The 72,089-nt window shown below is 37.2% G+C and overlaps 1 long non-coding RNA gene across 1 annotated transcript; it reads left to right on the forward strand.

Moving 5' to 3' along the window:
- Nucleotides 1-27,946: 27,946 nt before the first annotated feature.
- Nucleotides 27,947-33,406, forward strand: LOC126932904 (uncharacterized). Its single transcript, XR_007718368.1, has 2 exons — nt 27,947-27,998; nt 32,326-33,406. It is a non-coding gene; the product is annotated as an uncharacterized LOC126932904 (long non-coding RNA).
- Nucleotides 33,407-72,089: the final 38,683 nt, after the last annotated feature.

Here is a 72,089-nt window from a genome sequence, read left to right on the forward strand (position 1 = left end):
AGAGAGCACCATGGTTACTGCAGAGTGTGACCATGATTAATAGCAACTTCAGGTGTTGCTTGCCTAGGAGGTAGCCTCATTAAAATGGACTGCATCCTCACCTTCTGAATGAAGAATCTGGGTGGTTTTGATAAGACAGTAAAAGGTTCAGGGAGAGAACTTAACCACTTCAAGTGCAGCTGCAGGTGATGGTGCCACAGAAGAGGCTCAAGGACACAGAAGGAGACAGACACTGAGTAGAGACAAACTTACTTGCTTTACAATTTTGCTGAAAGCAGCTTTGGCAGAAGCCTGCACATATTGTCACCCAATTTGTTTATAGTTGCCAGCCCACATTTTAACCTCACCTCAACCTTCAAAATGCAGCTAATAGACGTGATTATAAATGAGAACACCTGCCACTCAACAAAAACTATTAGGTCCCAAGAATCCACAGTGACAAAATGCAATTTCAGATAGATGCAATTGTAAATTTCCTTATTTAAAACCTTGTCTCCCATTTAAACTCTCTTCATTTCATCTTTGGTAGTCAGGGTTTTCTGCAATAGAATCTGAATACGAACAGTCAATGTGCCTAGTAAAAATAGATTTCTAAGGCAAGGAGGAGTTGTTATTTATTTTTTGCCCACACCATTAGCATATTATTAGCAGGATATGTTAAGATTACATAAATAAAGTATCTTTATGTCACTGAATCATACAACACATTATTATATATATAATATACACATATATAAACAAACATATGTACACATAATATACACAAATACACAGAAATGTGAAACAACCTTTTACTTTTGTATTAGCCTTAATAACTAGTAATACATGACCTCCTATGGGCCTAAGATTATTAATATTGTTCTCATTTGACAGAGGAATTACCTTGGATAACCTGTTTCCACATAAAGTTTTATGGTCTGCTTTCCAAATTGTACAAATTACTCTGAAGTGAAAGTCACAATGGAAAAGTTCCAGAATCACATTCTTGGCTCTGGAACACAATGCCTTGGTTGTTTGCCAACTTTCTTTTCTTCATTGTTCAGAATAGTTTGTAAAAAATGTTTATATACGTCTATATTGAGCACTAGCTCCACTGTGTTCTCCTTTAAATGTATTGCTGGCAGCTTCCAAGATAATTTGGGAAGGAAAAGATCAGTATCAATTGAATAATTCATTTGTATCTAGGAGATCTCGTATTATCCTAAATGCATGATTAATTTGTATCACAGAGACTCTATCTGAAATGTGTGGTCAGAAAGCAAAGACATGAACCAAGACTTATAGGAACTTGCTGATAGAAAAAGATGCTACTGCCAATTTATGATCTTACCAGGGTAAATCTTTCAATGCCTCGAAGTTTCATTATAAGCATCACTAAAAAAAAAAATCATTTAGCATTCCATACACATTCTGGGCATTTAAACACAGTGCTGCATAAACAATGCAAGGAACATATATTCTAATATTAATACACCTATAGAAATTATAATACAGTATTACATTGAAATAGCATAAAATATGATTATGTAAAGTTCACTCAAGAATGCAAAAATATTTTACTGTTAGGAAATCTGCTTATCTACTTACATAACTCATCATATTAATAGGATGAAGAAAAATATGTAACTCAATAAAGAAATGTGATAAAATTCCATAGCCATTTCAGTTAAAACTTATTTTAAAGTGGTCATCTATTTTTTTAATAGGATAAAACTAATAAAATTCAAGTAATATCTTACATCACACTAGAAGGATTATTATAAAAGAATGAACAAAACATGAATTTACTTTCGTCATCGTGTTTTAACATCATTCTTCAAAAGCTCACCAGTCCATTAGAAAAGAATAAAAAAAGTAAGTGGTATAAGGACAGAAAAAAATAAGGCACAATTGTCAGTATTTTATTTTTTGATTCTATGTCTATAGATCCCAAGATAATCAACCAGGTTGAGGAAGGACTGTTAGAACTACTCAGAGTTCAGCAAAAATAAGCCATTTAAAAATTAATTTGCAAAACTATTTTTTATTTTATTTTGACAATAATCCATTGAAATATATTGGAAACAAAGATAAAATGTTCAAAGAAGAGCAAGAAATGCATGAGATCTTCATGAATAAAACTATAAATGTTTTCTTGAAGTACATAAAATAAGATAATATATGGACAGTTGGTTTTCCAAAGATGTCAGATTTTTTTAATGAATCTATGTTAAGTCAATCCTAGTGAAAATCTAAAGCTATTTTGTTTATTTTCTAGAATGTGATCAAATGATTCTAAAGTTGATGTGGAAAGGAAAATATCTGATTATACACAAACATCTGAAAAATATGAATGTTGAAGGAAATTTTAAAATTCATTGAAAAGCCATGGTAGTCAGAAAAGTCTGGTACTGAAATAAATATAAAGATATAGGGGAATTTAAATCTACTATTATGCTCCCTTAGTGCATACTAAACAGAAGTATTATTTCCTGGGCATGGTTTTTAATCACTGTACTCCCATTAACCTTGGTTCCATAAGCAAACAAAATTCACTGGAAAAATGTACAGTTCTTACTCTTGTATTCAACAATATATATATTTTTTTTCATAGGGATGGACAGGTTATATGAATGCAAAAAAAATCACTTTTTAATGTCAAAGGTGTTAACTGATTAGTTCTAATTTCCTATAAACATTTATAGATTTTGCTGCTATTTACATGTTTTATAATTTTCACATATTAAAAAAGTTTTATATATATATAGAGAGAACACATATTTAGAGACAAATGAGAAAATACAGATCTTTACCCACACTAGACATAATTCTTCTTTTTCATCATTGGCAATCTGATAGACTAAAATTAATATCTCATCTTAAAAATGTTATATTTAATTACTAGTGAGTTTGAAATTTTGCCTTGTGTTTATGGACTACTTACATTTTCCTGTGTGGATTGAATATTTATATTTGTAGGCTGTTTTTCTTTCTAATCTGGGTTTATATTTTTACAAATTGATTTATAAAAGTATATGTTCATACTAAACGTATTAGACCTTTATCTTTCAAACGTGTTACAAATGATTCCCCATATTGTCATTTGACTTTATTTAAAATGCATTTCATCATAGAGAAATTGTATTTTTTATGTAGTCAAACCTGTCGATCTTCCCCTGAAAGTTGGAACAATAGAAAATGCAGTGGAGGAAATGAATGCAGAATATGTGTTGACAATTATGGAACAGTATTATTCTCCTTGAAATATTAGATATTTTAGTAGTTTGTTTGTTTGTTTATTTGTTTTTACCACGATTAACTCCCTACATGTCTTACATTTACCACAGTATCACTAGCTTTCATTTAATTTCTTTTCTTGGTTTGCCTATTTTTGTTTGCTACGCAACAGAACTCCATGAAATGGGACCTTAACTTTACTTGAATAAAAATGTTTATGTATAAGAACTTAAACACAAATCAGTCAGTTTCACTTAATTCCTGAGAGGGCCTCAGTAATAGTGATTGTTTCCCTCCTATGCTAATCATAGGCAGCATTTCCCAAAGACTGTGACTTGGAGCTTCTCCAGAGGTGACTGATAGGCCTATCCCCAACCAAGTGTTCTAGGGCCAATGAATCTCTGGGAAATTCTATATTAAACAAAGTTAAATATGTTTTTTTTTTTTTTTTTCTCCTCAGCATGACTTAGAGTCTTTAATATACTAGTATACGCTATGACTTCCTCTCCAGTCAAGGGTATTCAAGGGTATTTTATTCAGGGTTTCTCAAACATAGTGAGCTACAACCCCTGTTTTCCTCAGAGTCATCAGGAATACAGGCCTGGGGATCTTTGCCACATCTTAAGGAGTCTCTGCTTCAAACACCACCCTATCAGAGAGATTTTCCCCTGTTCCCACCTAACTAACTTACTGTCAAACCCACATCAGTTTCCACCCTCTCATTTCACTTTTTGTTTCTTCAGAGAACTCAGTACCTGGCATTCTTACTGACTGTTCCTCACTTCCCCTTGGAATTTAAGGTCTCTCAGAATTGAGTGTTGCTGTCTCCTTAGTGCCTGCCACATAGTAAATACTGAAAAACTATTTGTTGCCTGTGTTTGTTTTCTGGCTTTTGGCCCCAAGTCCACAAGATGGCTCCCCTGCTTCCGGGCATCATAACCGTATTCTAGATAAAAATGGGCAAAAGGCAAAAGCCATGTGCCTGCTGGGTCTGTCCTTTGTGTTTGGAAAACCACTGTTTTCCAAGTAGGTCTACCCTGCAGACTCCTAAATTGATCAGGAGCATGTCACATGACTGCCACAGTTGCAAGAGGGTACTATTTTAACTAAGTTGCTATGTTAAAGGAAGTAAGAGTTCTGTTAATAAAGAAGGCTATGCTGGGCATTTTGTGTACAACGACTCCCAGAAAGCTGTGATTGTCACACACTTGGCTTCACTCATGTCACTTGTTTGGCTCTCATAGGCATTTGAGTTTGCAAATTTGAACTAGAAATTTCTTCAAGTCATTTGTAATCTTTAAATTTAATGATTTTATGATCTATACATCTCCAGAAAATGCCCCAGATTTATCTGTATACAGATGATTTTCATGTGTTGAGTTTAAGGGGAAAAAAGCTTTCTTTTTTTCCCTCCCATTTAAAAATAAGTCAACACTTCTAGGTAATGGTCAGCTCTGCTCTGAAGTCATTCTTGGTCTTGTTCACTGAAGTAGAACAAATGCTCTGGAACAAGTAAGTGTCCCTCCCCTGGGATGGTTTGTCATGCAACCATCACGAGTCCTAATCACAGTCTCAGGACAATGATGACGCTATCGCTGGAAGGTCAGGAGAGGAAGCTGAGCAGCTCTGAAGTCTAAGCCAGAGCAAGAGTGACAAAGGACACATTTAAAAAAAATTAGACCCACACGCACAAAGAAATGAAGACACGTGAGGAAAACACTTTGTGAAATGTGTTGAAAATTGGAACATTTGGTTCCATAAAATATCCTGTCACCTTCTAACAACTTTCCATTTTGCTGCTTGATAAGTGACAAGTTTCACATTGCACAGGTGGCCAATTTCACTAAAAATAGTTTCTTGAGCCTTATCAGTATCATTTATCAGAAGCAGCAGGGAATGTTGCCTTGCACTGGAGACATTCTTTCTGGGGCTATCTAAACTCCTGACTGGTCACCGGACTTCAGGATGGGCTAAGATGAAATGAGGACATTTGTCAAGTGGCTGCTAAGTGGGAGGCATTATAGGAGACAACTTCACATTTGTCATATTATTTTTTATTATAACCTTTTTAAACATACTACAAAAGAAGAAATGGAAGCACAGGGTTTAGATGTAGGCAAATTATTTGAATCTGCTTGTTTCTCTTTTTCTCTAAGCTTATTGCGATTGGACTGGGTGACACTCTTTTTCATTCATTTAAGACTAATTTTCAACAAGTGTCTTAACTTCCTTAAAATTTGGTTTCCTCATTTGCGGAATGGAGATAAGAATAGCTACCATACATCCCTCGCTGGGTTTGCATAAAAATAAAATGAAATAATATGTAAAAGTGTTTTTTGTTACTGTCAACAATATGTAAAATTGTTTGTTTTAGAATTTTCAATTTATGTTCTTACGAGGTTTTCACAAAACAATCTAGAATTGCATTTTTGTTTATGATATGAGACTAGAGGGTGAAGACATTTTTTTTCCCAGTAAGTATATCCAGTTGATGCACCATTATTTTTAAATTAATGCCAACCCTTTCCCACTATTCTGCTGTATCACCTTTGCAATAAGTAAGGTGACATATAGCTGCAAGTCTGTCTTAGGACTCTGTTCTGTTCCATTAGTCTGTCTAGCCTTGTTTCACTGCCACATTGTCTTAATTATTATAAATTAAGTAAATAGACAGCTTTAAAATAATTATCGATGCTTAGTAGTGTTAGTCTACTAAATTTATTCTTTTCTGGATGGCCCTAGTTATATTTGGACCTTAACAAAATAAATTTTTCAATCCAAGAACATAGAATATCACTCCTCTTATTATGGGACTTCATTAATTTATCACAATAATGTTTTATAATTTCCAGGGTGGGAATCCCACATACCTTTTCTTAAATTTATTTCCATTCATTTTTTAAAGTTTTTATGAATTTTTAAAATTTTAAATATCATTTTTTAGTTTTTCCAAGTGGTATATAGAGATACATTGTACTTTTTTATATTGACCTTGTATGTGGTACCTTAGTAAATTTACTTATTTATTTCAGATGTTTGTCTGAAGATTCACTTAATCTTTTTAATTTATACATTCATGTGATACATGAATAATCATAACTTTATTTTATTTCTTCATTTCTAGTCCCTGTGACTTTGGTTTTGTATTCTGGTCTTTTTGCACTGCCCAGAACCTGTAGCGTATTTTGGAATAGAAGTGGTGACAATAGGTGTCCTTGTCTCATTCTCAATATCAAGGGGAATATTTGCAATATTTTATCAATAAGTATAAAGTTTGCTTAGGTTTTAAAAATAGATATTATTAGATTTAGGATAGTCCATTTAGGCTCCTAGGATGCTGAGATAGTTTTAAACCATTTAATCAAAATTTTAAAAATCTCTGCCTCTCAAATGTGACTGGATAGCTACATATCATCAAACATATGTTGGGAGTTTGTGATGTAAAAGATTCAAACAGGCAAGTAGAAATTATAAACAAGGAACATGCATTTCTGGAATGAAAAGATGCACCAATTGATTTGCACAGTGAATTTTAAAAAGCCCATTCCAGTGCACATCATTATGAGATTTTAGAATAGAGATTTTAAATATTTACAAAGAGAGAAGAAAAAGAAATAAATAACAAGGAAATATATAAGCTCAGAATCAGACTGTCTTTAGATTTTCTAGGAGCACCATAGGGGAAAAATAGTAAATAAATAAATAAAACAATCACTTCAAAATCTTCAAGAAAAATTATTTTCTCCTAGAATTCTGTACCTTGACAAATATCAAGACAGTAAGAGGACAGAATAGAGATATTTTCAGAACTGCAGTCTCCAGAAATTCACTTAATTTCATGAGATCTCACCTTCCATTCCTCCATCATGCTTTCTCCCTCTTTTCCACCAAAATTATGACAGCAGTGCCTCGAATATGATTCTTTTGTGAAATTCAGTAAAAAAGGAATTACTGGAAAAATTAAAGTTTTTTCAAGACATAAGCACACACATTAAATTACATTCCAATAAATATGATCTGAACAAACCTAACATCGGGAAAAAAGGGTCTCAACATCTGTATGTGTTGTTCATTGAAAGTGAATGTAAATTAATAACAGGAGGAAAATTGAAAAATTCATATATATGTGGAAATTAAACACACTCCAGAACAATCAAAAAGTAAAAGAAAAAATCAAAATGGAAATTTAAAAATATTTTGAAAGAAATGAAAATGGAAACTCAACATACTAAAAGTTGTTCAATGCAGCAATAGCAGTTACAAGAGGAAGGGTTATAACTGCAACTGCCTATATTAAGAAATGAAAAATAATCTCCAATAAACAGTCTAGCTTTATACCTCAAGGAACTAATAAAAAAACAAACTAAGCTCAAAGGTAGCAGAAGGAAGAACAAATAAGGATTGAGTAGAAATTAATGAAATAGAAAATTAAAAGACAATAGAAAATATCAACAAAACAAAGAGTTGGTTATTTGAAAAGATAAGCAAACCTGTAGTTGGACTAACCAAGGAAAAAAAGGGATAGGGCTCAAGTAAAAATAATTAAAATTGAAGAGGAGATATTACAACTGATATCCCCCAAATCCCAAGGATTGTAGGACTATGAACAATTTTGCACCAACAAATTCAATGACCTAGAAGAAATGAAAAATTTCTAGAATCCTACTAAGTCTGAATATTGAAGAAATAGAAAATCTGAATAGTTCAGTAACAAGTAAGGGGATTAAATTGGTAATCAAAAACCTCCCAACAACAACAAAAAACCAGGACCAGATGGCTTCGCTGACGAATTGTACCAAAAATTTAAAAAAGAATTAACACCAAATCCTTGTCAAACTCTTCCAAAAAACTGAAGAGGAGGGAACACTTCCAAACTCATTTTATGAGGCCAGCATTACACTGATACCAAGGCCAGACAAGGACACTACAAGAAAAGAAAATTACAAGCCAACATCTCTGATAAATGTAGATCCAAAATTCTCAACAAAATACTAGCAAACTGCATTCAAGAGCACACTGAAAGGGTCATACATCATGATCAAATTGAATTTATCTCTGGTTTGCAAAGATAATTCAACATATGCAGATCAAGAAATGTGATCTTCCATATTAACAGAATGAATTTTAAAAATCATGTGATTATTTTAATAAATGCAGAGGCAGCATTTGACTGAATGCAACATCCTTTCATAAAAAAAGTCTCAGCAAATTGGGCATGGAAAGAATGATCACAACCTAATAAAGGCCTTATATAACAAGCTCACAACTCACATGATGCCCAATGTTGAAAAGACGAAGGCTTTTTTTCTAAGATCAGGAACAAGACAAGGATATCTACTCTCATCACTTCTATTCAACATAGCACTGGAAGTCCTAACCAGAGTAGGCAAGAAATAAAAGGCATTGAAATCAGAAAGGATGAGGTAACATTGTCTCTGTACATGACATGGTCTTGTATATAGAAAAACCTAAAGAGACTTCATTTTATTTTATTTATTTTATTTTTTTATTTTTATTTTTATTTTTTTTTGAGACGGAGTCTCGCTCTGTCACCCAGGCTGGAGTACAGTGGCCGGATCTCAGCTCACTGCAAGCTCTGTCTCCCAGGTTTATGCCATTCTCCTGCCTCAGCCTCCCGAGTAGCTGGGACTACAGGCGCCCGCCACCTCGCCCGGCTAGTTTTTTTGTATTTTGTAGTAGAGACGGGGTTTCACCGTGTTAGCCAGGATGGTCTCGATCTCCTGACCTCGTGATCCGCCCGTCTCGGCCTCCCAAAGTGCTGGGATTACAGGCTTGAGCCACCGCGCCCGGCCAGAGACTTCATTTTAAAAACGAACTAACAAATCGAGTGAAGTTGCAGGATAGAAAAACAACATATCAAAATCAGTTGCATTTCTATATACTAAGGGAAAATGATATAAAAAAGGAAAAATCTTTAACGGTAGCATTAAAAAGAGTAAAATAGTTCAGAATAAATTGAACCAAGAAGTAGAAAGATCTGTATGTACACTACAAACTAAAACATTGATGAAAGAAATTGAAGACACAAGTAAATGGAAAGAGATCCCATGTTTATAGATTGGAAGAATTTATATTTTTAAGATGTCTATATTACATAAAACAGTCTATAAATTCAATGCAATCTCTATGAAAATCCCAATGGTGTTTTTCACAGAAATTGAAAAAAAAAAAAAAAAAAACAATTCTAAAATTCATATGGTGGAACCACAAAAGGCCCAGAGTAGTCAAAGCTATCTTAAGAAAGAACAAAGCTGGAAATATAACACTTCCTGGTTATTACACTTGAAAATTGTAGCTGCTGCACATTTGTAACTTAAAGTTTTTACTGAAATAGTAATCCCTTATTTTAAACATCTGTATTTATAATGAAATAAACACTACATATATAAATATTTAATGTTTGTAGTGCCACAGATGTGCTTGCTTTTTGCTTGTTCATTTATCCATTCTAGGTTGAATTGGTTACAACAGTATTCTAGGGAAAAATGTATATCTAAAATGTTTCTATCTTTTTAAAAATTACATTCGTAATAGAAAAATCAGTTTTCCAGAATATGTGACAAAAACTAAGGAAGAAATTTCAAAATAGTTTCAGCATGCTCAGGATAGTCAGTTTTACTTTTTATTTAAAATGAAGCAAATGATGCTGTAATTTCAACAATCATTTTCAATCTCTTACTAATAGACAGTTACAATAATCTATGCCTTAAAATGTAAATTTTTTGTTTCCAATGAAATAACAAGGTTCTAGACTCATAAATGTCCTGTTGCCTTTTTTGTGATATAAAATAAAGATTAAAATGTTCTATCAAATTTGTGAGGTGTTCAGTGTTAACTTTTTCAGATGTAAAATATCAAGATTACCTTCTACTTTATTGAAAATTGTGTTAAATTATGAAGTATATATCATAACAACCTGCAAAAATTCTCTAACTTGTAAAGTTTTCCATTGCCTTTCAATCTGATTTACCACTGAAAAGTATGTTGCATTCCTTCTTCACATAGTAGTCAGATAATTAGAAATATCAGTGATATTAAACACGTAAGCAAATTTGTAAAATTTGTGTTCAATTTATATCTTTAAATTTGGGGACCCAACTAATTTCTTCTTTTTCAGGAGCACCAGAGTTGATTTCCTATTTCAATTTAGTCTAGAGTGAGTTTTTTCTCTTGACAACGATTTTACTTCAGCATACAAAAAAGTTGTTTGCAATTACTTTCCTTATTATTCCATAATTAGTAGAATAAGCGGAATATAATACATTAACCTTACAGTTGATAGCTTTTTTTGGCAATAAGATGCTTTGAGTGAAAGATGCTATGTCATTGACAGACATATTGATACAAAATGTAATATTTTATAGTCTATATTCTAGAGTGCAAACCCAGGTAAATTATTTTCTGCATTGGAAAAGCTTTCTTCAATTTTCATGTATTTTAAAATAATTACTATATTAGCCATATATGACCAATTCTCAACTTGTACTAAAAAGGTTTAAAAAAGAAAATACTTGCTGGGTTGATTTGTTCCAAGTTAGAATTTGCTATGTGCTAATTGCGAACATGGCCCTTGATCAAATGTGTGCATGGAGTAGCACTATCAAAGTATTATAAATCCTTCGAATGCTTACTATTGATTTCTAGATCCCTCTCATCACACAACGATGATAGTCTGTGGACCAGAAATGGCTTGCAGACTCTCTAGTCTGCACACTGTATTAGACGATGTATTCCACCAAGACAAGGAAGCAAAGGAAGAACAAGAAAGACCAGACCTAAGAGAATCCAGAGTAAGTGAAGTTAGAGAACAGCAACTGTTGAGTAGACATAGAGAGCATTTTCCAGATTGGGCAAGGACAGAGGACCAGGAAGAGGCTACAAGGAAAAAAGAAAAACAATGGAACTGTTAGCTTCCCGGATACGCTTGGCAATGTGACAAGGTGAATTCATGGGTGTTTTTAATTCACTTGGAGAGCTTGGGAAGCATTAATTACAATGACAAAAAGTCATGAAAGCAAACAAATAGATATGATTATTAGCTGCAGAAAAAGTGAAGTAAATCATGCTTCAAATGATCATCACAAAAGTATGACATAACTGCTGGAGGATGTAGAGAAAGGGATTTGAGGACGAGGGATGTAAGGATGCTTCTTGTTCTGTTTAGAAATTCAATAGATAACATCTAAAAATTATAAGTCAAGAGGTAACAGGAAAAGCGTGTTATTTAGAATTGTAGAAGCATATGCCTGACTAAAGAATTGTCAGTAGTTACTTCTGATGAGAAGCAGGCCAGACTAAAGTGAAGTCAGAGACTTCTGATTTCTAGATAAGGTTCCTAAAATAATTTGACGTGGAAAAATCTGTATATGTATACAATAACATAATGAAAATTGCTAGTCTAATTTAGTATTTTTATTTTTAACTTTATTGAAATTTTGATCTACAAAAATATGTTTCACACAGGATTCTTTTTGCTAAGTATATGCACCTACCAATCTCTATAAACTGTTTAAAATTAAACTCAGTTATCATAACTACATCTAATATTCTAATGTAATTTTGAGCCATTCTTAAAACTTCTAAAATTTTATGTGAAGAATAAAATAATTCCCACACAATTCATTTTTGTGTTTAAAGTTCAAGGATTTTTATATTTTAAAGTTTCAGTACGGGTGATTGTTTTTTGTGCTTATGACTAAAAAGTGGCTCAGAAGACTTCAAATTATCTTTTTAGACATTCATCTCACCTCTGAGCAGAGAAACCCCTGCCCCTTAGAGAGAGAAAGCATTTGTACAAATTTCAACCAAGAAGAAATGAGGTTAGAGTGGAAAGTATTTGGCAATGATAAATTTTAGATCTTGCCAGAATGATAGTTACTGTGTTTTAAGTTTGTAAAATTTCATATTGCCATGCTTAGTATAAAATACGGTGATGTTCTTTGGGTATATACGTTAAATGTTGTATTAAAACAGGTGAAAGCGTAGATGAGCTTGGTTTCATCAACTGCTGACATATCCTGACAATATCTTTTTCATGATTTCTTTTTGTATTATTATTTTAATTATAAAGGTAATGCCAAGATAAGGCCAAGAGCTTAAACCTAAAATGAATTTCATTCTGCTCAGTGACCTAAAACATCTCCCTGGGACATTCTTACTTCAGTCATATGACCCTTGTTTGTTCTTTGGTCTTTGATGGCCCAAAATCTTTCAGTGCTTCTTATCCTTCTAAATAAAAAATTATTCTCTGACTGCAACTTAGAGTCTCTGAAATTCCCACTGGAAGTGCTACCAGGGTATGTGGATAGAGGGATGCCTGGAGAAAAACACATGAGAAATTGCCTTGAGTTATTCTGGAGCAAAATGATACTTGTGTTTGAAATGGAGAAGAAGTTGCTTTCTTGCTCAATCCCTAGGCTCCAAGTAAATTATACCCTCTATCTGAAGATTCACCATAGGGTTCACACTGACCTGGAAAAGCCCGGGGGAAAGAGAAATAATGGTATAAAAGCCAACTCATGACATGAGTCTTTCATTCTCAAAATGAGTGTGCAGTTGAAATCAGGTTAATATGAATATCAGGGTCACAGCATGGCATAAGGAGGCTACGTAGAAATGCAAGGGCAGAATGACCTGCTTTGCTTTGGTGATGGCAGGTAGATTAATCTTAGGCTGCTTTGGCAATATATTGCGATTATGAGACCTTCTTCTCTACTGGCTACTTCCTCAAGGTGCTCCTTAGTCCTCTGTTTCTATGGAGTTCCCAAAGGCTCTGGGTTCAGATTCACAATCCAATTCCTACACCCTTGTTGTAAGTAGCCACAGGGAGTAGAGCAAGAGAGATTTTAAGGACTGATTAGGGCCTGTTTGGTTGCAAGTCTTTCAATTACTCCAACCCACAGTTGATCTCATTCCATCTCCCCCAATCCACTATTGAAGGTTCAGTTTCCAGAACCACTTCTTCAGTCCTATGGAGGGAGTTTGAACTAGCTTCAACCGTGTCCAGGGTAGTTAAGCATTGCCATCCTTTTTCTCTGGGAAGCTCCTCAAGGCAGTGAATTAAATCCCAGACATCCACAATGATTTCTAGTTATCTTTGATCTCAGGCTCTAAATTTCCATGACCTGTCCAATACACTAGGCATACTAGGTCCAAAGGCTTTCCTGGATTTTTCCGTTTAAATATTAAGAGGAATCTCAGATGTAAAATGTTCCAAACTGAAATCATGATTTATGATGCTCCAAACTCAATCTCCCTGTTTGTTCACTTTCATTATTGGTGCTAATTCCCCTCTCCTCAATCAACTAAACCAGAAATAGTGGTATTTTCTTTGATTCCTGCTTCCAGACTTTGTTCTTTATGTGACTTAATCACCAACTCTTGGTAATTCTTACTCTATCCTGTTTCTCCCATTTATTTATGTGGTCATATCCCTCCCCTACTACTGAAATCTGCCTTCCTACTCTGCTCATCCTGCCCCCAGCCTTCTTTCCTTCCTTATTCTGCTGGTGCAAGTCACAAATAGAATGATTAAAGTCTTTCAATGTCCCCTGATTGCCTCAGGATAAAATTCCTTTTCCTTAGCATAGCATGAAAGGCTTTTCTGATCTGATTCCTGTCTCTGTTCCACAGGATATCTCTTGTTCTACCCAACCATTCCCTTTACATTAATGCCTTGACAATGCTAAACTTCTTGTGTTGTTGAAGCAAACCAAGCTGTGTAATGCCTCTGTTCTTTGTTTGTGTTCTCCCCTGTAAAGCCTTCTCTTCAGTCCATCTAGCAGATATCTAATCCTCCCTCAAAGGCTATTCAGGCTTCATCTTCTTGTGGGTTGGTCCCACACACAGAATCCCTAAGACAGTCTAATCTTATTGTCCCACTATGTCACTTTCCTATGTCTTGTTTACTTCTCAGTCCACTGTAATCTGGCTTGTGCTTTCACTATTCCTCTGAAACTACTCTTGCCCAAACCCAGAATGACGTTCAATTTGCCAAATCCAATGGGCCCTTTTTGGAGCTTAGCTTACTTGGCACAACTGCTATGTTTGATACTGTGAATTCTGTCCTTATCTGGGAGATCTTTCTACATGAATTGGGTTGTTAGATCTCCCATGCTCCTGATTTCCATCTCTCTCTCGCTGACCAATCCTCTAATTTCCCTCTGTTTACTCTCTTTAATTTGTAGTGTTTCTTGGGTTACATTCTTAGCCTACCAACTTACTTACCTCTCTGATCTTACCCACTTTTATAGATCTTAGACTTATAAACCAACAGCCTATTAAGCCTTTTCACACAAAAGCCCAAAAAGAACTTCCAATCCAACATGCTCAAAACTGAACTCATCTTTGCCCTTTAAGACTTGAATTGCTATTCTGTTCCTTTAGTTTGTGAAACAAAATTCTGTCTAATAATCTGGAATAGAAACTCAAGATTTTTCTTGATTTCACACATTTCCAGAATCCCTAATCAATCACAAAGTCTTATGGATTTTTTTCCCCAAATGTTTGTTGACTCTGTTGTGCCATTCTATTCTGTATTGCTTCTTTTTAGACTACTGTTGCAGACTTATAATTGGATATGTGCTCTTCCTATACTAGTTCAATCCCTCCTCCCCATAGCTGCCAGAGTAATATCTTCCCAGCATATAATTGTCCATGTAACTCCCTTGCTGGTATGGTTTGTCTCTGTGTCTCTACCCAAATCTCATCTCGAATTATAATCCCCACATGTCAGATGAGGGGCCTGGTGGGAGGTGATTGGATCACAGGGGCGAATTTCTCCCTTGCTGTTCTTATAATAGTGAGTGAGTTCTCATGAGATCTGAAGGTTCAAAAGCATGGCACTTCCCTCGTTTCTCTCTCTCCTGCCACCATGTAAAATGTGCCTTGTTTCCCCTTTGCCTTCTGCCATGATTGTAAGTTTCCTGAGACCTCCCCAGCCATGTGGAACTGTGAGTCAATTAAACCTCTTTTCTTTATAAGTTATTCAGTCTCAGGTAATATCTTTATAGCAGTGTGAAAATGGACTAATCCACTTGCCAAAGCCTTTTCAATAATTTCCTCTTACCTACAGGACTAAACTCCATGCTTCCTAACAGCTCCAATATAACTTGATCCCTATTATGCTTTATGTTTTCTCTTTTTACCATCTACTTTGCACTTAATCAGCATCCACACTGACCCACTTATCATTATCATGCCCAACATGATGTTCCTTGCTTTTATGTTTTTGCTAAGTATCAGTACTTCTCCCTGGAATGCTACATTCTCACATGTGTAAAATTTCTGTTTATCCTTGAAGAGTCAAAGTTTCTCTTCCTCTCACTTTTACTTCAAATGCTATAACACATAACTACAGATTAAGTTATTTTATTCTCTTCTTTGCTCCATGTTCTTCTTCTGCATAGAAGACTCATTTCAGGCCCATCTCTTCTCCCCTAAGATCTGGCTTCTGAAATTATCCCTTGCTATTGTCCACAAACATGATCTCTAGCTCCATTGGATATTTCCCTTCAGCTTCCAAATGTGTTCTTCCTTTTCAAGTGCTTTTAAAGTATTTCCTTGATTCTACTGTCATCTATTTTCTTTCTTTTATCATCCACAAAAGAAAGAAAAGTAGGCTACATCTGCTGCTTTAATTATGTCACCTTCTACTTATTCTTCAGTCTGTTGTAATGTCACTTCTAATAGCAGCACATAATTGAAATTGCTGTCTCTAAGTCACCAATACTCTGCTGACTTTAAAGTCAAGGATTGTATTGTCCTTATCCTATACAATCCCTCTGAAGTAATTGTGCTTAACGCACATTTCTCTTCTCTGAAAATCTTTCTAATGTAGTCAATCTACAGTGCACCATTTTACTTTTCCTCCTGTATCTACTAACACTTCTTCTCCTACTTTTCCACTTATTCCTCTTCTGTTTTCCCCATATGCAGGAAGGTCCTAAAGGAACAATCCACTTTCCTTTTCTCATTTTTTTTTAATGTTGTCACTTCAATCATCTCTTCTTTATTGATAGAACTCAAATGCATATTTTAAAACTTATCTCTTTCCCTCTTCTGCATTTCAGATCTATCTATCATCCATCCATCTATCTATCTATCCTTTTTTTTTTTTTTTTTTTTTTTTTTTTTTTTTTTTTTTGAAACAGAGTCTCACTCTGTCACCCAGGCTGGAGTGCAGTGGCGTGAACTCAACTCACTGCAACCTCTGCCACCTTGGTTCAAGTGGTTCTCCTCCTCAGCCTCCCGAGTAGCTGGGATTACAGACACCTGCCACTCCACCTGGCTATTTTTTGTAGTTTTTAGTACAGATGGAGTTTCACCATCTTGGCCAAGCTGATCTTGAACTCCTGACTTTGTGATCCACCGGCCTCGGCTTCCCAAAGTGCTGGGATTACAGGAGTTAGCCACCGTGCCCAGACCAGATCTGTATTTCTAATGACCTGCTGGGCATCTCTCGAATTGAAAAAGTATGAAAAGGAACTAATAAATCTTTATATTGTTTCTTTCTTGAATGACCCATTCTCTTGTGTCCCCTGTATTGATCATGTTTTGGAGCCTTAAATTCATCTTTAGAATAGTCTTTTCTCCTCATCTTCCATACCCAGGTGATCTCTCAGTGCTTCCAATCCTATCTCCATACAGTCGTTTCCTCTTTTTTATTCCTGTTGCCATGACACCAATTCATAATCTCTCTTTTAAGCTTTTTAACTAGATGCTTCATTGGTGTCTCTTCTCTCCAATCCATTTTCTATGTTGCCATCATTACTCTTTCTAAAAGTTTAGGTCTGTTTACATCATTTTCCTACACACAAATCTGCTTTCTTTTCTGATTGCTAATAAAATAAGGTTAAAATATTTTTTAAAAATTGTAAACCCCCTCATAGTTCATACCTTAGCATTATCATAATTTGGATCAGTCTCTTTTTCCAGACTTCATTTTTCCAGTCATACCTCAAAATTATGAAAACACTAGTTGTAGAGAAATCTGCACTCCCATGTTTATTGCAGCATTATTCACAATAGCCAACATACAGAATCAACCTAAGTGCCCATTAATGGATTAATGGATAAAGAAAATATGACATATACACACAATGGAATATTATTCAGCCATTAAGAAGAATGAAATCCTGTCATTTGCAGCAACACAGATGGAACTGGAGGCCATTATGTTACATGAAATAAGCCAAGCCAGAAAGACAAAGATTGTTCTCATTCATATGTGGGAGCCAAAAAGTAGATCTTATGGAGATGAAAATAGAGAATAGATTGGTGGTTACCAGAGAGTAGGGGGAAATGGGAAAAGCCTAACTGTTCTAGAAGTTGACCTGCACAGCTCCATGTTACCTATTAGAAATAGTAATTAAGCACTTGCTCTATGCTGGATTCTATGTTATGTACTAAAGATGTAAAGATGAATAAGACAAAAACTTCTCTTAATTTTCACAGTCCTAATGCAGAAAAATAATAAAATATAGCGTGTTAGATGCTATGCTAGAGGAAATACAGGATTCTGAAGTATATACAATAAGGCAGCTTGCCTCATGCTTATAATAATTAAGCACTTGCTCTATGCTGGATTCTATGCTATGTGCCAAATATATAAAGAATAGTAAGACAACAACTGTGGAGGTTGCAGTGAGCTGAGACCGTGACCCTGCACTCTGTCTCAAAAACAAAATAAAATAAAATCCTATTTCTATTGGGAAGAATTATTCTGGCTGCCGTGTGAAGGATAAAATGGAAAGACAGGACCAGAGGAAGTGAAAATATTTAGAAACAGTTGCTAAATTTCTTCAAAGCAGATTCTTTGTTACATGAACAGAGAAATGTGAACTGACTTAGAAAACAGGCATACAAAACAAGATTTCGTGATTGCTTTATTGTTGATGATGCAAAATTAAGTAGAATGGATGATGGCCAATAGGTAGGGGTTATACTCTCTGGAGCTCAGAAAAGAGATCAGGAGTGGAGATGCAGATTTGAGCTTCATTAGCATACAGGTTTATATAGCTGTGGAAGCAGATGAGATCACTCAGAGAGGGTCTGTAGAGTGAGTACAGTACCTAAGACAGGACCTGCAGCAATGCCAATATTTTAAGCATTGTCAAAAGAAGAGGACTAGGTGGTCCTAGGAAACTCAGAGAAGCCATTGAAATTAGAAAAAGTTGGAAATGTCAAATGCAGCCAATGGTGGAAATAGGAGTTACATTTTAAAAATTTTAAAAAATTGGAGTTAGCCTTGAGGATATCATTTGTGAGTTTGGTGAGAGCACTTTCAGTGGAAGGTTGAGATGGAAGCTACATTGCTTTCTTCATTTACCTATTGTTAGGTCCCTCCCTTGGACAGGCCACCTTGGCAGCAGCCCTAGCCTTGCCTTTGGCGCTGGAGGTAAGGAGGTACAGAGACCACGGGCCACTACACTTTACTCCTCTCTTGGAGCGTTATTACAAGGCAACTTTGACATTTCTGCCTCTATTGATGTGCCAAGTATCTTATAAAAGAAGGCAGCAGCAAGGCTTCCTTTCAAGTGCGATTGTCTTGGGCTCCCTGCCATTGAGGGTTGGCACAGACCCACTTCTATCTCCACTTTATTGAAATTCTATTCATTTTCAAGAGGCAGGTCAAATGTTACTTCCTCCTAAAAATGCCCTCACTTCAACAGAGAATTCTCATTCTTCTGTGTTCTCAGAAGAACCATAAATGCTTTTATAAATTCAAATTTATTTGTATAAATTCAAAAAGCATTTAAAACTTTGCTTCACAGTTACATACGTAGCTCTGTCTTCCCCTGTTTGTATCCCAGATTTTATCTAGTAAGTTGAGATATTTAATCCTTGTTTATGGAATTGAAGTGTTTACATGCCATGGTTTGCCTGATCACAATAAATTATTTTGAAAGTTCAGACTTAGTTTTTCATGAAGGAGGACTACATTTTCACAGGGAAAAAAATCTATGAGACAATTGAAATCACTTTTGCTCTGTTTCATACTATGAATACCTCTTCAGGTATAGCTCTGAAGTTGGAGCTCTAGTCTTTGTATGTGAGAAAGACCTAGTGAATACTTCCTTGAATGGGGGGAGCAAATTGGACTCAATATTTTGTGACTATCGTCTGTGGGCAGCATTCTGAAAAATGCACAGTAATCTTGGGTCTGCCTGTAAATTAGGTTTGCTTTGGACAGTCAGCTGTATCAATATAACAAATAAGTGACTTGCTACTGGGGTGATGGTCTACTTTGCAATCTTTACCTTCAAGGACATATTGGAGCTGAATAAGTCATACAATTTTGCTCCTAAGGAAAGAAATTCTAAGCTTTTGACTAAATGAGGTTTATATTTCCTGCTGATCTTATGCCTTTTAAAAATATAATTTTATTTGTATGGTCTCAAATCTGGAAGAGTCATGTTTGGTACTTTAAGCTGATTATTGCCTATGTGATATTGAATTTGTGACATGTTTTCTCTGTAGTAGAGAAATATTTGAAATATGTATCCATTCTCAAGTCTCAAATGAATTATCAGGGTCCCTGAATGTAATAAAAGCTGAATACCAATGAGAAATATGTCAGTTTACAAAGTAGGCTTAGCCTTAAAGAAATCATGAATTTCTGAACTTTTTTGTTTCTTTCCAAAATACTGCCTTTCTATGAGCAAACTGATATTTGGCAGAAGACTTGATGAAAATAAGTAATACCGGAAAGTGCTAAGAACTCTTGAATTGTGCCCATGCTTTAACTGTTATTTGACTCCATTCCTCTTCCCACCAGAGCATATAGCAAATGATGTATATCAAATGCATAGTTGTAATTCATCAATTAGGTAGACTTATAATGCTGCATTTTCTTTTTTTTTTTTTTTTTTTTTTTTTTGAGACGGAGTCAGGCTGGAGTGCAGTGGCTGGATCTCAGCTCACTGCAAGCTCCGCCTCCCAGGTTCACGCCATTCTCCTGCCTCAGCCTCCCGAGTAGCTGGGACTACAGGCGCCCGCCACCACACCCGGCTAGTTTTTTTGTATTTTGTAGTAGAGACGGGGTTTCACCGTGTTAGCCAGGATGGTCTCGATCTCCTGACCTCATGATCCGCCCGTCTCGGCCTCCCAAAGTGCTGGGATTACAGGCTTGAGCCACCGCGCCCGGCCAATGCTGCATTTTCAAACTCAATGAAAATGCCCAAGCTGATCAATAGCTCAGTCAGTAGAGTTGATGCTAATATAATAGAGTGTTTTTTTTTTTCTTTAAGTATATTTATGGAAGCAGAGTAAAGAGCAAACTTTATTTCTTATGATAGCAGGGGTAGGATATCCTCACAGATGCAAAAGGAGACATGAACAGAATTTATATTCTGTATTTTAGAGTGTGTGTGTATGTGTGTGAGTGAGAAAGAGAGTTATTAAAATGGCTTAAATATCCTCAAGTGTTACACAAGGAGGAAAGTGTCATTGGAAAACAAATACTTGTTTTCTTGTTGGAATTATAATCATGTATTTTAATGAATGAGTTCCCTGTCATTAATGCCTTTAGGCTAATATTAAACAACATTGTAATGAAGTGAAATCATTTTTTCACGATAACAATGAAACTTTGCTTATATCTTTTTACAGTAGAAAATAGCAATAGATATTTTGGCATTTTAAAACAGTTCATTGAGAGTTTTCCATGGATACATAATTTTTTTTCCTTTGTCTAAATTCACTGCCAAAATATTTGGGACTGGACACTTGGGGTACTTGCTTCCTCTTTGGGTGCAGGCCTTATTTTCAATTCATGTAGTGTTGACCCAATAAATTCCGTCTGTTACAGTCAGAACCCACATCCATCCAAAGTCAAAGAAAAAACCTTGATGTTGGTGTCTACAGCTTCACTTCCTGCTTTATGGACTCCACTCTGGGGTGCCCTGTAAAGCTCCATCCTTTCATGAGGCTGAGGCATTCCTGATTTCCTGTACCACCCTCCTCTGTACTTCAGATCAATTTCAGTCAGTTAGGGCTCATTGTGATTTTTATTTACTGGTACCTTTCTAACGTTTCTGCATTTTATCCAGGCTCCGATACGTACGTGTATAGCTCTGTCCCTAGTAGAGGATTTCCAGGCATCCGTGTCCAGGGGAGAAAGCAACAGTCTCTTCCTGGCCCGTAGAAGTCATGGGCCCACACTTTAACCACACAAGCCTGTCTTCACTCCTAGGCCTGTGATGGACATTCAAGTCCCTGTGACCTAAAACCACCAGCAGCTCTTTTCTCCTTTAACTTTTGGTCCTTTCATAGTCCATATTTCTTCAAATAACTTTAATAGTTTCTGTGATCTGTGGTCTATGCATTGCATAATCATCTTTCTTTCTCTACATGTATAGGTATAAACCCTTTTAAATATTTCTTGGAAAGAGCAATTCATTTTTAGTTTATTTGTTCCCATTATTCAAACTCAGACGTGTTCTATGGGACAAACCAACCACTAGAGCCAATGTGGACCAAATAATAGGGTCTTTTCTCTTGTTTTAAAAAATATGTGCACACAATTTTTATGGGTTTCACCTCTGTTACCATTGGGCACACAATTCTGCTGAAGCCACAGTTATTTTGCAAGTCAGCGAGGACTTCTCCAGCACTGGGTTGGAGTTACATTGGTAACTTTGCTCTAAATTCCCCCTTTAATGGAAAAAAATATGGATAGAAGGCGAGGAGCATAAATCTTACAAGTTGCTTTTGCGTGACCAGCCAGAACCAGCCCTAAATGAAGACACTGTATGCTGCTGGCGGCTGTACTCTCTTCATTCCGATTTCAATAAGTATCTGGCAGCCACAGAAGCATTAGAAGGTAAAAGGGGATCAACCAGTTGTTAATCCAGTTGTGACTTTGGTTTGGGGTTCATTTCTTCAAACAGCCAGGTTGTGTGTTGTTCTGTGATTGAGTGCTTTTGTCCTGACAGAACTTTTCATTTTGTACCTTTCACCATTGTTTTTGGCCACGGACCAAGCCTCACATCTTCTGGTCACAGAATTCCTTTCTGCAAACCCCAGTGTAGGCCAAGGCCTCCGGGTAACATGAGACGCCTCCATTTCCCAGTAGACAGCACATTAAAGTGAGGTCTGTTGGCCAGCTGCAGAGACAGGTGTTATTCTCTTTTAATTCACACCACCCCCATTTATTTGTCCTAAGAATTCCTCTTACAGTGTTGTTCACAAATGCTGAAGGAATTGGGCAGATTTTATAGGTGGTGGATTCTGGGATTAAAGTGCTTCACCTGCTGGGTAGTTTAGCTTCATGAACAATACTTTCAGATTTAGCACACATTCTTTTTGTTGTTGTGTTTGTTTGCCCTCTATTAATGGGCGAGAAGAGGCACAGTGCCGCTCAAAAGTCCACCACACAATGTGTTTACCGACTCAGATTCCATCTTCACTCTTTGAAGAAGGCTGACTCATGCTGCTTTCTGAGAAACTGGAGAAGAAAAGTAAATGCTATGATCATTGTCCCTTTTTCATCCATACAGCAGAGCCATGAAAACCTGCACTGATTGAGTCCTATCAAATTTAATGTTGGAAGGCCTAATCCAGATCATTTTTTATAGCTCTATTATGCAGATGGAAAAGGATCAAATATCACAGTGTTTACTACAGATTTTGCTGTTGTTTCAAATATGACTTTGAAGAGTTCTATGATTTTCATTGGAGAAGGAGCTTATAGGATGCGTGAGGGTCCAAGATGTGGTCTATCTGGTAGAAATCACCACGTTCAACTCTTACCTCTCCTAATTGGGCAACTCTATTTCTAAGTTGCATGAGTTTGTTTGTCTTCCTGATCTGAAATTTAGCCATGAAAAGCCCTCTTTGAGTGACCTCAACAGTGTTTCAGAAGCAACCTGTCCAACCCTCTGGGTTGATTTGCACAGGCTTGGCTCACTGCTTTTTATGTGCCTGAATGTGCTTCCATCTTTCCTTCTTCAAGGCCCAGCTTCTTAAATGCCTGCTCAGATAGGAGCTTCAGTGGCATGCAAAGGCATCAGTGACATCTGTTCAAGGGCCTTTCTTTTCTTTCCATTATTTTTTATTTAAATCCATTATCCTATAAATTCCAAGAGGACAGGAAAAGGGTCTTCTGATCCACCCTTGTGTTGCCTCTGTCAGCAGTAACTATTTATTAAATAAATGAGAATACAATTTTCCAGCTCTGGAGACAAGTCTTGCATTTAGTTTGACAGAGTCACAAGTGCAAAAGGCTGATTTCATTATTTTTTTATGGTGTCTCTCTTTCAGGATAGTTGACTGGCAGGATTTGAGGTGGATAGCAATATTTATTAGACTAAAGGCTATTTAATGCAAATTTCTATGTCATTAGCACAATATATTTTTTATTTTTAATTGATTTAGGTAATGTGTAAGTAAATGGTATATATATCCAGTGAAACTACGAGATGAACAAAGTGACTATGAGTTCATATAATTTCTTTGTAACTTTAAGAATTGTCTCTTTTAAGATGTTTGGATATAACATAGGACAAACAGGAGACAATATCTGGCTCCCTATCTTCCAGCATTCCCAGAAGCTGGGTTTTAAAGAAAATCAACATGTTCTTCATTTAAATGCCCAAAGGCTGTTGCATCTGTGGACTCTTCCTCCCTTCCTTCAGGCAGGAAATCAGATAAGCCTGGATGGTAGCGAGACTTCATAAGTGGCCTCCTACCTTACTGTTACTTGTGACTCTCTGAAGAAACCTGGGCCATTGCTATGTTTGCCAATCCAGTGCTGCCCAACACACGCTGCATTCCAACCATAAACATAATAAGACATGCACTATGCATTTGATGTTCTTCCAGGCCTTGGTGTCTTTGCATGTGACATTTCCTCTGCCTGAGCTGCTTCCTGGCTTCTTCTTTTCCCTGTCGTCACCTGGTGAATCGCGACTTTTCTTGTAGCCCTGAAAATCAAGCACCTTCTTATCTGAGATAACTTCCTACCTTTTCTAAGCAGAGCTGGCTACTTCCTTCCTACTTGGTTTCTTGCCCACACCCCATTTTATAATGCATCATGTGATCTTTCTTCTAATCTTTGTTTGCTTTGGAGTGTTTGTTTTATACATAAGCCATGAGTTCCTTGAAGGTGAGAACTGTATCTTACTCACCCTTGTGCATATAAGGTTTTCTTCACACCTTTCCCTTCCAAACTTCCGAACCCTGCTCTGTCTTGCAGAGTCCAAGACTCTGTAGGTGCTCAACTAATTTTGGTTAAATGAATGATTGGATAAATATGTGAGGAGTAAAGAAAATCATACTGATAATTGGTCTTGAAAGGTTTGGGAGGATGAAGACAGCCTCTAAACTCTGGGAGGGAGTCAACGAATGAAGGATAAGGAAGGGTCCAAACTTTACGGACTCGTTCTCTTGGACATAGTACAAATTGGTTACAATGGACTCATCAGACCTTTATGTAACTTTTTCCTTCCCATCTATTTATTACTACTGTTTTCAGAAGCGGCACATGATAAGTAGACAGTGTGGACAATTACTAGTATGATATCCTCCCCACTTCCCAGCAACTGGCGATCATGAACCATTTTATGCAGTGTTTTTTATCTGCAAATAAAATAAGTTTTACCTCTGCTTCAAAATAAAATCAGGCTTAATACACTGCTGCACCAAGATAAATATTAAAGAGCATTGTATTTGTTTTACTGTATGGAAAGTGGTGATTTTTGATTATGTGGTCTTTCTGGGATGATCTGTTTCATTCCTTCTGTTCTCAACCTCTGTGCATATCCAGCTGCGGACAAATAGTCTGGTAAGATTCTGAGTACTTTTTTAAATCCTCAAAACAACCAATTAAGAAAGATGCTATTAAATCCCAGTTTTACAGGGGAAGAAACTGAGGCTGAGAGCAGTTAAGTATGTTACCCAAAGGGCACACCGTTGTAAAGAGGCAAAACTGAAACTAGAACCCATTCAGTCTGGGTTGAGTCTGTGCTTTTAACTACCGTGATAAACGATCTCTTCTTCAGAAGTTGACCCTGTACTGTGTGAAGGAAAATTTATTTACAGGGATGAAAACTGGGCAGCTGGTTCAAAGGATCCCTTGGAACTACTCCATAGAAGGATAAAGAGTAGAGACAATAATAAGCTCACTTGTAGTTTTAGACCCTGGTAAACTTTTGGATGCTCCTGCAATTTCATACTTCAAATGAAATAACTGAATATTTCCTGAAGTAAGTAACCAGCTCTCTAACTTGGCAGAAATCTCTAACTTCACTTAACTCATGCAGGGGGCCATGACATACAGCCTAAGTGCCCAGGAATTTTAAGTTAAGATGTATTTATGTAGTGAAATTGTGTGTGTGTGTGTGTGTGTGTGTGTGTGTGTGTGGTTGTTTTACCCTTTTCTTCCTGCTTGGAAAAAATTTAAATATTTAAAGTTATCTACAAATTGTAATATTTCCCTAGAAAGCAAGCATCACAAAGATAAACATTAGCTGTCAGAAAAGCTTCATATCATCCGAGATGAAGGTGGTGCTTTTTTATTACAGTATCTGAGAAAAGCTTTCAGTGAAATTCAGTAATCCCTCACTTCTGATTCCATGTCTACTGAGATGTTCAAATTTGAGTGCGGCCCTTGGTAAAGCACTGACTGCTGAAAGGTAGCTCTGTCCCATGGGAGGATTTAGAATGAGATCTAGTAGAAATTTTCATTCAAGTTGAATGGAAAACAGAAAAGTGAGTGTTCTACGGACAGCAGAAGTCTGGCAACGATGGATTTGCCCTGTGAGTGAAAGTCTAGGAATGTGTGTCCTTCCCACAGTTGGTTTATTAAGGAAGTCCTGCAAGTTAATATCACAGTACCTGTTTGAATACAGGTATAAATTCCTTGAAAATCCACAAATTAACTCTCAGTGGAAATCTTGATACCCACCAAATGATGTTTTTATGTCTATGTATTCATCAATCTAATAATTTTTTAAGAGAGAGCGGTGTGTTTATTCTATTGAGTAGAATACTATTGTTTTTCTTTTCTTCTTTGTCTTCTTTTTTCTTTTCTTTTCTTTTCTTTTTTTTAAGATGAAGTCTCGCTCTATCACCCAGGCTGGAGTGCAGTGGTGCAATCTGACTCACTGCAACTTCTGCCTCCTGGGTTCAAGTGATTGTTCTACCTCAGCCTCCCAAGTAGCTGGGATTACAGGCATGCACCACTACACCCAGCTAATTTTTGTATTTTTAGCAGAGACAGGGTTTCACCATGTTGGCCAGGCTGGTCTTGAGCTCCTGATCTCAGGTGATCCACCCTCCTCTGCCTCCCAAACTGTTGGGATTACAGGCATGAGCCACCGCGCCCAGCCTATTTTTCTTTTATTTGTAAATTTAGGTATTTCTGAAGACAATATTAATTGACAGTCATTATCCTTCTTCTTCAAATATGCTTGCATAAATCTATGGCATGAAATGCACACACTTCCGACAGGACTCCTTTAGTAATACTCTCTCAGTTTACAAGATTCCCTGACACCATAGCATGACTGGATGAATTATTCTCCAGACATAGCCTAATTTCCAATGGTCATATTTCTTAAATATTTTTGAAATTATTTTTACTAGAAATTTGTAAGATTATCAAATTCAGTATTTTTCTAATGGACAAAATTGTACCTGAACTGTCTTAAAAGTGCCACTTTTTATTTTTTAAAAGCAACAGAAAATGAAAGGCATTCATTTTATAACTCCCTAGCGTGGATCCTTCTCCTGTTAGCAAACTCAAATTTTTAGGAAGCTTGAATTCTTCCAATTCCATTTTAATGCCATTTTTCTCTCATTCCGTTTTCAGAGGCAATGAAGAACAGCTGGTCACCATTCTCTGTAATAATAACCTTCATATAGTTGAAACCCAAACGGTTTTGGACATGGTACTTACAAAAACATCTCCTTGCAAATGATGTAGCCTATTTGGTATTTCCCCTGTAAATAGCTAGATTCCTTATAGCCGACCCTTCCAGCAACTATCAAATTTTAGCTCTGTTTAGTATAATGGCAAGCATTTTCTGCTTTGTCTATTCAGGAATGTCTTCCTAGGAGGTTTCACAATAAAATTTATTGTGTTTAATTTATGACGTACAATGTAAGAAGAATGGAATGCTTTTCTGTTAGGATTTGCATTGATAATGAAAGGTTACTATAGTGCTGGTCTGCTTTGACCAAATTTGCCAAATTCTGAAGAGAATGCCAATTAGAAGTCTCTAATGCTTTTCACTGGAACAGACTGAGGCCAGTACCTGGTGGTGGGGACCTGTCGCTGTTGGCCAGACTCTATTTTTAATTGGGAGAGAAGGCACATGCTAGATCAAATACAGTGTTTACTAAGTGACACCAACAATTCCAAGTCATAGCCACACCCCAAAAGAGCTGAGGAAGTGACTAAGTCCTTCTGAGGTCGTCTTTTCTATTAGTAGCAATGTAGCCAAAAGTCTGAAAACGCTCACATTTTGCTCTCTTTAGGAAAAGACAACATTGATTTTAGAGGTTTTTGTTATGGAGGCCAGGGGGATTTTTCCAGTGCAGCACAGAGAAAGCTGGGTTTGGATTGGGAAGCCAGACATTTCTTGGCGCCTATTCCCTACTTGAATGGGATTCGTTTGCCCCCTCCTCACCTCTCCCCAACCCCCAGGCAGCTAGAAGCCCCACCTCCTCGCTTGGACCATATGGGGAAGCTGGCTCAGTGGCTGTTATTCTACTGACTCCAAGTTCACGCAGCTGTTCATCCCCTGCTTAATGTACCGGTAATTACAGCAATGTGCTCTTCTCTTTCCAATCATGTAACTTTTACTAATGGAAAATGATTTGTTTTTAACAACTTCCATGCATTTCTTTCTCGTTTTAATAAGAAAGGGTGTCTTGTGGCATCGAGCGATTGAATTCTCTATAAAAAACAAAAGTCTCCATATGAGTTTCCAGCTCCATAGGAGGGCTCTGTGGGATTGGCCAAAGGTGGTGGGGAGACTTAAGTGGGTGTAACTAACTTGATATGAATAGGTCAGTTGGGAAACAAAGCGAGCTCATTGCCTTCTGCACATGGAGGTGGTGAAAGAACATTTTTTAAAAATGTGAAACTGGGAAGAATCAAAACTACGAATTGAGCTCTGCTTTCATGATCCAAACTCTATGTACTCCCAAAGAATTTTTAAAACAAATATCTGAAGAGGTTTTCACTTATTTTCATTCGATCTTTCAGAGCATGTAAATGCCCTCCTTTGATGAGAAATGTTGATGGTTGGGGTTGGGTGAGGGCTGAAATGATTACAAGTGCATCACTTGCTGTAGCCATGCTAAGCTACCAGGCACAGATCAAACAGGCATGTGTTCACTTGATCGTTTTATTTGTAGATAAAATATAGACACCTTGGACCTTCCTTCCCTATATCCCCTAAATGGCACTGGAAATCACTCTAAAAGGATCATTTTTAAAGCAAAACTTTTCCAACTCATTAGAGGATTTCAGTTTTAGACTTTTATTTTAAATAAATGGTTGAATAGCAGTTGTAACAAAGAATGTGAAGCCACACCCTTGTGTGTGGATGGAAATACTACTACACAACACACACAGCTAATTTTATCAGAAGGACGACAGCAAAAGGAATGCCTTCTTTACACGAGAACTCAAAAGTCAAGAGCACTGACAAGATGACAAACCATGATTGTGAAGTGGCTTTGCCACATCTTGACATTTTAAAGATTTATATAATTCAAGATTTATCTAAAATTATAAAATACATATCCTGAGCTGAAAATTCTTTGATGTTATGATGTATCCATATCTTTTAAGGACATTAATGTTATTTCTTGTGCATTTCCTTTCTTCTATTTGTGGTTAATAATGACATGGCAGCCAGAAATCATCTATCTTCTCCTCAGTCCTTCTTATCTAGCTCCCTCCAGAAGTCATTTTTTTCTTAGAGATTTCTTTGGAAATGTTATTAAGCTAGAGTGAAGTAATTTTTAAAAACACACATCGAAACTTAGAACTGAATAATTTTGAAATATTTGTAATAACTTTGGCAAAACCGTTGCTTTCCTTAAGAACCACAAGACCACACCAGCGGCAAAGAGGCGTGATTGTTCCTCTGGAGTCTTGAGAAGTTCCTCGTGTGACAGACTCCAGCAAAGGGGGTCTGTGCTTCGCTCCTCCATAAATGCACCACACAAGTCTAGATCTGATTTTGCCCTCTATGAATTCTTGTGCCTTGATTTATACAAAGCAAAAAATATGTTTAATATTTTAAAACTGGCTTCAGGAATTAGGATCTTCAGAATTAGTGGTCTGACTCTAGTCATGTGCATCTCTTACATCATCTTCTATTTTTTCAGATGGTTGCATCAGTAGCTTTGGGAATATTTTATTTTTAAAGTTTTAAGTCATTCTGACATCCACTAGACCATCAAAAATATAACTATGATCTAATGAATGCCCAAATAAGTTGTCGCATAATAACAACTACTTATCATGTTCACTTTCCCCATTATTCATTTATTCATTCAGTATTAATTGAACAACTCATATGTGCCAGGCATATTCTAGGGACCAAGGACGCAGCAGTGAACTCAAAATCTTAGTTTTATAAAGGTTGCAGTTCAGTAGGAGGACATAAACGAATAAAATATATAAGTAAAAAAAGTTAAATAGCAATGAGCTCTAAGGACAAAAAGCACTGTAAAGGGACAGAATGTGATGAGAGAGTTTCAATTTTACATGGAGTAAAAGAGAAGACCTCAATATGTGACTTTTGAGCACACAAGGGAAGGAACTAAGATATAAGCTTTGTAGATATTTGAGGGAAAAACTCTCCAAGCAAATAGTACAGCAATAGCAAATGTCCTAGGGGTTATGAATGTAGAGTGTTCAAGAGTACCGAGGAGGCCAGTGTGCCCAGCGTACAGATATTAGGAGATAAGTTTAGAGAAGTGAAGGAAGCCAGATCTTAGAAAACCGTAGTTTCTTATAAGGACTTTGGCTTTTACGTTGAGACCGGGGAAGCTGCTGGAGATTTTTGAACAGAAAAATGACAGAATCTCACATAACTTGTAACAAAATAATCCTGGCTGTTATGTTGAGAGTTGATTTAAGGGCAGCAAGGGAAGCAGCAGGGAGACAGGTTAGAAGGCTATTATAGTAAGCCAGGCAACAGGACAAAGGGTAAAGGTGGAGAAAGTAGATATAAATGGAGTTCCTACTATATAGCAGGCACTATGTTAGGCTTTGTGGATACATCAGGGGTAAAGCAGAGGCTGTGTTCCCAGGGGCTTTGCATTCTACTGGGAAGAGCCAGGCAATCAACAAATAAGCCAGTGCATACATAAAATATCAGGTGATGATAAGTTATATCGAGAGAAACCCTAACATGTTCCAAAGTTCATTATGGCAAACACCTAGAAACAAACACAGTCCTATATAGTGGGGACTGGAGAAGAAAAGTGTGGCATATTCAAACAGAGACTATTATGTAGCAATGAAAACTGAGTGATTATAACTACATGCAACATTGAAGATGGATCATAGCAATATAATAGGAATACAAAATAAGTTAGTTTATATTTAAAACATTACATTTTCCATAAAGCCAACACATGCAACCCAAACTAATATTTTTAAAGAAGTACAAATAGATGTGTTAACATATATCAAATGAAATCAAGAACATTGTTAATACAAGAATCGGGGTAGTAGTTGTCTTGAATGAGGAGTGGCAAAGAAATTATTGGGGTAGTCACATAGGTTTCTGTGAGTGTTCTAGCTTCATGTTGGATGTTGGATTATTGGATTTAATTATATTATTTGCAGGAAAGGAAGAATGGAAGGAAGGAAGGAAGGAAGGATGGGAGGCAGGGAGGAAGGAGGGAAGGGAGGAAGGAAGGGAGGGAGGGAGGGAAGGGAGGAAGGAAGGAAGGAGGGAGGGAGGGAGGAAGGAAGGAGGGAGGGAGGGAGTGAGGGAGGAAGGAAGGATGGGAGGCAGGGAGGAAGGAGGGAAGGGAGGAAGGAAGGAAGGAAGGAAGGAAGGAAGGATGGGAGGCAGGGAGGAAGGAGGGAAGGGAGGAAGGAAGGGAGGGAGGGAGGGCAGGCATTTGACAGGGTTAACATTGAATATATGCCGTGAACCATGGATTATAATTCATCTAACTGTGTTTCCCTGTGGTGTAGGGTTGGGAAAAGTTATGGAGTATTTGCTTTTATATATGTAAATTTGCCAGGGAAATCCTCTCTAATGAAATGACATTTGAGCAGAAGCATGAATGGATTGGAGAAGTGGTTGGAGGAACAAGGAGAAATTCCTGGCCGGAGTGGAGTGAGCGAAAAGAAAGCAGCGGGAGGTGAGGTCAGGGAGGAGCAGGAACAGGTCATCTTGGCCTTTGTAAGCTGTGAGGAATTCTGACTTATACTCCAGCAGACACTGAAAACAACTGAGAGGTTCTGAGCAGAGGAGTAACATTACCGGCTGTAAATTTTAAAAGGATCATTCATGCTGCAGTGTGGGAATACACCAGGGTTTCTCTGCACAACAGACATTTTGGACTGGATGATTCCTTGTTGTAACAGATATTCTTCTGCATTGTACGATGTTTACCAGCACCCCTGGCTTCTCCCTAATAAAGCTATAACGTCATCCCCTGCCCCCTAGTTATGACAACCAAAATTGTCTCCAGACATTGCCAAATCGGGGGCAAAGTCATTCTGCTTGAGCACCACTGGAATGTGCTGAAGGTGGCAAAAGACAGAATCAGGGAGAGGGGGTAGGAGGATGTTGTTGCGTCCACCAGAAGCAATGGCTGGGACTAGGGCAGAAAGGCTCTCTTTTCTAAACACACGTATTCATAGTTTGGGTCTGTACCCACGTGGCTGGAATCTCTACAATTTGAGGATATTCAGAAATTCCCAAAGATGAGATGCCAAATATTCGTTTACACTCAAATATTTCCCAAGGGCTATAGAAATGGGGTACATGTGAGCATGAAATCATCCATATGGTTATTCCTTAAGGACTAGGTCCAAACTGTCCGCTTCTTTTCCTCTTGGCTTTATCCAGTCTGACAACTCATTCTTTGATTTGCATCCAGGTGAGTTCCTTGAAGCCCTGAACCAAGGACTTCTTGTGTACTTTAACATGTGTTATATCTGAAGATATTCCGATTGGCAACATTTTTACCATAGAGAACTGTTTAAAGAAAATACTGCCAGCACACAACTCATCCACAAAGTGCTGTTTTTGAAGAAGATAGAGGAGGCTGTGACTGAGATCATCAGGGAATCAACCCGACACCCCAAACATAATAGGGCAAAGGAGTCAGATGAGAATTTTGTTCGGTAGGAGACACTGGACAACAAGACAGGACCCTTGACCTCAGAAAAGCAGGAATTCAGGAATATTACAGAACATGAAGTAGCAGAGCCATGGAGCAGAATGTACAGCACTAATCTTGAGCGCTTTCCCCTGAGGACTCTGCGCTGTTTTCACAAAGGCCTCTGGGAATGCCAGGCTGTGAAAGGTAGAAATGTACACACGGGGACAGGAGTGGCCTTCGGTCTAAAGAGTGAGCCACGCAGCTTTCTAGTTACCAGCCTTCCAGTAGTGGTACTGGGAAATGGTTTTATAGGAGAAACAAATCACCCGAATGCAGAAAATGCAATTCCACTGAAGCAAATCCAACTTCCTTTCCTGACGGAGAATGTAATTAAATCCTGCTTCAGGAGGACGGTTTGTATCCTCTGCTGCTGGGGGTCTCGGCTCATGCTCATCGCTGGTGTTTACAAGATGATGTTCCCTGCCTCCTGTGACATGCTGAGGCAGCCCTGACTTTGAAGATGGGGTGGTGGTGCATGCGAGGGAAGGGGGATGAGTAAGGCTGTGTTTTATTTGCAAAGCTTGGCTGTTCATCTCTCACATTCACATCTGACACCAGAAGCCCACACCATGCTTGACTTTTCCAAAACAGTGATTCTAATGTAACACCCTAATGAGCTGTATTCACTTACCTTTCAGAAGGAGACTGGGGGGACATACATCCACAAGGTGAGAGGCAGGGGTGATTGTAACAATATTAAATGTGATTACCACCAGCAGAAGTTCTACGAGATGAAGTGACTGAATCACGGCTCACGATGTCATCAAAATACAATTAAAAGTGCAATTTTACCTTACTTATTTAGTTATTCACTTGTATTTTGAAAGTTGAGTCATTGGCAGTAATCTCATCATGGCCTAAATGAAAAAAATCTAAGAGGTTCATGAATTTGCTACTCACTTTTGGTCCTACAGTCACTTTGTAACACACAATCTCTATTTGGAACATAGAATGTCCTGTCCAGGATATTAATCAAAACTCAAGTTTGTTGTGATATCAAATATCACATCTTCTCCCTTCTCAGTTTGGATCTGCTTCTCGCTGGAAGTTGACAAAGGGAAAGGGCTGTGGGGGTAGGGCTTCAGAGGCACCTGATTTCCTTTCTATCTTTTACACTGTGATCCTAATCCTCCCTCTAACAGCTCACCAGTGTCTGTCATTCAGATCCTAGCAGCAGGGAGACTTATTTGAGGGAGCAGGGAGCAGGGAGCAGCAGAGGAAAAGCCTTATTTGAACTGGACCTTCCTTATCAGGCTTCACATTTTCAGGGTTCAACCGATGGCTAAGGTTGATGTTTCTGCTCGAGAGTCATTTTCATGGATTTGCAGAAGACCCCACTGCTGAAGTCCCTTTCACCTGGACAGATAGATGTGTCTAATTATGATGGTAGATGGCAAAGCTTTGCAGCTCCCGGGGACACAGTATTCACTCCTATCTTCTCCTGGGGGGATGCCTGGCCCATCTACTTGGATTTCTTAGAAGGACTTAAGGACTCTATCTTGGTTCTCTCTTCCACATAAAGCAAGGAAGGGAGCAAATTTGCTCCTTTATTCCAGCACTCTGAAGTGCAGACAGGCCCTCCCCAGGACAGTGACCCCTACCCCTCTACCTGAAGCCACTGTGCTTTTTGGCAGTCATGAGTCAAGCTGAGCCCTAATTTTGCACACATTCCATGGCCCTCGGAATCATTACGTAGTCACTCCTCACCAGACTTGGGATAGAAGGGTTACCACTACCTGTGGAAGAAGAATGGCCCCATGGCCAGTAACAGCTGTCTCCCAAGGCATCTCTCCACTGTCTTCTCTTTCCCTCTCCTCTGTAAAGACTCTTATAGCCTTGGAAAAAAGGAGGAGATATAAGAATTATGGAACAGGTTTTTTTAACCTTTGTAAAATCTTTTTATAGTAAACTCTCTCATACACATCTTGTTATCTGATGTTAATTATTGGAACCTCATTCAAAGCTATGTTAGAAAGATCCCCATTTGAGCTTCTCTTAAATTTATAAGAGAAAATTGTTCATAAATTAAATTATAAGGAAAAGAGAGTTGATTTTCTATATCCTTCCATGTTTGGCCTTTCCACATGGTCATGGAAACCACCTTACCCCTCTTAATTTTTTAGTTCTTTTGGCAGAAAATACAGAAACTATGGTTCCCAACACCATAGGGCAGTACTACTACTGTCTTCACCACATCAAGCAATAGACTTTCTAACCTTTTCTCTCCATTAAACTTCTCTATTACCAGACTCTTACTAAATCATCTTACTAAAGATAATATTTGAGTGTCTCTCTTGTGCCAAGAATTATAGAGTTCTGGTGGCAGAAGATGACAGAGAGGTTTTTTTTTTTTTCTGTCTTAGAAAAATTTATAGTTTATTCTAGTTCTTTCCACTGGAATCTGAAACAATATATAAAAACAATACCATAGTTTTTTTCAATACATTTTGATCAATGTGGAAATACATTTTTGTAACAGTTGAGGATTCATACTATATATTATAATGTTGGTCACAATAACTGAGTCTGATGATTGAGTTGGGAGATGCAGGGTGGGGCATGGCAGAATGTGCCCCTTTAGGTCAGAGGTAAGCTGGTGCCAACAAAAGGATCCCTGTTTATCACAATCCACTAGAACTTTTAATTTCTTTGTGTTTGTATTTTCTTTCATAGGACAAGGTCAGGGAAATAAGCATTTCTACTCAAACTCCCAAATAGTACTGAAAGAATATCAAATGAAAAGGACTATAAAGGTATATGTTAAACATTTTTTCAAAAGAATTGGCATTTACTTTTAATTCCTTCAGTGTCACCCTAAGCTGTAGTGCTAGTAACTCAGAAAAATTTAACAACAACTGATCCATTCACTATTAAAGAAAATGTTATAAACTCATTTGGACTGAGGTGTTAATTGTTATTTTTAAGGTTAATGGTTATTAGTTGTTTCTGATCTTCTAGGATACCATTTGCATTTTAGGCTTTTAAAAAAAATCCCAAATGTCCTTAAAACTGAAGGACTTGGTTAGATAAACATTTTGGGGAACGATGGCAAAGCCTGCTGTGACAATTTTTTGATAGGATGACTACCAGTACTGGCTGATCCTCCCACTCAAGAAACACACTTAAATCCAGTGTTGGCTTTGGGAATGCCGAGAAAACATTGGCTTTGGGAATAGAGAAAACATCACTGGAACAATGAAAAACAGAAGTGATTTGAAGGACAGCTTTAGGCTTCACCATACTCTGTAACCATTAAATAACTCCCCATTTTCCCCTACTCCCAGCCCCTGACAACCACCATGTTAATTTCTATTTTTATGAATTTGACAAATCTAGATAACCTCATGTAATTAAAATCATACAACATTTGCCTTTTTGTGATTGCTTTATTTTACTTAGCATAATGTTGTTAAGATATATTCATGTTTAACCCATGCGGGAATTGTCTTCCTTTTTAAGGCTGAATAGTATTTCATTGTGTGTATATACCACATTTTGTTTATTCATTCAGCTATGGATAGAAACTTGGGTTGCTTTTATTTTTCGCTATTGTAGACAGTGCTGCCATGAACATGGATATGCAAATATCTCTTCAAGATCCTGCTTTCGATTCTTTTGAGTAAATATAAAGAAGTGAGATTGCTGGATCATATGACTATTCTTTTTATTTCTTCAGGAACTTCCATACTGTTTTTCACAGTGGCTGCACAATTTTACATTCCCACCAACAGTATACAAAGGTGCCAATTTCTCTGCATCCTCACCAGCACTGTTATTTTCTGTTTGTTTGTTTTTTTTTTTTTTTTCTTTTTGATAGTTGCCATTTTCATGGGTGGGGATGATATCTTATTGTGGTTTTGATTTGCATTTCTCTAATGATTAATGATGTTGAGTATCTTTTCATATGTTTGATCATTTGCATATCCTCTTTGGAGAAATGTTTATTCAAGTCTTTTGCCCATTTTAAAATCAAGTTTCAATGCTTCCTGCTATTTATTTTAAATGTATTTTACAAGTTAGAATTTCTGAATTTTGACCAGCATGACATAATGCCACTCAGCATGGCTTTTCAGGCTGGTGTAGGGCTGGTAGAAGGATGAGTTAGAATGAGCAAGGCCAAAACTCAGAGTTCAGACAGGGGCAGGGGAAGATAGATAGTCCAGAGAGAACCATTCCTTTCTTCCTTCATGCAAACACACATGCAAATAGCAAGGTTTTGTTCCATGCTGCCATGTGCTAGGCACTGAGCTAGAAGATATGAAAAAGGACACAAAGTGGGACAGGATAACTTTGGGGTTTGGAGGGTAGAATCTGCACTTGGCCTGCTTGAGTGTGAATTTTAGCTGCAGTATCTGCAGCGTGTGGACATATTTTGACTGGGTTACATCATAAAGAGCTTTTGTCTCATGCTAAGGGCTTACTTGTAAAGCTGTAAGATGGGACCCATTGAAGGGTTTTAGGTATTACAAGTTTCAAAGAAAAACAAATGAAATAATCTAAACTTTTAAGGAAATTATCATAGAAAGACAGATTTAGAAAACAGAAAGAGGAAGAAAATCCCCCTAAAAGCAAGAGCTGTAATGGACACAATTAAATGCTAGGGTCTTTGTTCTATAATTCTATAGTTGACTAGTTATATGACCTGACAAAGTCATTTTAACTCTCTGGCCCAAGGTTTCCTTACATATAAAACAGGGATAATGCCTTATAAAACTTAAAAAAATAATTAAGAAGATGTACTCAAAAGTGTATCGCAAGGGTTTTTTTTTTTTCCCCCCCACACACAGGAGCAGTATGCTGTGTTTTAAAGGACATTTTAAAAATTGGCTTGGTTTCCTCTACTCACACCATTTTAGCCCCCACATTTGGGGCTATTTCACCCTTGTTTGCAAGCTTAGATCTGAACCAGGGTCTGAGATTCATCAGGCTTCAACCCGTGCCAGTTTAGGTTTTTTGTGGTGTTTTCTATTTTTATTTTTTTTCCTTTTTCCCCCCAGAAATTTGGCTATTATACAATTTTTAAGAAAACAACTTGCTTAGACTGTTTGCTCCCCTATTTTCTTCTTCCCTTTCCCCTCAGCATCACGTATTTGGAAAAAAAGGTAAAAGTCTGGATTAATGAATTGAAAAATTATTGTTACCTTGTATTTTTACCTGTATTGTTGCCTGTATTTTTCTAAGGCACCATGATCACACCACAAAGAGGTGAAGACACACAACACTCCAGTGAAGGATAGAATGCTAGTTCCAGTTTGATTTTCAATATTTTTCAAGATGTTTTTGGTGCTGAGTATTCTGTTGAAATATTTTTTACACTAAAAGATCAGGAGGTAGAGTTTTAGGAGAATACACAACCAGGTGTATGCCCTGGACAATCTATCTCGGAAGCAAAAATGTTTTGTTCTTTCCAGAAGGGAAGGAAGAGAGCAGCCACTGCCCACCTGGCACTCCTGCAACTCCTCTCTGATCAGGAAGGAAACTGCCTGGGCTCCTGTGGAAAATTAGTGTATTCTCATGGCTTTGGAATACGTTTCTCCATTCATTAAGAATATCTTTCTATCAGAATGGGCTGGGGGAGAAGCAAGAGAGAAATTTAATTTTTGATCTAGAGATCAAAACCTGAAAAGCCTTTGTTTGTTTGTTTGTTTTTATAAGAAAGAGTAGCCGAACAGAATTAGAATGTAAATATGAGGAAACATAAGGAAAAATAAACCCATGATTATGTGAATTGATTAATGTATCATTTGTTTCTTTGACTATTTTAATTATTAATATATAAATATAAATCACACTGCAGAAGTCTAGGAGGAAGATTACGTCTTTCCTGATGAAATTATAGCCCAGCACATGGCACAGTGGCTTTAGTAGATATTCAATAAACATTTGTTAAATAAAAGAAGGTAAGGAAAAGGAAGAAAGGAATGAAATATGTAGGGAAGGTGAAAAGGAGGGAGTGATCAAAGAAGGCAAGAAGGAACGTATACAACTGATGCGTGATTTCTCTGTTGAAACTGACAAGGGTACCAATTGCATTATTTACCTTGTTCAATAAAATAAATCTGAAGATTTTCACAAACAAGGTTGTGGAGTGACCATTCCATATTCTTATCTATCATAAATAACAGGAATGAAGTGAACATTTGAGGGAGAAGCTTGGTGATGAATTATTAGATAAATTATTTCAAGCAGTTTCTGTTCACTTTTCAAAAACAAAGAGATTGGATTAGAATCATCCATTCACATTGACATTCATCTATAAGTTATAGGTGACTCAGTAATTCTCTAACCCAAAGCCTTAATTGAAGATGCAGCTGTCTGGAAAGATTCTCCCCCTGCTACTTCCAAAATACCTCTTTTAAATTTGAATTGTGGAACATTTCTTTATTGGAAAAATAAGAGCTAACATTTATTCAGTGCTGACAATGTGGTGTGAACACCTATTCTAATCACAAACCACACACACACACATACAAATACAAATATCCTTTAATTTTCACTAGAACCCAAGATATGATAGATTTTGTCGTATAGCCCAGTTTTACAGATGAAGAAACTGAAGAATGGAGAGGTTAAGTAACCTGCTCAGTAGAAGCAGAATTCAAGTTCAGGCCAACTGACTCCAGAGGTTGTGCTTATATCTAATATGTCTCATTGCACTTTCTGCTTACATTTTAAGTCTTTATGTGCATGGTTTGTTTTTGCTTCTAGTACAGTGGTTCTCAACTGGGGGATTGTTAGCAAATCTGGAGATATTTTTGAGGTGCAGGAAATGTGGCAGAACATTCTACAATGCACAGGACAGTGTCCCACAACAAAGAATTATCTGGCCAGAGGTTGAGAAACCTTGTTGTAGAGTATTAGACACTAAAGGACAAGAATTATGCCTTACTTACATTTGTATAGCATTTGGAACAGAGTTGGCTGAAAATAAATATTTATCGATGAAAAACTTAAATTACCTAATCTGTTAAAAGGAAGGAGTTTTACTAAATAATCAATAAGGTACCACTGAACTCGAACCCAGCAAATTAATGTCTGTGTCCTGGAAATATTCAATTTACCTATTGAGGCCAAGGTACTGGTTTTTCCTGCCTCTTAACTGTATGATGCTATGTTATGAAATTTTGGCCTTTCATAGCAAAAGAATTCAGATATACCTGGGGTAGATTAAAAGCAAAAGAGTATAGGTGAGTATCATTAGAAAAAACGGTAAGTAAGGATACAAAATATGGTTTTTATTTAATGAATATGAGAAACAGATGGAAAGGTGATATTACTCACCTTAAGAATTTACCAGCTGCAAGGGAAGTATAATTTATACAAAATTTTGGAATGAATGAGTTTTATGCCTAACATCATTAGGCTAATGGCACTACAAATCATAACAAAAAGATAAAATTTTAGTTTAACAAAGCTTATTATGAATTGTTCTTGTAAAATTCTTTGTGCTTATATGGCAACAGACACAGACGATGCTTTCTTAGTCTACCTCAATCCTGGGCTCAAATTTTTTGGAGTCTAACTTCTCAACAGAGAACCCTTTCCCAGCTCAAAGACAATAGTATCTCCCCTCCCCTTTGTTGACTTTCTGCAGGTAGGGTGCCCTGCTTTGTCACTCCATGAGAATACTAAAATAGAAGTGCTACATAAAGGATAATTTTGGCAAACTGATAGTGTCTCTCTTTCATGGGCTTTCAGAAAACAGGAGCTAAAATACACCTTTGAGCTAGCTCCATAAGGGAGAGAAAATAGAAAAATGCTCTGACATAACAATAAGGTACCACCCGATTTAATAGGAGTCAGGGTTCTTGGTAGCCTTCAGTGTCCTGCCAGGACACTTCATGAAACTGAGACTCTCGGGTTCAGAATGTCTTTCTTTTAAAAAATTTAACAGTAGTGTTATCTCAAAAGCCTTGTAGCCTGCTCCATTTTTATGGTATTTTGAATGGAATTCTTTCTGTTTTCCTGGAATCTGAGTATCAGGCTCAAACCTGTGGGCAAAGTGAGCTGGAAGGTCAGACATTCCACAAACAGAAAACAAACATCTCCAACCTATTATAACCCAGCCCCAGTGGAGATAAGCAAAATACCAAAACACCAGCACAGAGAAGTTTCCTATGAAGTAATAATCACCACACACACAAAAAAATGCAAAAACAAAAACCCCATATTACTAGGAATTGAAGAGCTTGGGATTTTGATATACTAAGCTAAGATAATAAAATAATGTATTATGCCCTGTCGCTGAAATTCTGAAAATGCTGAGGGCAAAGTAGTCTCTGATCCTGTGGACTGATTGATCCTTCAAAGGACCCCGTGAGGCTGTCATGGGACTTACCTGGACAGCTTTTGCAGTAACCATGAAATGAAACTCACTGAAGCCTTCTCTAAGGATCTGTAACTCTCTAGTTACAAGGGAGAGTTTCACCTTCAAGTGTCACTGAAAACACAAATTAAATCCCAAGCCCAGATGGTTGGCTTTTCTTTCAAACTCCCAACCACAGCATTTTTGTGGGAGTGTACCATTCAGAGAGATTCATTCGTTATATTTCATTGTGTTCTGGTCTGATTGTGGTTTTTTTTTTTTTTTTGGAATAGTGCTTTTTTCAGATTTTTTGATGGTAGTACTTTTATGAGAATTGTTAGCTGGGCATGGTGGCTCACACCTGTAATCCCAGCAGTTTGGGAGGCTGAGGTGTGAGAATCACTTGAGGTCAGGAGTTCGAGACCAGCCTGACCAACATGGTGAAACCCCGTTTCTACTAAACAGACCAAAATTATCTGGGCCTGGTGGTGGGCACTTGTAATCCCAGCTACTTGGGAGGCTGAGGCAGGAGAATCGCTTGAACCCAGGAGGCAGAGGTTGCAATGAGGTGATATCATGCCACTGCACTCCTGTCTGGGTGACAGAGGGAGACCCCATTTGAAAAAAAAAAATTGTTGACTATTCCTAGGTAGGGACAAAAATTAAATGAAAAATGGCAATGCCAATAGACAATAATGCAGCTATGTAGGGTCACAATGTCTTTGATATGTTTCTAATATCATTATTTTTATGACAATTTTTTTCTTTTTTTTTTTTTTTGAGACAGTCTCCCTCTGTTGCCCATTCAGTGGCATGATCTCAGCTCACTGCAACCTCTGCTCTCAAGGTTCAAGCGATTGTCCTGCCTCAGCCTCCCAAGTATCCTAGCTAATTTTTGTATTTTTAGTAGAGACAGGGTTTCACTTTGTTGTCCAGGTTGGTCTTGAACTCCTGACCTCAAGCGATCTGCCCACCTTGGTCTCCCCAAGTGCTGGGATTACAGGTGTGAGCCACCATGCCTGGCCAATTTTTATGATAATTATTAAATTTATTCCTAACGGTGCTTTTTTTCTCAAGGATTCACATGACCTATTGTCTTTAATTATGATTCATTTTATAACCAGAAAATATCTCAAATAAGTTAATGGCTCACCATCTTCACTGTCCCAGCCTTAGTACAAAATATACCATCTCCTACCCAGGCTACTGCAACAGACCCTATGTCCATGCTTTCTCTTGCAAACCTATTATGCTTGAGGCAGCTATCATGTTCAATTATCTGAGGCACTTGTTTTAAACTCTTTTTTTTTAAAGATGTTTATTTTCCTTAAGAATAAATCTAAATTTTTAAGATATGACTGACAACGTTTATCAAGACCTGCCCTTCTCTAGTGTCATGTTCCATCAACCCCTTATACATCCTCCACCATACCTACAGACTCAACTCAGCCACTGTGGCTATCTTTAAATTCTTACAATTCTCCAAAAAGCCTTTGACACGCATTTGCCTCTATCTAGGATACCCTCCTCCCTGCTCTCTGGCAAACTCACACTTATCTTTCATGTTACAACTTACATGCAACTTCTTTAAAAAAAAAAAAAAAAAAAAAAAAAGGCTCCCTTAGCTAGGTCATCTAAACTGTCTGCACTTCATTATTATCTTCCAAAATACCTTGTATCCCAAGTGCCCCTCAGTGCTTGGTGCATTATAAATACACAGTAAATATTTGTTAAATAAGTTTAAAAAATGGTCTAATTTATAAATATGGGACATCATTTTTAATAATGCCGATGGTAGAATTAATGCATTTTTGCACCAGCAGTATAGTGAAAGGTAAAATCTTTTAAATGATTTTTCAACTACCAGGTATTTTAGTCTTTCAGCTTAAAAAATATAATCACAAATTACAAGCTATCAAAGCAATTTCAAACAATCCGTTGGGGGACTTGTCTGCACAAAGCCTAACTCTCTTATGTTTGAGGCCTAGTGCCTCTCTGGACGGAAAAGGATGGAGTGTGTTGGGAAAAGTGTCTGATACTGTAGTGTGGCCATATGGGGCTGGTATGGGACTAGTTGGAGACTGAATGTGAGGAGGAAGAGTATGTTGGGCAGACCTGGCTGTACACAGACAGACACGGGACCAGAAACTATGTGGAAGCCCAAGATTAAACATAAATATTGTAGCAGAGAATGCCTGTGTTGAGTAAACAAAGACAAAAGGCTGGACAGTATTCAGCCAATCTGGTTTCCGAGAGTTAAATAAAAGAAGCAGGAGCATTAGTAGGAATGCAGGTCCTCTGCTATAGTCTTGCAACTAGCAGGACCAGCTTCAGACTCCAAGGAAGAAACCTTAAACTTTGGGCTGTGGAGTTTTTGAGCACACATCCCTTTCCTGATGTGATCAGAAGTTGGGATCAATATTAGATCGTTTGGCAGAACTTTGGTTCCAGCCTAATTCCATTGGCTCAGCATGCATGGTTGCAGCAGACTCAGCTCCTACTGTGCTATGATCAGTGGGCTGGAAATAAGCCTAGTGGATATAATTCACATGATATAGTGAATGGATAACTGAATTCATCAGTTCAGAATTCTTCCAGGATTGAGTGTTTTAAACTTGACTATAGATGATACCCATGGCACTTTATGAGTGGCTAATCTGCAAGGAATCACTCTTAAACAAAGTACTCCTTCCCTATCAAGTCTTGCCCATCAGTAGCCATGTTTTTTTCCCTTGTTCCCTGACACACAATCAGACTTTGTTTCCCAGGCTCCTTGAGGTTAGTTGTGGCCACATTATTAAGTTTTGGCCAAAAGAATGTGGGTAATGGAATGTAGATACCATTTCTAGATCTGATTTCCACAAATTCCTGGGCATCCTTTCATCTTTTCCGATATCTGTTGACTGTAGGAGATCTGTGGAATATGCTAAGGCCTTAAAAGGTACAGGAGCCATACAGTTGAAGAATCCTGGCCTTGAAATGACTATACGAAGCTAAGCTCCTTGCTAATACACATTAGATTTGGTATGAGCAAGAAATAAACCTGTGATTTGTTAAATCACTGAGATTTGAGGGATTGTCTATATAGCAGCTAATGTTACATACTCTGAATAATAAGTGTGTAAAGTAAGAGGCTGGTAGTTGACGATAAGTAGACAGCTAAATAGCACATAAAATGCATGAAAGATCAAGACCCACTTGGCAGATGGACAGATTCTACTGGACAAAAAAGTGCTACGTCAATGGGTTATGTTTGAGCTTTTTTTCACTAAATTATAAAACTAGGGATATATATTTTGCCATTGAAACACTCCTTACTGTATCCTGATCTATTTAATGGAATTGCATGTTAAAACACCCCTTTCCTTTTCTTTTTCCTTCCCCCTCTACCTTGCCAAATATTTTACACATCCCGAAGTCAGTCAACATTAACATTTGCAAATGCTCCTGAGTGAGTATGTTCGACTAGCATTGATGAAGCTCTTACCCTGTGCTGTCACTGCTAAGTGCTGAGGTTGAAAACGCAGTAAGACTTGTCTTTCTTTAAGGCATTGAGAACCTAGTGTAGGATACAGCTGTTTAAATAACACAAATACTGTGCGCTGTAATGGAGATGCATACAAAACAACAAAAAAGAATAGCCATCTAGTTAATATCAATTACATCATTAATTTTTTTAACATAGAACTTACCACTTTGTATGTATGTTTGTTTTGTTTATTTTATTTTCTCTGACCTTTTCCATTCCGTATCCTTGGTGTCTAGAGCATTGCCTGGTGATACTCAATAAATATTTGTTGAATAAATAAATGGAACTAGGTCAGTGAACTCTGTTCTTATTCATCTGACAGAGGAGATCTAACATCAGGGTAGGAATTTGGACTTTATCCTGTAAATGGTGGGCTTTCAAAAGAGTTGTAATTCAGGCAGTGACATGGTAAAAGTTGTATTTTGAAAATTTACTCTGAGATCTGAATGGAAGATAGATTGCAGGCAGTCAAGCTGTAGGCATGATAATTAGTTAGAGAATGATAATGATAGATTCAAAAGAAGACTAAACAATGAAAATATCAGTGAGAAGAGAGAGAAGTGTAAACTAATGAGAGTGACTGAGACATTTTTAAAAAATGACAGGGCTAGAGGATCTATTGAATATTGTGAATAATGTTGGGGAAAGGAGGTAAATGAACCCCAGATTTTTTGCTTGGATAATTATAGAGACAGAAATTCTGTTTAACAAATATTTTGGAGAAAACAAAATAATCAGTCCAACTTGAAGAGTTTGGGTTAAACGTAATGGTAGAACTTGTAGTTTGAGTCGGCAAGAGGCAGGAAAATATATGGACTTGGAACTGAGAAACTAGATAAGAACTAGAGGTAAAAATGTGTGAATTATCTAACCATAGGTGGTAGTGAAGGATGAGGCAAGGATAAGATCAGCCAGAAAGGGTAAGAATCTAGACCAGAGAAAGGCAACAAGTCAAAATCACTGAGGTGCCTTTTAAAATTAGACAAAACCTCCCACCTCCAACTTAGTTTTGGAAATGTATGAGCTTCTGTTGCTGTTGCATACTAGGGCCTTCAGTGTGCCCGGCTTGAAATACACTTGAGAACCACTGGGCTGAAAATGATACGTGGAGACCAAGAAGAGAACCCTGGCAAAAAAGAAAACAGTGTTAAGAGTTAGCACAGAAAGAGGGGCTCAGGAAGAAGATTCGTACCACTGCGAAATGTAGGAAAATACGCACAAGCAAAACAAAAACCAGAGAAATGTCCTTAAAACTGTGGATATTGAAAGTTTCAAGAAACAATAGTGATCGACAATGTTAACTACTGGTACATCAAGCAACACAAACACTTCAAGATCCCTATTACATTTGACAATTGGCAGGCTATTTATGATCTTGGTGACAGCATCCAGACTTTATGGTGAACTTATGAGTGAACAGAAAGTGAGGAGCTAGGAAAAACAAATGTTTTTAACTCTTTTTGAAAGGTTGAACTGTGGAAAATGTTAGTGATAAGGCAGTGAAGATCCAAGCATGTTGAAAGTATTGTTTTGTCCTATTTATTTCAGGTGAGGCTGAAAGAGATGAAGTTCAGAGGAAATAAATTATTTTTAAGATCCATGGGAAAGGGTGATCAGGGATAAGACTGGAGAGTCAAGCCACAGGATCATGGCCCCATGCACACAAAGGCTCACCAAAACATCTGGGAACACAAGGATTTTAAAATAGAGGTTGAAGAGATCACATTTTTATTTAAGACAAACTACTCTGAAGTATTATGGCGATTGAATTAACTAAAGACAAATTAATGAGAGAAAACTAGCTATAATGCTGTTGTAATAATATCAGTGAAAAGCAATGAACTACGTCAGTTGTGCTAGAGAAGGGTGGCAACTGAAATGAGCACATACTTGGGAATGAAAATTAAGATGAACTATCGATGGACTGGAGTTAGAAAATGATGGAGAGAGATATGGTTAGAGAGTTCCCAGGTTTCTAACTTGAGTGATAGGGTTGATATGTTACTGTTAATGAAAATAAGAAATTATGGAGGAGAAGTCCAACTGGAGGAAAGATCATTGATTCAGGGTGAGCTATGTTGACATTGTGGTTCAAAACATCTTTGCAAGTGGATATTCGAGTAGATATGTGGTAGGAGCTCAATAGAGAGTGCTGGAATAGTTACGTATATTGGAGATTGCTTGATAAATTGTCCTGCAATAAATCAGGGCCGCAGATAAGATACACCTAGAATGAAAACAAAAGCAGACATTGGATCACACATATGGGAAATTTATTTGAAGGCCAGTCAAAGGAAGAGGTATCTATAAAGAAGACTGGAATACTATGATCAGAGAGGAAGGAAAAAAAAAAAAAACTACGAGATATAAGAACCACAGAGTTTAAGACTCAGTGTGCCTGACAGTCAGTTGGCAGCCAATGAGTGTTAAGTTCACTTCATTTGGTGACATAAAGTGGGACTGAAAAGGACCAATACGACCAAGAAGATCAAGTTAGAGATGAGTTCAGAAATGTCCATTTGGCACAGTTGATTACTGGGTATCTTACTGATTAAGTTTTTAAAGTCGTGATCCAGATGGAAGTAAAATTTAGTGGGGTTCAGGTAGAAAGGATTGTGTGGAAAATTCAAGACAAAATGTGTCAGTCTTTTTGGACATTGTCTAAGGTACTATTACTCCTGCAATATTTCAAAAGACTGATAGTAAATATTTAGGACTTAGCGTATTCTTAATAATACTCATATCATGTCTTCTACATTTCTCTAAAGACTGTTTCATAAGGAGGTTAGTGGAAAGTGGAACAGATTCTAACACAAGTCTAGCATGATGGTTTCATGTCACTGTGCTTTATCGCAAACTGATCATCGCCAGATCACTTTGGAGATGTGTCTGAATATATTTTATCAAAGAATGATAGCTACCATTTATAGAGGACTTACGCTTTGCCACACATCATAGCCAGTATTTTAAATAGAGTATCTATTTCATTTAATTATCACATCACTTAACCAGTGAATACTAATATTCTTTTTTTTTTTTTTTTTTTTTTTTTTTGAGATGGAGTCTCGCTCTGTCGCCCAGGCTGGAGTGCAGTGGCCGGATCTCAGCTCACTGCAAGCTCCAAGCTCCGCCTCCTGGGTTCACGCCATTCTCCTGCCTCAGCCTCCCAAGTAGCTGGGACTACAGGCGCCCGCCACCTCGCCCGGCTAATTTTTTGTATTTTTTAGTAGAGACAGGGTTTCACCGTGTTAGCCAGCATGGTCTCGATCTCCTGACCTCGTGATCCGCCCATCTCGCCTCCCAAAGTGCTGGGATTACAGGCTTGAGCCACCGTGCCCGGCCTCTAATATTCTTCTTATATTATAATTGATGAAAGTGGATGCAGAAAAATAATTGCCCACTGGGGCCCATCTAAGTAGTAAAGAGGTTTTGCCAAGAAGTCTGATAATTGCACCTGTGATCTTACTCATGGTACCTCACTTTCTTTTGCAATTTGCATATTCATTTTTTTCTTATTCTTTTCTACAAGCAGCATGTTATAAGAGGCAGTTTTAAAATTTAGCACAAAGGAAGCGCTTTGCAATCAATATTTTTTTCATGAAACAAAAAATAGTCAAGTTAGGAAGAGAAATAAAATGTGCTGCTCCTGCACCTTTAATTTTAGTACTCAATACAAGACAATCAAGAAGAATCAAGCAACTTATTTTGCCAAGACAAGGTAAGATTCCAAAAATCTTTTGTATTGTGGCTGGCAAAATTTGTTTGTGCATCCATTGTGAACATTTGTGGTCAGAATTTTTGAAAGCAGGTAATTTTATGTACCAGGGCTGATCTCTAGTTGTTTAGATTAGTAATTTTTCCAAAATAAAATTATATCAATCCATGCAAGCAACTACAGCTTATTTGAAATGATATAGCAGTCTTTATGGCAGTTTTAGCTTAAGTTCCAAAATTCCATTCTTCCTTTTCCTAAGATGACATTGTTTAATATTTTGACATGATTATTGAATAGGAAGGGGTTTATCAGGAGACTGTGCCTCTCAGTATTCACTGAAAAATATTTAAATAGCATCTTCTAAATATTTATCACTCGGTTGTAGTGATAGCAGTCAAATAATTAGACAAGACTAGAGTAATCCCACTGATACACATTTCACAATTCCACATAGTTACCTTCAGGCATTTTATAAAGTTCCACTGCTCAGTTGATTGCTAATCCTGATAAATCCTTTGTGGGAAACAAAAATAAATAAATAAGAAAAGAGGAAGAAGAAAAAGGGGGAATTAAAATGTCCTTGAAAAGCGTAGGTTTTTATTCTTTGTCTCGCCAGTTGCTACTTCACTCCATTTGCTTTATCTATCTATCTATCTATCTATCTATCTATCTATCTATCTATCTATCTATCCATCCATCCATTAATATCATCTATGTATCAAATGCTTCCAAATACAAATATACATGGCACAGTCAGAGAAAGCAGAAAGTTTAAAGGTTGAGTGTGATTATAGACATATCTATCTATTCAGAAGCAAAATGGAATCAGAATCATTACAACTCTCACTGTGTAGTGGAATTGATTAGTTGCAGACGGTTTATGACAGATTCAAGTGAAGGTGGCAAGTTTCCATCAGTCACTACCTCTGTCAGCTACAGCGGACAGGCTCCACTGTGTTTCCAGGAATGGAGCTGCTACTGATTGCTCACACTCCTGAATATGGGGTCACAACCATCATCTCACATCCTAGAGTCAATATTAAGAGAGTACTAGACATTCTCGTTCCTGAAAGGGCTACTAGAATTTCCAGGCCAGAGACGAAATGTGCTTACTTAATCTTTCTAGGCTTGATTGATTTATTCCTCTTCCAGAAAGCCTCTCCTTATTTCCTGTAGCAGGGACAATCCTGAGCGGTTCTTGAAGTCCTTTACATTTTCTTTCTCGGCACACGAGAGGACTATGTTCTGCAGTCTGACTGCCTTAGAGAAACTGAATTCTGGCCAATAAGATGTGTTGGGAAGGTAGATTAATTTTTTTTTTAAAACAGAGTCTTACTCTGTTGCCCAGACTGGAGTGCAGTGGTACGATCTTGGCTCACTGCAACCTCTGCCTCCCGGGTTCAAGTGATTCTCCTGCCTCAGCGTCCTGAGTAGCTGGGATTACAGATGTCTGCCACCATGCCCAGCTAATTTTGTATTTTTAGTAGAGATGAGGTTTCACCATGTTGGCCAGGCTGGTCTCAAACTCCTGACCTCAGATGACCTACCCACCTCTGCCTCTCAAAGTGCTGGGATTACAGGTGTGAGCCACCATGTCTGGCCAATCAATTCTTTTACATCACAAACTGTTAAGTAAAATATTCCTTTTTATCTTAAATAAAATCCTAAGATCTTTGATAAAAATAAGAATATGCTGTTTCTTGGCCTATTATTATTTTTAAAAAGAGATAGTTGGCCCAATCGGTGAGTCAAGGTGTTTTTAGCCTTTTAAAAATAAGGATATATTTATAGTAACTTATTTCATATTTTTTCTACTAAAATGATATTTCAAACCCAAAGATACAAATTGTATTCCCAAAGCTTTTTTTTTTTTTTTTTTTTTTTTTTTTTTTTAATGATGTCCTAAGGATGGCAACAAAAGAAATTGGGCACTACTAGAGAGGAGAGAGTAGGATGGGGACAAAGGTTGAAAAACTAACCATTGGGTGCTATGCTCAGGGTGATGGGATTAATCGTGCCTAAAACCTCAGCATTATGTAATATATTCAGATAACAAACCTGCGCACGTACCACTTGAATCTAAAATAAAAGTAAAATTATTTAAAAAAAAAAAAAAGATGCTGGAATAATATGAAAGATACAGAACACTGAATTGGGACAGAAGACCAGAGCATGAATGTTACTTAAGTCCAAAATAAAGAAAAGGTTCTCTTGTGTTGTTTTGCTTAGACAAATGGAGCACTAGAGAAAAAAGGATCATGGCAATTAAAGAGACCCCAAAGAGCAGATGGAAGCTGAATTTTACCATAAGTCAATCAGCTGGGCCTAGGTTGACCTAAGAGCTCATTAAACTCCTTTTCTGGGGTCAGCTTATGGAAGGCCAATCATGTGGCCACCATTCCCTTCGAGAGCCCATCACGCAGCATTTCGTTGGCCTGATGTTGTGTTGCAGAGGCATGTTGGAGGGTGACTGGTGGCAAAATGCAGTATGTAGATGATTAACAATTGTTTGCCATGGACTGGCCTCCTGTTGAAGGTGGTTAAGGGATAGGCATACATGAAACATGGTCAAGAGCTTCCACCAAACTTCTTTTAGTTTCTCTTTTCTCAGCCTCACCTAATGTATAACATTTTGAAGTTTCCTTTGTGAAAAATAAAAATGAATTGGCAGTAGAAATATCATGAACAGTATTTGGTGAAAGTTCTAAATGTGGTTAGGAATAATTTAATTCAAATAGTAAATATCCTGGTCTTACATTTCTTCTTCCTTATTCTGAACAACAACAACAACAACAAAAACCTCAACTTTCTTTTGGGAACCCATTCTTCTCATATTTTTAGTCAGTTATTGGCTGGGATGGCAGTGATGACGAGGGTGGGGCATAGCACCCAGGCTTGGCCAATGAGAACTCCCAATCCCCCTTACTTATAGTAAGTGCCTCGTGTCTCCCACATGGTTCCAATCATAGTGAATCTGTGTTTCTGTGCTGTGTGTACTGGGAATAGATGCTCTCTTATTCTGTTGGACTTAAATTTGAGAGAATGAATATAGAAAGCTACTGCTAGCTTCTTCCCATTATGTGTAGCCTAAAGAGGAAGACGACACCCAGAGATGGGTAGAGAAAAGCTGGAATAAGGGAGGAGACCACGCCTCATATTGTCTGATGCCCAATTTTTGCCTCCAAAGAAAGAAGTAAAAAAGCAGAAATGAAATCCACAGGCAGACAGCCCGGCACCTGGTAGTTAAAGATCATCCCCTGACCTAACCAGTTATGTTATCTATAGATTCCAGACATTGTATGGAAAAGCACTGTGAAAATCCCTGTCCTGTTCTGTTCCAATCTGATTACTGGTGCATGCAGCCCCCAGTCACATACCCCCTGCTTGCTCAATTGATCACAACCCTCTCATGTGGACCCCCTTAGAGTTGTGAGCCTTTAAAAGGGACAAGAATTGCTCATGCAGGGAGCTCAGCTCTTGAGACAGGAGTCTTGCTGATGATCCCGGCCGAATAAACCTCTTCCTTCTTTAACTGCATGTCTGAGGCGTTTTGTCCTGCTACAAAACCAAAAGAAAGAGAGAAAACTAGTCTTAATTGGCATCATTTTAACACAGGGATTTCTCAACCATATGTGCCAATACATTATCTTTTTCTCTCAGTTTGAGATTTTCTTGCAAGTGATTGAATAAATAGCTGAATAAATAGTGTATATCTCTCATTTTGACAAAATAACTATAGTACTGTACTGAAGTTTTTCTTGACATTCTAACAGTATATATTTGGGAAATTTATCAGGAATGTTTTTATTAGGTGTGTTTGAAGGGAGAAATTAAGTAAAATAAGTAAATACTTCTTTGGAGTGCCAGTTTAGGTATATATTAAATTTTGGTATGTATTCTTACCAAAATACATATCAACAGGTATGTCAGTACATACCCGAGGGAAAATTTCATAGTTTTTCCTGTTTTAAAAATAAATATTTGGCTGGTCAAAGGGAAACTGAATAAAAGAATTAGAAGGCTCAGCACAGTGGCTCATGCCTGTAATCCCAGCACTTTGGGAGGCTGAGGTGGGTGGATCACTTGAGGTCAGGAGTTCAAGACCAGACTGGCCAACATGGTGAAAACCTGTCTCTACTAAAAATACAAAAATTAGCCAGGTGTGGTGCACACACTCATAATCCTAGCTATGGGGGAGGCTGAGGCATGGGAATTGCTTGAACCCGGGAACCCAGGAGGTGGAGGTTGCAGTAAGTCAAGATCATGCCACTGCACTCCATGCTGGGCAACAGAGGGAGACCCCATCTCAAAAAAACTAAAAAAGAATTAGAATAAATCACCATGTATTGTTCCAGAGAGCTGTTGAAGTCATCATTCCTAGGAGAATAGACAGACGGTATTCCAAGATTTGATTCATGGCAATCATATTTAATCACAACTTAATGGTCCATAAATATATGTGCTGTTATCAGTGGAACTGTTCCAGAAAACAGACATAATCTTAAACTTTCTTTGTAAAGGATCAGCTAGTAAACATGTTAGGCTTTGCAGGTCCTACAGTCTTTGTTGTAACTCTTCAACTCTGCCACTGTTTTGTGGATGCAGCAATAGGCAATATGCAAATGATTGACCATGACTGTGTTCTAAAAACACTTTATTTATGGACACTGAGAGCTTAATCTCATGTTTCCTGTCTTTCATGAAGTGCTATTTTCTTTTAAATTTCTGTTGATTTTTTCAATCACATGAAAATATAGAAAACATTCTTAGCTCTCACTAAAACAGGTGGTCAGCCCTTTTGGCTGATTTGGCCCAAGTGCTGTAATTTGCCCACTCCCCATATCTTAGAGGCAAGTCCAGCCTTCCGTGGTCCTCAGTCTCTCAGTAAACCAAAAAGTTATTTTCCCATATCTAACTTTTACTTTTTGGTAATCAGTGAATCATTTGAAAATGGTCTATTTATAATATTAAAATTCAGCTTTAGTTTTCAATTCTACGTATTTGATCACTCAAAAAGAGGTGTTCTTGTTTTCTTTTTAAATATTACCACAAGAAATGAGAACTATAAATTGATACTTTTGTGTGTGTGTGTGAGACAGAGTCTCTCCCTATCGCCCAGGCTAGAGGGCAATGGTGCAATCTCAGCTCACTGCAACCTCTGCCTCCCAGGTTCAAATGATTCTCCTGCCTCTGCCTCCCAAGTAGCTTGGATTACAGGTACCTGCCACCACGCCCAGCTAATTTTTGTATTTTTAGTAGACATGGGGTTTCACCATGTTGGTCAGACTGGTCTCGAACTCCTGACCTCAGGTGATCCACCTGCCTCAGCCTCCCAAAGTGCTGGGATTACAGGAATGAGCTACCACACCCAGCCTGATAAATTTTTAAATTGGAAAAAAAAATATTTAATAATAGAATCATACTAGAGGATGGGTACCAAGAATTCTCTATTGTTTTTCAATGTTTTAGGAATATGCATAAGGAAAAGAATTTACCCAAATATTGAAAGATGTACAAAAATATGAGAGATGTCAAGAGGATATTAATTACTAATGTTAGTTGATATGTATTTGAGAAAGGCACAAAACAATGGATTTTTTTTTTTTTTTTTTTTTACGTGAGTTCAAAAGTGGAGTATAATTTTAGCAAGTGTTTGTCTGATTGACAAGGGGCTATTTTGTTGATGGCAGCTTATTTTATTATGACATCAAGAAAATATAGATTAGTGGCATGTTTTGAACAGCATAATCCGCCTTAAATAGGATCGTTGGGAATAGGTTTACCAACAGAATTTCTCAAATAGACTTTTCTGTCTCCCGTCTTTCAGCAGGTAGAGAAGGGACTATGTTACAAACTTTAACCTCTAAAGCAATAACTGCAGTGATAAACAAGGGTAGAGTTTAAATTTCAAAAGATTTACTGCTTGGAAAAAAAAAAGAAACAAAATGAAAACACATCGCTTTTGAAGCTGACAAACAGAAATATCTCCTCCTTAAGTTAAATTTACCTTTGGGTTTAAAAACAGAAAATGTCAGGCAAAGCACAACTGAACTTCCAATCAAAGAAGCTATTGTTTTACAAGCTGGGAAGCCTGCATTCTTGACATTCCTCGCTAAAATACACAAGACCCTTGAGACACCTTTTTGCTGCTTCCAACCTTGCATGAATTTTAAATAAAACTGAAATCTCTTTAAAGCACAGGCTTAGGATATTTACATGTAAACAGATAATATTCCGAGATTTATGTCCTGTAGATGCAGGTAAGATTGGAAATAAGATTTTTATTTACATTTATGCTAGAAATGATAAGAAATGGACCATCATATTTTCCCAGACTAGAAGTTACCTACAATTCCAAAAAGATAAAGAGAAATATGATGTATTGTTAACTTCAGAAAAAGATAGATTTGTTTAAGTTCCTTATAGATTCTGGATATTAGACATTTGTCAGATGCATAGTTTGCAAATATTTTCTCCCATTCTATAGGTTGTCTGTTTACTCTGTTGATAGTTTCTTTTGTTGTACAGAAGACCTTTCATTTAATTGGGTCCCATTTGTCTTTTTGTTTGTTTGTTTCTGTTGCAATTGCTTTTGGAGACTTTCTCATGAAATCTTTGCCAAAGTCTATGTCCAGAATGGTATTTCCTAGGTTTTCCTCTAGGGTTGGTATTGTTTTTGTTTTTATATTTAAGTATTTAATACATCTTGGATTGATTTTTGCATATAGTGAAAAGAAGGGGTACAGTTTTAATCTTCTGCATGTGACTAGCCAGTTATCCAGCATTATTTATGTTTTGTTTAATTTAATTTAACTTAATTTAGGAGAGCTAAGTAATTAAACATGAGGCCGAAGTACGTAAGAAAGTGGCAGTCTTTTATTGCAAATATGCACACACTCTCGGGCGAGGTTCTCTGGTCCTCAGGTGTGGGGGGCCAGGGAAGTCATGCCGGCGCTCTCGGGTGATGTTCTCCGGTCCACAAATGCGGGGGCCGAAGAAGTCACGCCGGCTCCTGCCGGCAGCGGACTTTTATGCATTGGTACTGGAAGGGGGAGGGCAGTGGGCATGATAAGGGTGTGATAGGGGCGTCTCCGTAGGCGTGGCCGGGTAAGTTTTGATCTCTTCAGATTGACATCACCTGACGCATGCTCGGTTGATCTGCATCTTCCCGGGGCGGGCTGCACTTTCTCGCACACGGGAATGTTGGTGGGGAAGAACCCAGAAGCAACATGGATTGTGCCTTCTTGTTCACCTTCCTCCATCTTGTCCTTTCTCCCTCACCTAAACAATTTATTGAATAGGGAGTCTTTTCCCTATCGCTTGCTATTGCTGACTTTGTCAAAGATCAGATGGTTGTAGGTGTGCAGTTTTATTTCTGGGTTCTCTAACCCATTTCATTGGTCTATGTGTCTGTTTCTGTGTTAGTACCATGCTGTTTTGGTTACTGCAGCCTTGTATTATAGTTTAAAGTCAGGTAGTGTGATGCCTTCCACTTTGATCTTTTTGCTTATAATTGCTTTGGCTATTCGGGCTCTTTTAGGTTCCATATGAATTTTAGATTAGATTTTTCTAACTCTGTAAAAAATGATGTTAGTAGTTTGATAGGAGTAACATTGAATCTGTATATCACTTTGGGCAATATGACTATTTTAACACTATTGATTCTTCCTATCCATAAGCATGGAATGTTCTTCCATCTGTTTGTGTCATCTATGATTTCTGTCAGCAGCATTTTGTAATTCTCATTGTAGGGATCTCTTACCTTGCTGATTAGCTGAATTCCTAGGTATTTTATTCTTTTTGTAGCTATTGTGAATGGGATAACATTCTTGATTTGACTCTCAGCTTGGACATTTTTGCTGCATAGAAATATTACGATCTTTTACATTGATTTTGTGTCCTGAAACTTTACTGAAGTTTATCAGTCTGCAGGAGCCTTTGAGCAGAGACTATGGGGTTTTCTAGGTATGGAATCATATCATATGTGAAGAGAGAGAGTTTGGCTTCCTCTCTTCCTATCTGGATGCATTTTGTTTCTTTCTCTTTCCTGATTACCCTGACTAGGACTTTCAGTACTATGTTAAGTAGGAGTGGTGACAGTGGACATTCTTATTCTTGTTCCAGTGCTCAAGGAGAATGCTTCCAGCTTTTGCCTGTTCAGTATGATGTTGGCTGTGCATTTGTCATAGATAGCTCTTATTATTCTGAAGTATGTTCCTTCAATGCCCAGTCGGTTGAAGGTTTTTAACATGAGGGGCTGTTGAATTTTATTAAAAGCCTTTTCTCAGAGAACTTAAAGCAGAATAACCATTCAATCCAGCAATCCCATTACCCAAAGGAATGTAAATTGTTCTACCAAAAAGACACATGCACTCATATGTCCATCACAGCACTATTCACATTAACAAAGACATGGAATCAACCAAGATGCCCAACAACAGTGAACTGGGTAAAGAAAATGTGGTTCACAGCCATTAAAAAAGAGGAAAATCAGTCTTTTGCAGCAACATGGATGTAGCCAGAAGCCATTATCCTAAGCGAATTATCGCTGGAACGGAAAACCAATGAATGTTCTCACTTATAAGTAAAAGCTAAACATTGAGTGCACATAGACACAAAGAGAGGAATGAGAGACACCAGGGTCTATTTCAGGGTAGAGGCTAAGGAGAGTGTGAGGATCAAAAAACTACCTATCAGTTACTATGTTCACAACCAGAGTGATGAAATAATTTGTACACCAAACCTCAGCTACATGCAATTTACCCATGTAACAAACCTATACATGTACCCCATGAGCCAAAAAGTTGAAAAGAAAAAAATGAATTATATAAAAATGGAATATGGCCATTGTTAATAAGTGGTACTGCAAAAAGCAATAGAAATTAGAAAGGAATCAATGTGGACTGTGCATTTAGATATAACATAGCTGAAGCAATGGGTTTGAGCCAGACTAGATGGGTAGGTAGGGCTTATATTGCAAGGGAATGAAATGAGGAGACTTTCTGGACAAGAACAAACCTGGGAATGAATACTAGGAACTGACTGGGGATCTGGGATAAAGTAAATTAAACACAGAAGAAGTTTTGTACAGCTGAGAAAAAAGACAAAAATCAGTATAAGATTTATTCTGAACGTATAGAATTCGTGCAGTGTAACCATAATGCCACTTAATTTTGTATTCTGTCTCTTTAAAATTCACTGGAGGGATTTCTTTCTCTGCCTGAGCTGTATCTTGGGGTATGAGATGACTATGCAAATAAGTACCATGGATTCTTAAGTCACCAAACAGAATCTTCCTTCAGAAATTAGAATATCCAAATGCATTTAATATGCAAAACTCCAAACTTGATTAAAGTAAAATTTTCTCACCTCCTCCAGTTGGAGCCTGCCTCAAACAGGAAGCCAGGAATGGAGATGTGGTCCTCATTACCTCCATCTCTCTCCCCATCGTAATGAAACTGGGTTCTGATCCACCCTAGCAGCAGGAGTGTGGTGGGAACTAAGGGCAAAAATAAAGGCGAAACGAAGGTATCCCTTGACCAGCATTGCTGTATGATGGTATTGCACTCTCTGGGTCTGGCAAGTGTTTCAAGCTGTCTCTTGCTTTGTAAATGTCTACCTGGTTTATGCAGGGGTTTCTATGAAAAAAAAAAAGTGACTGTGCTGCAATGATGCAGGCCACACCTTCCATTCACCCCTCGTGACTGCCCACCCCTCACAGACTGTCTCTGTTGAATCTCATTACACATCTAGTTGTTCGTGACCTAGGATATTTATTCTGGGGTGAGCGTGTGGTGGGATTGCTGCTCACCAGTAACTCAGAGATTACTATAAGAGAAGTAAAATCTAGTTCTTAACCTTTCTCTCCTGAGCCAAGGTTTCTACAGACTGATAGGAGGCCTAGGAAGAGTCTTAGGTCTATTTTGAGCCTCCATCCTTGACTAAGTTATATATTGGGACATGTTTAAAAACATAGTATGTCACAATATTTGACATATTTAAAAACACATCTTAAGGCGATTTTAAATGTCATTGTTTTTAGATGCCAGTGTTGCATCTAGACTTTGGTAATAGGTAAAACCATCTTTGAAACTGACTGGGTTCATCACAGTGATCTGAATGTGTCTGTACCTGTGTACTGAGATCACACACACCCAAACACTGAAGGAATGACGGGAGTGACTTTGCCTAATGAATACAAATTTAGAGTAGGACAAACATTCTTAAGCTTTTTGTGCTATGGACTTTGCAGTATGGTAAAGCCTATAGACCTTTCTGAGAAAAAAAAAAAAATGTGTTTTAAATGCATAAAAGAAAATGCAAATGATCCCAAAGGAAATAAATTACATTGAAGTATAGTTATAAAATAATTAAAAAGTGATACAGTAATGTCTGTTTCTCTTTTTTTCTTCTTTTTGTTTTGCCTTCACTTGGCATGAACAAAATGTGTTTCTATATTATATAATAAGAGTTAGTGTCAGGGCCGAGAACATTATATTTTTGAAGTACTGGTCCATGAAAATGGTATTCCATACTATCTGCTACAATTGAAATGTGATATGTGATATGACATACATGATTTCCATTGGTGACACAGTTAGAGGTGTTGCAAATACTGTTGCAGTTTGTTTCATAAATTCCTAGTTAAGTAAAGTGCCAAATGTTAGAGAACAGGGAAAACAAAGGTTTCTGAATTCCATCCTGGATAGAAAGCAATCTGCTTGCATATTGTCACTACCTGTTGCAATGAAATATTGCTAGTCATTCCACTGAGAAGGTTTAGTCCATAGAATTTAATGAAAGATTTACCCTTTCCTTGAATCTTCTGTCTATTGATTCCTCCCATCCCTTCTTTTCTCCTGGTAGATTGTCACAGTCTGTTTACAATGCTCAGTTGGGCCTGACTTCCCTCATCAGCAAGGCGTGGTCCCTAGCTATTAAAAAATATTACCATTTCCCAGGACAGCAGTTTTTTGTTTTATTTCTCTTAGATCTTTCCTGTGCATTGGGCCACTTATCCACACTGGATATGACTTTTGAAAGAACAGGAAGGGACCTATCAGGACCAACAGTTTTCCTTTTGCCTAATAAGATAATGATGGCACCAAAAATAAAATCCCTCCCTTCCCTCTGGAAATGCAGGCCTCCTGATGGGATTTCTACTTTGCCTCTTCAGCAGTGTGAAATGACCCAGGGAAAGACTTAATAAGTAGATGTCAGCCCCAGTGTAAGCAGAAAAAAAAATGATGAATGGACCACTAGGCAACCCTATCCCAGCACAGTTTGGCTGTGGACTTTGCATTAGATTCTATAGTTTTTCTGTCTTAAATATCGTCAGGGATTCTCAAGTAGTTTCAGCCTGAGGCTATTACTCCTAATAATTGAGACTGATGAAAGGTCATGATATTTTTACAGCTTAGCTGTGGCACGCTATATATCACTTTGCTTCTGTCAAAGAAAATATAATACACTTCGTTGGCAAAAGGTTTGATCCTGAGTTTCTCCTCTGCACGTTGTCTACAAGGTATTTGCTTGGGTTTACCTATAAATTTTATATTTAAAATGTTCCAGAAAATTGCCTGGTGCCAGAATGAGATCATTCAGGTAGAAAGCAAATGTTTCAGGATCATTAGGAAATTAATTACATGAAGTGATTGACACGTTGCAACTAGAGAGGAAGTGTTTCATACAGCCGTGCTTGCTTGAACACAATACTACAGATCCCTTGTGAAAAGCTGCTTATTGTGCTAAAATAGGAAAAGTGACTTAGGAGGAAAATCAACGGTGTTAGAAAATTATCTAGTCAAGGAGTTTCAGCTCTGTGGTGATTAATTTTCTTTTCCTGGTTATGCCTAGTTATTGGTGGTTTCTGAGCTTCTATATAAAGGCTGGCACCCCAGCCATAAGTGCCTTGGAAGTTTTTTTTTTTTTAATCTGCAAAATGTTTTATTATTTGGTGGTGGGGGCATGAGGGGTATACAAATTGAGGTGACTAGTAATAAAAAGAACAAGTTATTTATGATAAAAGAAATAGCACATATTAAAACCCAGAAAATCTGTCTGAAGTATTCAGAGGAAAATTCATAGTGTCAAATTCTGTATAAGTTGAATAACCCATACAGAAAAATAGAAAACATGTAAAGTAAGCCTGTAACCAAAGAATCCTCTCAAAGTCTTAAGGAGGACAAAACAAAGCACCAATCAAAAGTAAAAATAAGTATAGTTTTTTAAAAAAGATATACTTGGTTTAATATATCTTAAATTATTTACTTATGAAAAATTTTGCAAATATGATACATTTCAGTTTGTAAGAAAGTTATAAGTAGAAAAAAACTCTAAATAACCAGACATAGAATGCTATAAAAGTTTCTAGTACCTGCTATAATGGTGAATTTGAATGGACCGCATACTTTATTCTTCTGAATAAATCCTAGAGAGACTACAGAAGCTCAAGGAAAGCAGAGGGAAAGGAAAATAACAATAATTAAGACAATAAAACAAGTTGAGATTGGCCGGGCGCGGTGGCTCAAGCCTGTAATCCCAGCACTTTGGGAGGCCGAGACGGGCGGATCACAAGGTCAGGAGATCGAGACCATCCTGGCTAACACGGCGAAACCCCGTCTCTACTAAAAACACAAAAAATTAGCCGGGCGAGGTGGTGGCGCCTGTGGTCCCAGCTACTCGGGAGGCTGAGGCAGGAGAATGGCGGGAACCCGGGAGGCGGAGCTTGCAGTGAGCTGAGATCCGGCCACTGCACTCCAGCCTGGGCGACAGAGCGATACTCCGTCTCAAAAAAAAAAAAAAACAAAAAAAAAAAAACAAGTTGAGATTGAAGACTACCAGGAAGCAGTCTCTGTGTGGAGAGGGCTGTGGTGTGTCTGCAGCAGCGGGCACAGGATAATAGGAGGTAGATAAAGGTGAGTAGTTTGGGGAAAGCTGTTGAGTTTTGTTTTTCCCTTTCTATGTCACCTTGGCATAATCAGTTTCTTTGCCATGAAACATATAGGACAGCCCAGGCCACGGAAGCTATCAAACGGCAGGTTTGCAGATGACAGTGCATCTGGACTGCTGCTGCTCTCTGGCCTTCGTTTTTCATGTCCTCTTCCTCCAACCCCCCAGACTGGGTTTATAAACTAAACAGGAAATTGCTTATTCAAAGTAGTTTAAAAATGAATCTTTGACTAGGAGACTTATGTAGTGGTTAACATGATTCTGTGGGGCCTGGGTTTCTCTGCCCTGGGGCACCTCCCTTCCCCTCGTTATAAAGACAATGGAGAGACACAGGAAAGGGCCTAGCCTTTGGGTCTACCCCAAAACATGTTATCAGGAATACTAAAATTAATAGACACCTGTGGAGTACAATCATTAAACAGACAAATATTCAGATGTATGTACATATATAAGTATGTGTGTGTGTGTGTGTGTGTATATATACACACATATAAAATAGAGCGGAATTTTGGAACAGATAAACCAAGAAATATAACAAATATGCACAAAGAGATATGAGAAAATGGACAGATATATGTGTGTATGTGTGTGTAATCTCCCTGTGACTTTATTAGGAATAAAATATAATACTTAACACAAAGAACGCACAGAAAGGATAAACACCAGGATGGATACAGCTAAAGAAAAAGCTGGGAATTATCCAGCTGAAAAGTCTTATGGAAAACTCCATAGGAACAGAAACTGATGAAGAAAAATAAAATAATAAGCCGGGCTAGAAGATCAAGAAAGAATCAACATATGGTAATGAGAGTCTCAGAAAAGAAGGAAAAAAACAGAAAAGAGAATATGTCTTTAGAAATAATGAATATACATTTAAAAAGTTTCAAAAAGATTACATACCTTGCATTAAAAAGGCTCCTAGAGTATCAATTTGGAGAGAATTAAAAACCTACATCTTGACATATTGCAGCAATATTTTAAAACATTGGAGGGAAATAAATTATTCTAGAAGTCTCTATAGAGGAAGAATAAATCACGGCAAAACAATATAGTCAGATTGATGCCAAATTTTTCAATACCAATGCTGGATATAAAATAGAAACATCGAAATATTTTTAAATTATGAAGAAAAAGAAATTCTATCTCACTTTTATTTCAAGCCAAATTATTATTTAAATATGCATGTAATCTGTTATAATAGCATAAAATACCTCAGAATGTTTACTACACAGTCTAAGAGGAAATATTGAGATTAAAAAAAAAAAGAAATCAATGAGTAGCGGATGCCATAACATATGGGAAATATATTTGAATAACTTGGTAAAGATTACTGTGGTTTAATAATCCTATAATAGATAGCCAAAAACATTGAGATAATTTCAAAAGAACAAATCCTCCAAATAGTCCTGAGCCAGATTGAATGATAGACTTATTCACCAAATTTCTGAATAATTGGTATTTATAAATATAACATACTTTTTTCAATAACCTAGAGAAATATTTCAATTGGACCTATCAATTTATCTTATAAATAAAAGTTTAAAATAAAACTTAATAAATAGAGTAAAATAAAAGATGACAACTAATCTCTATTTTAAATATTGGTATAAATATTACATTGAAAATATTGAATATAATATTTTGAAATAGGAATAGCAAGGAGAATTTGTGACAGGAATGTAACTATAAAGCAATATCTGGTTATATAAAACTATAGTTCATTTAAATAGGCTAATTAAGGAAAAAATCTTGAGTGTCACTGGAAAGATAACTGATATAATTCTACTCATATTTGTTATTAAAAATAAAACCTTTAAAGTAACTATACAAATAGTTAAGTATTAGTTTATTATTTGAACTAGGAGCAAGGAGACTTCTAGTTGGGATAATGTAATTTCAGATATTTAAGGACCCCATCTGCACCAGACGTATAGCATAATGGTAAAATATAAAAAGAAGAAATGACTATTCATATGAGCCACAAGTAAAAGTTAAATATTTCTGTGGATGAAAAAAGATAAAATGAACTTAAAGCTTCAAGTATGCAGGGATTCTGAAATGATACATGTGGCATTACCAGAATAAATATTGTTCAGTGAGGCAGTCTCTTTACTGAAAACTGAAGGCTGAGGAAGCTCATCTCTTTGAAAAGAGGTTGAAAAAAACAAGCTAAGTCTAACTAGAGCCTGAAGCTACACTGTAGTTATAATTATAAACCAGGGACGTCAAAGGAGCAGGCATCACCTAGCAACCAAGACTTGGGTCAAGCTGCCCTCTGGTTTCGTGAGTTGATCAACATTGTTCTCAGTATCACTGTGGGAAAAGTCTCAATAACCAGCATAAGATCTAGCCCCAGACCACTATCCAACTTCAGGCAACTGTGAAAAATTGTTAAAGGGAATAAATAAAAGGGTGGGGTGAAAGTATGGAGGAAGAAAAGGAGAACTAAAATTTCCATTTAATATCAGCCTGCAACCTAAACTATTAAAAAACAAAAAGTAAACTAATGCTAAGACAGACAACCAACAATTTGAAGGTTAATTCACCCCAAGGAAAATGAAAACAATAGAATGTGCAAAAATAATTGTAAAATGTGTGTGCTTTAAATCCTGTAATGAATAAAGAACTTGGAATGCTGTAAATGAACAAGAATTTATGAAGCAAACATGGGTAGATATGAGATACCCAGGGGTTATTAAAATGAGAAAGACTGGAAATTTAAAAATACCTTAATTTCAAATAAAATGTCAATATATGGAATACTCTCAAGATAGCAGCAAGGAGATTTGGTGAACTGAAAAATAGTAACACAAGAATTCACTAGAAGGTGGGGCACAGAAATAAAGCAGGATTTCTCATCAGAACTTTTGTCACTTGGGGCTAAATAATTATTTGTTGTGGGGAGTGTCCTGTACATTGCAGAATTTTAGCAGCATCTATAACCTCTACCCACTAGATGCCTGTAGCACCCCCTCCCCAGTTTTGACAACCAAAACTGGATTGTCCAATGTCCAGGTGAGTAACCCTCGCCCAGTTAGAACCACTGAAATAAAGAGATAAAAGTATTTAAAAAGCAGTTAAAAGACATGAAATTGAGATGGGAAACCACAACAAAGTTTCAGAAGGTGCTCCACCAGAAGATTCTAGAAGAAATGGCAGAAGAGGAATATTGGCAGACATTTTCTGTAATTAAAGAAAACGTAAGCCCTTAGATTAAAATAGATTCCATCTAGAGAAGAATAAACACAAATAAATCTAAACTTCATACCAGACTAAACTATAGATCACTGAGTATACACAAATAACAGTAAATGTTATTAAAAAGCATAACAGATTTCCTAAAAAACTTTCAGGCATATAAAGAGTATAAAGTCACTACCTACTGGTCTTTTCTTTTTTTCCTTTTTTTCTTTTTCTGTTTTCTTTTTTTTTGGGGGGGGGGGGGATGCAGTCTCGCTCTGTTGCCCAGGCTGGAGTGCAGTGGTGTGATCTTGGCTCACTGCAAGCTCTGTTTCCTGAGTTCACACCATTCTTCTGCCTCAGCCTCCCAAGTAGCTGGGACTACAGACTGCCGCCACCACGCCCAGCTAATTTTCCTTATTTTTAGTAGAGATGGGGTTTCACTGTGTTAGCCAGGATGGTCTTGATCTCCTGACCTTGTGACTTGCTCACCTCGGCCTCCCAAAGTGCTGGGATTACAGGCGTGAGCCACCGCACCCAGCCCCTACTGGTCTTTTCTAACACAAATACCAAAAAGAAAAATCAGAGAAAAAGAGGTAAGCAAAGATATTGGTAAACTGTATTTATAAATATCACCAATGATATTAAAATAATTCATCTTGATCAATTTTGCATTTAGCATTCTGACAATAATAACAGAAATAAGGTTTTCAAGAGAATGTGTAAAAGGAACAGTCTGAGAAATATTTTAAGGTAAAGAATCAAAATACTGAATAGATTTTGTTGGTATAATTTAAGTGTGTATTTAAAATTGATAGAGAAACGAAATACTAAAAAATATAATTTTTGTCTTGAAACAGAAATAAAATAAATATTATTAATAAAATAGATACTAGGGAGGTAGAAAGTGAAAGAGGTAGTAAAAAGAAAACACACCATAAAATGGTAAGAATAATTTCAAAGTACTAGTTATCACATTAAATATTGTCCTAATCTATTGAAGGGCAAAGATTATCTGGATTAAATACATTAAACACTAGTCAGCTTTGTACTTAATGGTCAACCACTAGCCGTGTTCTTCTACAAGAGAAAAGGTTATCAATAGCAGAGCTACTATTTAATATTGTTTATATACTAGTGATATTTTTAAGGAAAAAAAGGATAGCAATACTAGCATTACTATTTAATATTGTTTTGCAAGTTCTAGATAATGCATTAAAATCTATGAAATATATATGTGTGCTTAATAAATGGTAAGAACAATATTTTCATATTAGTTGATAATATGATTTTTATAGGAACTATATTTAAAACAAAAAACCCTAAAATCTTAGAACTAACAAAATCTATTGAATGCCCTAAAGTATTATTTATTTATTTATTTATTTATTTAATATTTTAAGTTCTAGGGTGCATGTGCACAACGTGCAGGTTTGTTACATATGTATACATGTGCCATGTTCATGTGCTGCACCCATTAACTCGTCATTTACATTAGGTATATCTCCTAATGCTATCCCTTCCCCCTCCCCCCACCCCACAACAGGCCCCTTTGTGTGATGTTCCCCTTTCTGTGTCCAAGTGTTCTCATTGTTCAATTCCCACCTATGAGTGAGAACATGCAGTGTTCGATTTTTTGTCCTTGCGATAGTTTGCTGAGAATGATGGTTTCCAGCTTCATCCATGTCCCTACGAAGGACATGAACTCATCCTTTGTTATGGCTGCGTAATTTTCCATGGTATATATGTGCCACATTTTCTTAATTCAGTCTATCATTGATGGTCATTTGGGTTGGTTCCAAGTCTTTGCCATTGTGAATAGTGCTGCAGTAATTGTTGTTGTTGTTTTTGTTTGTTTGTTTGTTTGTTTTATGTTTGAGACAGAATCTTGCTCTGTAGCCCAGGCTGGAAAGTGCAGTGGCGCATTCTTGGCTCACTGCAACCTCCGCCCCCTGGTTCAAGCGATTCTCCTACCTCAGCCTCCCAAGTAGCTGGGACTACAGGCACATGCCACCACGCCTGGCTAATTTTTGTATTTTTAGTAGAGACGGGCTTTCACTATGTTGGCCAAGTTGGTCTCAAACGCCTGACCTCATGATCTGCCCGCCTCAGCCTCCCAAAGTGCTGGGATTACAGGTGTGAGTCACCACACCCGGCTACAAAGTTTTTAATGTATAAACCTATTCCTTATATTTGGTTTTTATACTGAATTCCAACCTGTTACACTGTCCACACAAAAAAAGGTGGAAATAGATCCTCTCTCCTATTCTGCTAGGTTCCTTTTTACCCGTCCTGTTTCATGATGAAAATTTGCAAACATGTAGAAAAGTTGAGAGAATTTCAGAAGGGACACCCATATGCCCACTAACTAGTCTCTACAATTAACATTTTGCTATACTTGTTTTTATCACACATGTATCTCTCCTTCCTTTTCTGAAAATGTATTTGAAAATAAGTTGTAGACTTTACTACATGTTATAAATACTTCAGCATACATATCATTAGAATGCAACATTTATTTATGAGTTTTTCCTTTTCAAGTAATATTTACATACACTAAAGTACTCAAATCATGCGACCACTTGATTACCTAAGAAAACCAACCTACTATTAATAAACAAAATATGATGGTCACTCCAGAAAGTTCCTTCTCAATAAATCCTTACCCCCATTTCCACAGAAGCATTCATTGTTCTGATTGTTTTACACCATGAATTAATTTTGCTGATCTAGAAGTTTACACAGGTAGAATCATAGTGTGTGTTAATGTGTAAGACTTCTTTCACTCTATATAAGGCTTTTGCAATTCATCCATGTAATTGTATATATCAGTAATTTATTCTTTTTATTGCTGCCTGATAACCCAGTGTAAAAATAAAGCAAATTTTATTTATCCAGTCTCTTATTGCTGGGTATCTAGGCTGTTTCTTTTTGGGGGTTATTATAAATATGGCTCCAATAAATGATTTTGTACAAGCCTGTTTGTAGAAATATGTTTCTTTGGAATCACCAGGTCTTACATGAGAGGTTGATCCACTTTTTTAAGATGCTAAGGGAACTTTCTCTAAAATTGCAGGATTTTCACTGCCATTAACAATATGTGAAAGTTCTGGTTGCCACAAGTCTTCATCAACATTTAACAGTATTTCTCTTTTGATTTTAGCTACTTTAGTGGATATTAGGTATCTCATTGGGGTTTCAATTTTAATTTTCCTAATATCTAATAATATTCAGTGCTTTTTCATGTGCTTATTGGTTAATTATAAATTAGCCTTTGTTGTGCATGTTCAAATCTTTTTTCCATTTTTTTCTTTCTATGACTGCCTTATAAACTTTATTATTTTTTGTTTCTGAAAATGTATGCTAGTTACCAGTCCTAAGTCAGGTGTGTAAACTTCAAGTATGTCTCAGTCTACAGCTTGCCTGTTCATTTACTTGATGTCTTTAGATGAACCAAAGTTGTTAATTTTTAAAAAATATATTTTATATGTATTTTTATTTTTATTTTATTTATTTATTTTATTTTATTTATTTTTTTTGAGACGGAGTCTCACTCTGTTGCCCGGGCTGGAGTGCAGTGGCCTGATCTCAGCTCACTGCAAGCTCCGCCTCCCGGGTTTACGCCATTCTCCTGCCTCAGCCTCCTGATAGCTGGGACTACAGGCGCCTGCCACCTTATGTATTTTTATTTTATTGATATTGTTTTCTATGGTTTTTAAAGAAACTTTTGTCTATTTGGAATCCACAAAAATATACTATTTATTAAAGCTTATAGTTTTAGCTAATATGTTGAGATCTCGAATCCATCTCAAATTAATGTTTGTACATGGTGTGAGATAGGGGTCAAAGTTTATTTTTTAATTTGCATAGCTAGTTGTTCCAGGATCATTTGTTTAAAAGCTTTTCCTTTTCTTGTAAGATTGTTTTGTCCCTTTGGTGAATATCAAATGATCATGTAATGTGAATATATTTCTAGGCTCTCTATTTTATTTCATTGATTTATTTGTTGATTCCTTGCCAGTGCTACACTGTTTTTATTATGATGGCCTTATAGTAAGTCTTGAAATAAGGCTGAATAAAAGACTTTTGAGTTGTTAGTTAAAATACATACAGTATATAAAAAACATAATGAAGGAATCATGTTCATTTAATGTATTTTTTATAAATTAAAACTCATAGGGAAATAATATGAACTAAAGGCATTAACAGATAAATCAGAGAAATAGTACATCAACTAATGTCAAATATCATTCTGGCATTAAAATATCAGACTTTAGAGAAAACTTACAGAGCTGGGAAAATGAAATAAGCAGGATTAAAAATGTATGGTTAATATAATCCTAACTTTCTCAAATAAGAAAATTTATACACAGAAAAGAAAAGTTACTGTAAAAGAAATTATTTCAGGAATTTAACCATTACTTATTTGATATTGGCTACTTCTGAACAATAAGATGCAATATGAATTTTATCATCTACTTTATGTTTTTCTGTTTCTCTTGCATTTCATAATGAATATTTATTTTTATGATTAAAGATAAACATTCTTTAAAAGCTTAATTGGTGGCCGAGTGCAGTGGTTCATGCTTGTAAACTTAGCACTTTGAGAGGCTGAGGTGGGTGGATCATGAGGTCAGGAGATCGAGACCATCCTGACCAACATGGTGAAACCCCCATCTCCACTAAATATACAAAAATTATCTGGGCGTGGTGGCACATGCCTGTAATCCCAGCTATTTGGGAGGCTGAGGCAGGAGAATTGCTTGAACCAGGGAGTTGGAGGTTTCAGTGAGCTGAGATGGTGCCAGTGTACTCCAGCTTGGGTGACAGGATGAGACTCCGTCTAAAAAAATAAGTCTAATTGTTTAAGTACGGTGAGAACGCCATCTTAGTTCAGGTTGCTATAACAAATTATCATAGACCAGATGGGTATAAATTATAGAAATTTGTTTCTCACAGTTTTGCAGTGTGAAAGTCCAAGGTCATGGTACTGGCATGGTCAGGTTCTGGTGAGGTCTCTTTTTCCAGATTGGAGACTGATGAGTTGTCCTAGCCTCGTGTGGTGGAAGGAACCAGCTAGCTCTCTGGCCTCTTCCTGTAAAGGGACTAATGCGATTGATGAGGGCTCCAGCCTCACGTCCTGGTTATCTCCCAACAGCTCCCCATCCAAATACCATCATAATGTGATGAGGGTTTCAACATACAAATTTTGGGGCACACTAACATTCACTATATTGTAAACATATGTCCTCAGAAAATCTCTGAAAACAGAGCAAGTCATCACTTATGGATGAAGGAATAGATGTGTATGTTCCTCCCTCTGCCTAGAAAGATGAAGGAATAGAGGTGTACCAGAAAGAGAAACGTCCTGCACTAGAAAGCTAAGCAAGGGAGAGCACAATTTGACACGTAGGATCTTGCCTCTTTATGTTGGCTATTTCTGCGTTCAAGACTGCATCTTTGGATAACTTCCAAATAACCAGACCGTTCCACTAACCTGGATGATCCCATAAGACAACAGAGTTAGCAGTTCTTCACACTCCCTGCTATTCTATGCATCTGCACAGAAAAGCAGAAGCCAATGACATCCTGAACCTATACATTTGTTTCATCTTAATGCAATAATTTTAGTGCCCTTTGAACCAGTGGCATACAGTCAGAGTATGTATGTTTATTTAGTGCTGACTGTGTATCAGTTACATTGCAAGATCTTTGGGGGTTCACAGATGAAGGTGGCATGAGTAGAATCAGCATCCACTCTAGTTGCTTCCAGGATAACCAGGGCAAGGTGCTCCAGCAGGCCCTGGAGCTGTTTCCAGTGTGCCAGGCCTGCTCTAGGAGTATCAGTCCATTGGCTGAATCTGAAACTTTAGCGGCTTCCTGATGCCAAGAATAATGTAGCATTGTACGCCACTGGAGAGTGTAAGAAACAACACTTAATTCAGTTATAAATTATTCTAGCAATAAGCATTCGCTTATAATGACCTGTAACCAAAGCAAACTTTTTTTTTTCTCAACCTTGTTTTTTATTTATTTATTTTTCAGCCATTAACATGGTACCTTGGTTAGATAACCCAGATTCAGTCAGGTTGGTGACCTGGGCATATAACTGGGAGAACTGAAGATTCATGATTGTGATGGTTAATATTGAATGTCAACTTGATTGGATTGAAGGATACAAAGTACTGATCCTGGGTGTGTCTGTGAGGGTGTTGCCAAAGGAGATGAACATTTGAGTCAGTGGGCTGGGAAAGGCAGACCCACTCTTAATCTGAGTGGACATAATCTAATTGGCTGCCAATACAGCTAGAATAGAAATAGGCAGAAGAATGTGAAAAGAGAGACTGGCCTAGCCTCTGAGCCTGCATCTTTCTCTCATGCTGGATGCTTCTTGCCCTCAAACATCTGACTCCAAGTTCTTCAGTTTTGGAACTCGGACTGGCTCTCCTTGCTCCTCAGCCTGCAGATGGCTTATTGTGGGACCCTGTGATCATGTGACTTAATTTTATTTATACACACACACACACACACACACACACATATACACACACACACACATTACATTAATTCTGTCCCTATAGAGAACCCTGACTAATACAGTGATTAAATACATAATTGACTTCTTTAGAATTGGGCTAATTTTGATCAGGTTTTTTTTTGTGTTTTAAAAATCCAATTAACACACACTAATAGCTACTTGGGAGGCTGAAGCAGGAGGATTGTTTGAGCCAGGAGTTCAAGGCTTCAGTGAGCTATAATTGCTCCACTGTACTCTAGCTTTGGTGACAGAGCAAGACCCTTTCTCTAAATAAATAAAATAAAATAAATAAAAATGTATGTGATTATTATGCATCGCATTCCTATATCAAAACATCTCAATAAATATGTACACCTACTATGTCCCCACAAAAATAAAAAATTTAAAAATTTAAGAAATTCAATTAGCACATCTGTTTTATAAACATAAGCATGGATGAAAGCTATAAAAATAAGTAAATATTCTGGAGAGTCGTGCACAGAGGTAGTCGTTCACATGGGAACAGGAAACAAATTCCAATTTATCTAACTTCCTCTCACCATGTGGAAGGTACTAAACCATAGTCAGAACTCTGGGCTGTGAAGAGAAAACTGATTTCAGTTTTCAAATTCAAAAGAAGAAAAATAATTTGATCTTAATTTTAGTGACTGGATGAAAATAAGATAACACAAAATATAAAATACGAGTAAGGTCTCATTTATAATTTGACAGACAACCTGTAGGGAAACACATTGTTCCTTTTGATTCTCAAATGCAAAAAAGGATATATTGGCCACCTTGAGTTGGTCAAATTATCTCATGTAAAGTGTCATGTATTAAGCCGCAGTGGTTTGAACACTAAGGCTGCACTCACCATGTGAAGAACCTGGAAGTATCTTCTTTGGAATGTTCATGTGCCCACACAGTTCTGGGATACTGTCAAAATCAAAAGCAGTAACCTTCAACGCTGACATTCTTTTATATTTTCATCTTATTTTCACACTGGGGTGGACTTGTTCATTCCTCTTCCACCCCCAGCCAGAGTGAAGCTCTCCCAGTTTTGCAGACAGAGTCTCTCTCCCACTTGGTCATACCATCTGTTTCCACATTGCAGTTTACTCTACATGAATACCAGGTAGCAGACGGGATTTTGCCCAATAGCAAGTACAGCAAAAAGTCTTTCACAGGCTCCTCACAATCTGTGAACATATGATCAGTCTAGGATAACACATTGTACTAAAAATATACCAGAGAAGTGTTCATGTGGTAATAAACAAGGAAC

Source organism: Macaca thibetana, chromosome 12, assembly GCF_024542745.1.
Source record: "Macaca thibetana thibetana isolate TM-01 chromosome 12, ASM2454274v1, whole genome shotgun sequence".
Lineage (NCBI taxonomy): Eukaryota > Metazoa > Chordata > Mammalia > Primates > Cercopithecidae > Macaca > Macaca thibetana.